At 39.0% G+C, this 72,089-nt stretch overlaps 1 long non-coding RNA gene across 1 annotated transcript; it reads right to left on the bottom strand.

Annotated features, from left to right (window-relative positions):
• Positions 1–37,262: 37,262 nt before the first annotated feature.
• LOC133255450 (uncharacterized) lies at positions 37,263–67,988 on the bottom strand. Its single transcript, XR_009738947.1, has 3 exons — positions 67,842–67,988; positions 60,236–60,374; positions 37,263–37,474 (listed from the first exon to the last, which is right to left on the bottom strand). It is a non-coding gene; the product is annotated as an uncharacterized LOC133255450 (long non-coding RNA).
• Between the last annotated feature and the right edge of the window lie 4,101 nt (positions 67,989–72,089).

Below are 72,089 nucleotides of genomic sequence, written 5' to 3'. Positions count from 1 at the left end.
TAAGAACAAGTAAAAGACAACATTTAAAGGCATTCAGTTCAGTTCGGTTTAGTCACTCAGTCGTTTCCAACTCTTTGCGACCCATGAATTGCAGCACGCCAGGCCTCCCTGTCCATCACCATCTCCCGGAGTTCACCCAAACTCATGTCCAGCGAGTCGGTGATGCCATCCAGCCATCTCATCCTCTGTCATCCCCTTCTCCTCCTGCCCCCAATCCCTCCCAGCATCAGAGTCTTTTCCAATGAGTCAACTCTTCACATGAGGTGGCCAAAGTACTGGAGTTTCAGCTTTAGCATCATCCCTTCCAAAGAACGCCCAGGGCTGATCTCCTTCAGAATGGACTGGTTGGATCTCCTTGTAGTCCAAGGGACTCTCAAGAGTCTTCTCCAACACCACAGTTCAAAAGCATCAGTTCTTCAGTGCTCAGCTGTCTTCACAGTCCAACTCTCGCATCCATACATGACCACAGGAAAAACCATAGCCTAGACTAGACAGACCTTATTGGCTAAATAATGTCCCTGCTTTTGAATATGCTATCTAGGTTGGTCATAATTTTTCTTCCAAGCTTAAAGGCATATATTTCTACAAATAGGGCCATTATTTATTAAATTGTGATAAATCAATAGAATGGTACAATATGTCATAACAAAATAATTTTTAAAGGTTTAAATGTTTGAAAATGTATGTGGCACAGTGTTATGTGAAATAACATAATTTTATTCTATTAAAATGTCTGTATGTGTGACAGAATGTATATGTCTAGAAAAGAAGTAAATCTACCAGACTACATATTCATTGATGTGAGAAAGTTTCATTTTTTCTTCATGTCTTCATACTTTACAGATTGTCTTAATGAACATGTATTACTAAAAAATTTAAACAAGTCATGTGCTTTTAGTAAAAAACAACAAAAAAAGAAAATATTATCTTAAAAAGTAACTAAATAATAGTCAAGGATTCTAAAGATTTTGACTATTTTTTATGAATATTAATTATTCAGTCTTCAAAAAAATACCATTTGGTTTTTGCTAGAATATATCCACACATATTCTAGTAAATACTAGATTATAGTATATAGTAAATGGTATATAGTAATATATATATTATATTATATATATATATAATATATATATATATATATATATATATGGGCTACCCTTCTACCTCAGTCAGTAAAGAATCTGCCTGCAATGCAGGAAACATCAATTTGATTCCTGGGTCGAGAAGGTCCCCTGGAGAAGGAAACGGCAACCCACTGCAGTGTTCTTGCCTGGAGAATTCCATGGACAGAAGAGCAGGGTCGAAAGAATAGGACACAATTTAGCAATTAAACTGTGTGTGTTAGTAAATACTTCATTACTTCATCAGTAATTACATAAACCATCTCCAGATAAATAAAATGCGGCATAAATTGGTGAAACAAGTTGTCATGGATATAACATAGACAGGCCATAGTGTGACAGAACTCTTATCAGAATCAGGGTTAAAAGGTGCCATTTGGGGGACTTCCCTGGTGGTTCCATGACTAAGACTCTGTGTTCCCAATGCAGGGGGTCAGGCTTTGATCCCTGGTCCAGGAACTAGATACTATGTGCTGCAGCTAAAATATCCCACACAACATAACAAAGATTGGAGATCCCAAGAGTTGGAACTAAGACCCAGCACGGCAAATAAATAAGTAATTTTAAGTGTCATTTTTACCATCATTCTACCATCCTGTTGCACAAAAATGCCCTGAAAGATGACAAGGGGTAAATTAGAGCAAAGAGACCAATGAATGTAACAACCAGACTGCTGCAGAGTCAGATAAACCACATCCCAAGATGGGGTGCTGAGCACACTCTCTCAAGGTGGAAAAGTCTGAATCTTTTCCTGTTTTCATATGACACATGTTCATCAGCTACTGTCGACTGGTCTACGAGCATCTATGAACACAAAGACAATATCCAGTTAGACAAACAGCACCAATTATTTTCTTTGTGGGTATTTCCACTGAAGATGCCCAGAAAGTTACTCCAACTTTGCATTTAATTGGAGATTATCCATCTCCTTGCTTTGACAAACACCAAGTTCTAAAACCGTATCTGTGTTTGCAAAAGATGAAGGATTTGGGTGAGTCAAAGATTATAGGGCTCTCACCTGATTTTGTTGGTAGCAGCCCTCACCCACCAAAAGAAAAATCGTTTTCTTTAGTTTTCTTTTGCTTGAGTTACCCAGAAATTAAACTTGACTTATATTTTATATATGCAGGAGTAACACAAGGCTGCCCAGGTAGCTCAAACGGTAAAGAATCCTCCTGCAATGAGGAAGACCTGGGTTCGATCCCTGGGTTGGGAAGATCCCCTGGAGAAGGACATAGCAACCCACCCCAGTATTCTTGTCTGGAGAATTCTGTGGACAGAGGAGTCTGGTGGGCTACAGTCCATGGAGTTGCAAAGAGTTGGACATAACTGAGCAAGTAACACTTGTACTTGCAACTCAAGTAAATTAAAATTTTATAAAGTGTTTTAACAAAGTAATGTTTAAAGCTGTTTACTAAATAAAGCAAAAGGCAAGAAGATTTCTTCTCCAAGACTGTAATAAATTATGTCTTCTGATCTGTTATTATTATTGCCAGTGTCATTCCTTTTAGAACTTTCTGTGACCTCTGAGTTGCTTTATCCCAAGATACAGTTATTAACTTACATGGAGGAAATTCTCTTAGGTTCTCTTTTACATACATCTGAACACAGTGTTTGGGGGCACCAGCCAAGGCAGATCACAGGAATGCCACGTCTTAGAGATAAGGATGGCAGATCTGAGGCGGGCATTTCCCTCTCTCTGGATGTTTTATTTGATCACCTATTTCTTTCTTCACCTTCAATCTTCTGGTATATTTCACTTTTGCTACCGGCATTTACAAAGCCAGTAACTGCCTTGGATGATGGCCTTGGTTTTGCAATCAGGATAGTATATTTTCACAAAGATGAGTTCTTCTTGGAACAATTTATCCAGTGGATTAGACTCTCTCACATCAGTGCTCAGCAGGTCTTCCAGTTTCAACTGTCCGCTAGTCTAAGATTGATTAGGCTCTACTCAAGGCACTTTTCACCTGTGGTACAGTTCATTTTGCAGGCTTCCTGATGTTCTGCATGGAGAATACAGTGATTTGTAAATGTTATGTCACACTTGTTGATACCTTTTAAGTGTGCATGCTTTGTAAGAAACTAAATGAATTTCTAGTGTTCCTTCATTAACTTTCCCTCAATACTGTACAATGTACATGTCATAACAACAACATCAAAAGGGAAAAAAACAAAACAAAACAAAACTACACCGAAGAAAGCACTCAACTGAAGAAATGCTGTCTCTGTTGTTTCCACATCGATATGCTGTGTGGTCTCCCTTTGCTTCACTCACTCGTCATTCTTGATCCATTCTTCACCCTTCTCCTCCCTGCTTTCCGCCCTGGACTTCATCCCCCCTGGTATCCCTTAGTCTGATTTGTGGTTGCCTTTACCAGATGCGAGGCACTATTAACAGGAAGTTGCCCGAGGATAGAGAATAAGTGGAGGACCAGCATGCTTTTCCCTGGATCCTTTCTGACTCAGTGCTGAGCTGATGGCAGTGGCTGTGTCCTCCAGGATGTAGGCTCCAAAGGCAGGCCCCTGATACTTCCACTTCCTCCTTGTAGACTTCAACCCAGGAAGGCTGTTTGCTTTCTATTATTCCTAGTCTCTAAAAGCTTTAAAAAGTCTTTGTACTATCTAAGCTTGAATCCTTTTGCTGAGAAACCTTGACGAAGGCTCATGCTGTGGGTCTAGGGGTCTTGAGTGACTACAATGTAATCGGCATTTCATGATGACCTGCTAATTTGTAATTGTTTTATACATTCTTTTGAAGAAATAGTTTTATCCATTCATCCAAAGGGTAAGATGCTTTTAAGTATTGCACATTAAGGTATGCATGCCTAAGCAATAGGAGAGTAATTAACTCTCAAGAGTCTATGTCAAAAAAAAAAATTGTTTTTCTTTGTATTTACTGGTTTAGTGAAATGAGCAAGGTTTTAGAGCTCAACAGATGATTTGTTTGTACAGCTCACAGGGACAGTCTTTGGTATAGTTCCCAGTCTCAATCAACTTTCCACCCACTCTCCTTAACTCATCTAGTGTGGATATTGACTAGCTTACAACAGATGGGGGCTTCCATGGTGGCTCGTGGTAAAGAACCCACATACCAAAGCAGGAGATGTGGGTTTGATCCTTGGGTAGGGAAGAGCCACTGGGGAAGGAAATGACAACCCACTCCAGTATTCTTGCCTGGGAAATCCCATGGACAGAAGAGCCTGGTGGGCTACAGTCCACGGGGTTCCAAAAGATTCGGACACAATTTAGTGACTAAACAATAATAGCAGTAGAACATGAATTGTTTGGATTTAAAAGATTTCTTTATTTACAAACATTATCTAAATAATCTTGAGTCACCAATTATTCATTAGCTTTTATGATTTGTTTTTGCTATTTTCTTCTACAGCGCAAAAATGCTTTGGTGAACCACATTAAGTGATCAGATTATGTTGAGAAATAACTAACTATTCACTGATCTATTTCCTGCCAAAGTGCTTTTTCCCCCATTGTGTAAAGGTAGGTCAAACAAAACACCACATCTAGAATTTTCTAGGTCACAAAAGTCATTTTAATGCAGATTTGCTCTGGAAGTCCTGGAAAAAGGCCAACACAGAAGTTCCTCACACATCATGGACCCAGAGGATGACGTTCTGTTGAAGTTTCTGCATGCTGGTAAAGAAGTTTGCATTTAGAAATTATGCAGAAATTCAAGATGATCTTTCAAATATTGAGGTTGCTACACTGAATTAAGTGAGGAATATTTGAGATATACAGGAAAATAAGAGGTATCACATTACACAAAACTAAAGAGCATGAATTATATTATAATCTACTATGTAAACAGCACCCCAGAGTTGTTCAGTGTTTAATCTAAATGATTGTATGTCCGTGAAGATCCTGATGGCAATCATGTTGTCCATGAGACTAGACCAACTAACAGAGAACAAGTTTAAATTAAGTGACCAATGCTTATTTATTGAGTTGCATTAAATCAGCTAGTAAAATCCACATCCAGCTTCAGATGTTCATTTCTAGTTCTTAATTATTGAATTTAACCCATCAAATCATTTTCTTTGCCATGTGAATGCACAGCTCTTTTATGAAAAACATTTCTAAGCAAAGATCAGCAAGCTTTTTTTTAAATGACCAGATAAATATCTTAGCCTTGTAAGTCACGTGCTTTCTGTCTCAACCACTTAAAATTGCTCTTGTAGCATGAAAGCTGACAAAGACAATATGTAGACAAGTATGGATGTGTTCCCAAAAAATATTTATTTATACAACTAGGCAGTTGGCCTGTAAGCAATAGTTTGCCCATTACTGATTTAGTAAATACCTCTATATTGGGGAATGCAAAGTAAAATATAATTTATATTACATTTTTTCTCTTGTCAACTTGGTTGTTTTAATGCACACACACACACATGCATATATATATATATATATATATATGTATATATATATATATATACATGTGAACTCTACTTCAGACATAATCTGATCCTCTAGAAACAGAGCCAAGAATCTATATTTTTATATAGCCCCCCCACCCAGTGACTCAGTTGTTCAGCCAGATTTGGCAATAAGCACTGTAATTAATTCCAACTCCACATGTTAATTTTTGGCTTGAATTATTTGAATTATTATATACCTAGATTAAGCTTTTTAGAAAAATAACCATTCTTCTAATTGCTCAGTTCAAATCCTTTATTCTTTTATGACTTTCACATGCTACTTCCAGTTTATCAGTAAATTCAGCCAGTGCACTGTTTAAAATGTATCAATTATCTGATTTCTTTTCATCTTTCTACTGCTATCACCAGAGTCCATGTGACAACCTTCTCTACTTTTTACAACAGCCTCCTGATGGTTTTCCAGTTTCAACCTTTGCCTTCATAAAGTTTACACTTCATGTAACATCCAAAGATACTTTTTAAAAATGATTATGCCAGTTCTCTGGTCAAATCCCTGCTGTCTCACCCACCCATAGTAAAATCCAAATTTCCCGTTAAAACCTGCAATGTTCTGTATAATTCGTCCCTCCTCTTGTCCTATCTGTTTTCTGACATAATGCCACACTGGTCACCAAGCTATCCTGTGAACACAGTAGCTATATTCCTGCCTGAGGCTTCCCAGGTGGCATTAGTGGCAAACAATGTGCCTGCCAATTTAGGAGACATGAGAAATGGATTCGATCCCTGGGTTGGGAAGATCCTCTGGAGAAGAGCATGGCGACCCACTCTAGTATTTTTGCCTGGAGAACCCCATGTACAGAGGAGCCTGGTGGGCTACAGTCTGTAGGGTTGAAAAGAGTTGGACAGGACTGAAGCAACGGAGCACGCATTCCTGCCTCAGAGTATTTTCACCTGCTCTTCTTAATGTCCATCCCCAAATACTGACAACAGTTATTCAAGTATCTCTTTCAGGTCGTTCCTATAACATCCCAGTGATGCTTCTTTAGACAACTTATACGGAAGTTCAACCCCCTTCACCTTTTCTTTGCAACTATATTACCTTTCACCCCATGTATCCCTATATAATGATATACTATTTCTCTCCTGTTTTAAATCTGTGTATTGACTCTCTCTCCCACTAGAATGTAACTTCCATAAGGATAGGCAAAATATATGTTGAATGAATGAAGAAATGACTGTCCACGACAAATTGGCACTTGCCATCCACCAGTACAGGGATTAAATCACGAGCTGCTATAGCTGCACACTTTCAATACACCCTGAAAGGAGTTCAGGGTAGAGATCAGACATGAAGCCCTCTGTGATATAAGCAAAACTGGCAAAATATATCTTCAGATAGATATTTTCAGGAGGTGATTTTATGAGACCAATTTTTATATTTCCTCAGGTCTAGAAAAGCACGAAAACCCTTCATGGTGATGCCTGCTCCTTACGACCAGCCGGAACCTTCTGCAAAAGAATATGTGCTTGATTGCATGAACTTGCCATTCACCAAAATCACATATACACAGATTTTCCCCCATTCCTCTTTACAGCAGTTTCTCAGAACTTTCTGACATACTGTCTCCCAGGATGCAGTCCTCATTTTATGCCAGAGAAAACTTAGCTCACAACCCTCATGTTGTGCAGCTGCTTTTGAGTCGGCATGACTAACTGTGACTTTAGAATTTTACTTTGTGACTCGAACACTGCAGTGTGATTTTTTTTTTTTTAAAGCATGCTCCCATGTAAAACCTTATTCCTCCTGATCCATTATATTGCAAAGCTGTCTAGTGTGTTTTTCCACTAGATGGTTTTTGTATGGTTTTTGTGATGTTGACATCACCAGATGGTCAATATTGACGTCAGATTGATTATATTATTTGGAGCAGAAGATGTAGAAGCTCTTGACAGTCAGCAAAAACAGTACCAGGAGCTGACTGAGGCACAGATCATGCAAGTAGTTATTGAAAAATTCAGACTTAAATTGAAGAAAGTAGGGAAAACCAATAGACCATTCAGGTATGACCTAAATAAAATCCCTTATAATTACACAGTGGAAATAACAAATACATTCAAGGGATAAGATCTGATAGACACAGTGCCTGAAGAAATACAGACTGACATTCCTGACACTATACAGGAGGAAGTGATCAAAATCATCCCTAAGAAAAAGAAATGCAAAAAGGCAAAATTGTTGTCTGAGAAGGCCTTACGAATAGCTGGGGAAAGAAGAGAAGCTGAAGGTAAAGGAGAAAAGGAAAGGTATACCCATCTGAATGCAGAGTTACAAAAAAGAGCAAGGAGAGATAAGAAAGCCTTCCTCAATAAACAGTGCAAGGAAATATAGGAAAACAATAGAATGGGAAAGACTGGAGACCTCTTAAAGAAAATTAGAGATACCAAGGGAACACTTCATGCAAAGATGGGAACAATAAAGGGCACAAATGGTATGCGCCTAAGAAAACCATAAGATATTAAGAAAAGGTGTTAAGAATACACAGAAGAGCTATACAAAAAAAGATCTTCATGACCTAGATAACCACGATGGTGTAATCACTCAGCTAGAGCCAGACATCCTGGAATGTGAAGTCAAGCGGGCCTTAGGAAGCATCACTATGAACAAAGCTAGTGGAGGTGATGGAATTCCAGTTGAGCTATTTCAAATCCTAAAAGACAATACTGTGAAAGTGCTTCACTCAATATACCAGCAAATTTGGAAAACTCAGCAGTGGCCATAGGACTGGAAAAGGTCCGTTTTCATTCCAATCCCAAAGAAAGGCAATGCCAAAGAATGCTCAAACTACTGCACAACTGCACTCATCTCACATGTTAGCAAAGTAATGCTCAAAATTCTCCAAGCCAGGCTTCAACAGTACATGAACTGTGAACTCCCAGTTGTTCAATGTGGATTTAGAAAAGGCAGAGGAACCAGAGATCAAATTGTCAACATCTGCTGGATCATAGAAAAAGCAAGAGAATTCCAGGAAAATATCTACTTCTGCTTTATTGACTATGCCAAAGACTTATACTGTGTGGATCATAACAAACTGTGGAACATTATTAAAGAGAAGGGAGTACCAGACCACCTGGTACTCCAGGTGGTCTGGAGTACTACTAGATCTGCCTCCTGAGAAATCTAAATGCAGGTCAAGAAGCAACAGTTAGAATCGGACGTGGAATAATGGACTGGTTCCAGATTGGGAAAGGAATATGTCAAGGCTACATATTGTCACCCTGTTTATTTAACTTATATGCAGAGTACATTATGTGAAATGCCTGGCTGGGGTGAAGCACAAGATAGAATCAAGATTGTTGGGTAAAATTTCCATAACCTCGGATACATAGATGACACCATCCTTGTGGCAGAAACTGAAGAGGAACTGAAGAGCCCCTTGATGAAAGTGAAACAGGAGAGTGAAAAAGCTGGCTTGAAACTCAGCATCAAAAAAGGAAGATCACAGCATCTCATCCCATCACTTCATGGCAAATAGATGGGGAAATAATGGAAACAGTGAGAGATTTTATTTTTTTGAGCTCCAAAATCACAACAGATGGTGACTGCAGCCAAGAAATTAAAAGATGCTTGCTTCTTGGAACAAAAGCTATGACCAACTAAGACAGCATATTAAAAAGCAAAGACATTGTTTTGCTGACAAAGGTCTGTCTAGTCAAAGCTATGGTTTGTCCAGTAGTCTTGTATGGATGTGAGACCTGGCCCATAAAGAAGGCTGAGCACTGAAGAATTGATGCTTTTGAACTCTGGTATTGGAGAAGACTCTTGAGAGTCCCTTGGACTGCAAAGAGATCAAACCAATCAATCCTAAAGGAAATCAAGCCTGAATATTCATTGGAAGGACTGATGCTGAGGCTTAAGCTCCAATAGTTTGTCCGCCTGGTGCAAAGAAATGACTCTTTGGGAAAAACCCTGATGCTGGGAAATATTGAAGGCAGGAGGAGAAGAATGACAAAGGATGAGATGGTTGGATGGCCTCACAGACTCTATGCACATGAGTTTGAGCAAGCTCTGGGAGTTGGATGGATAGGGAAGATGGGAATGCTGCAGTCCATGGGGTCACAAAGAGTCGGACATGACTGAGTGACTGAACTGAAATGTAAAAGTGATTTTTAGTGAGATTTCTTTAAGTGCCAATAAATTGCAAACTTTGGTTGAACATATAAAAATAATGATGTGGCATCTGGTCCCATCACTTCATGGGAAATCGATGGGGAAACAGTGGAAACAGTGTCAGAGTTTATTTTGGGGGGCTCCAAAATCACTGCATATGGTGATTGCAGCCATGAAATTAAGAGATGCTTACTCCTTGGAAGGAAAGTTATGACCAACCTAGATAGCATATTCAAAAGCAGAGACATTACTTTGCCAACAAAGGTCCGTCTAGTCAAAGCTATGGTTTTTCCAGTGGTCATGTATGGATGTGAGAGTTGGACTGTGAAGAAAGCTGAGTGCTGAAGAATTGATACTTCTGAACTGTGGTGTTGGAAAAGACTGTTGAGAGTCTCTTGGACTGCAAGGAGATCCAACCAGTCAATTCTAAAGGAGATCAGTCCTGGATGTTCTTTGGAAGGAATGATTCTAAAGCTGAAACTCTGATACTTTGGCCACCTCATGTGAAGAGTTGACTCATTGGAAAAGACTCTGATGCTGGGAGGGATTGGGGGCAGGAAGAGAAGGGGATGACAGAGGATGAGATGGCTGGATGGCATCACCAACTCGATGGACATGAATCTGAGTGAACTCCGGGAGTTGGTGATGGTCAGGGAGGCCTGGCGTGCTGTGATTCATGGGGTCGAAAAGAGTCAGACACTACTGAGCAACTGAACTGAACTAAACTGATTATTACTTCATGGTTAAGCAAAATGCAAAGTTATTAATTTCAGTTTTTGTTATTCTAGCCACCTTCCCACTAATTTAGTCTCTGGTACTAGTCAAGGCTATGGTTTTTCCTGTGGTCATGTATGGATGTGAGAGTTGGACTGGGAAGAAGGCTGAGCGCCGAAGAATTGATGCTTTTCAACTGTGGTGTTGGAGAAGACTCTTGAGAGTCCCTTGGACTGCAAGGAGATCCAACCAGTCCATCCTAAAGGAGATCAGTCCCGGGATTTCTTTGGAAGGAATGATGCTAAAGCTGAAACTCCAGTACTTTGGCCACCTCATGTGAAGAGTTGACTCATTGGAAAAGACTCTGATGCTGGGAGGGATTGGGGGCAGGAGGAGAAGGGGATGACAGAGGATGAGATGGCTGAATGGCATCACTGACATGAGTCTGAGTTAACTCCGGGAGTTGGTAATGGACAGGGAGGCCTGGTGTGCTGCGATTCATGGGGTCACAAAGAGTCGGACACGACTGAGCGACTGATCTGATCTGATCTGATCTGACTCAGATAATAATAATGAGATTTAAAAATCGGCAGTAACTAGTCTGTAAATTCGTACAATATTCCTTCAGTTTATATATTCCTGTATTTCTGTTTTGAACTCTCTTGATATTAGCATTGGAATTACAGGAAAAAAAAGAGGCAAATATATTATGAATAGTGAAACCAAATGATACACATTCTCTCAGTAGAGAATTTAACTGACTGATTCCTAAGCAGGAGATCATGGAATGCTGTGGCTCAACTGGTGTGTGAATAGTGGAAAGCTATTGGTTTGTCGCAAAGAATCGGACATAAGTGAGTGACTGATCTGATCTGATCTAATTGGTCTGTCTACTGATCAGTTCAGTTCAGTGGCTAAGTTATTTCCCACTCTTTCAGACCCCATGGACTGCAGCATGATAGGCCTCCCTGTCCGTCACCAACTTCCAGAGCTTGCTTAAACTCTTATCTATTGAGTTAGCAATGCCACCCAACCATCTCATCCTCTGTCATCCCCTATTTCTCTTGCCATCAATCTTTGCAAGCATCAGGGTCTTTTCAAATGAGTCAGTCCTTCGCATCAGGTGGCCAAAATATTGGAGTTTCAGCTTCAACATCAGTCCTTCCAATGAACATTCAGGACTGATTTCCTTTAGGATGGACTGGTTTGGATCTTCTTGCAGTCCAAGGGACTCTCAAGAGTCTTCTCCAACACCACAGTTCATAAGCATCAATTCTTCAGCACTCAACTTTCTTTATAGTCCAACTCTCACATCCATACATGACTACAGGAAAAACCATAGCCTTGACTAGACAGACTTTGTTGGCAGAGGAATGTCTCTGCTTTATAATATGATATCTAGGTTGGTCATAACTTTTCTTCCAAACGGTAAGCGTCTTTTAATTTCACGGCTGCAATCAACATCTGCAGTGATTCTGGAGCCCCCAAAAATAAAGTCAGCCACTGTTTCCAGTTTCCCCATCTATTTCCCATGAAGTGATGGGACCAGATGCTATGATCTTCATTTTCTGAATGTTGCGCTTTAAGCCAACTTTTTCACTCTTCTCTTTCACTTTCATCAAGAGGCTTTTTAGTTCTTCCTTGCTTTCTGCCATAAGGATGGTGCCATCTGCATATCTAAGGTTATTGATGTTTCTCCCAGCAATCTTGATTCCAGCTTGTGCTTTCTCCAGTCCAGCATTTCTCATGAGGTACTCTGCATATAAGTTAAACAAGCAGGGTGACAATATACAGCCTTGATGTACTCCTTTCCATATTTGGAACCAGTCTGTTGTTCCATGTCCAGTTCTAACTGTTGCTTCCTGACCTGCATACAAATTTATCAAGAGGCAGATCAGGTGGTCTGGTATTCCCATTTCTTTCAGAATTTTCCACAGTTTGTAGGGATCCACACAGTCAAAGGCTTTGGCATAGTCAATAAAGCAGAAGTAGAAATTTTTCTGGAACTCTCTTGCTTTTTCTATGATCCAACGGATGTTGGCAATTTGATCTCTGGTTCTTCTGCCTTTTCTAAATCTAGGTTGAACATCTGGAGCTCACCATTCACCTGTTGTTATAGCCTGGCTCGGAGAATTTGGGGTATTGCTTTACTAGGCTGTGAGATGAGTTCAATTGTGCGGTAGTTAGAGCATTCTTTGGAATTGCCTTTCTTTGGGATTGGAATGAAAACTGACCTTTTCCAGGCCTGTGGCCACTGCTGAGTCTTCCAAACTTGCTGGCATATTGAGTGTTCACTGGAAGGACTGATGTTGAAGCTGAAACTCCAATACTTTGGCCACCTGATGTGAAGAGCTGACTCATTTGAATAGACCCTGATGGTGGGAAAGATTAAGTGCAGGAGGAGAAGCGGACGACAGAGGATGAGATGGTTGGATGGCATCCTTGACTCAATGGACATGAGTTTGTGTAAACTCTGGGAGTTGGTGATAAACAGGGAGGCCTGGCATGCTGTGGTTCATGGGGTCGCAAAGGGTCGTACACAACTGAGCTACTGAACTGAACTGAGTGGACCATAGCCTTGTCTAACTCAACTCAATGAAACTATGAGCCATACCATGGTGGGCCACCCAAGACAAATGGGTCATGGTGGAGAGTTCTAACAAAATGTGGTCCATTGGAGAAGGGAATGGCAAGCCACTTCAGTATTTTTGTCTTGAGTACCCCATGAAAAATATCTATTGATGTGTTAAAGTTATTTTAAGTTCTTTCAAGAAGAAAATTAATATTCTTTTAATAGCAGAATGACTCTTCAGGTTAAAAAAAAAGGTAGGGGGGCAGAGAATATATATTCAGTTCAGTTCATTGCAGTCACTCAGTCATATCAAGCTCTTTGTGACCCAATGGACTTCAGCACACCTGGATTCCCTGTCCATCACCAACTCCCAGAGCTTGCTCAAAATTATGTCCATTGAGTCAGTGATGCCATCCAACCATCTCACCTCTGTCATGCCCTTCTCCTCCTGCCTTCAATCTTTCCCACATCAGGGTCTTTTCCAATTAATCCTTTCCAATCACAAAATGTACTAGTCTCTTTTTCTTTCTTTCTTTTTTTTTTATTTAGGCTGAAAATAAAAAATATATAGAGCAATACAAAAAATACAAAAATTTTATGCAGAGTATATCATGCGAAATGCAGGGCTGGATGAAGCACAGGTTGGAATCAAGATTGCCAGGAGAAATATCAATTACCTCAGATATGCAGATGACACTGCCCTTATGGCAGAAACTGAAGAGGAAGTAAACCCTTAATGAAAGTGAAAGAGTAGAGTGAAATAGTCGGCTTGAAACTCAGCATTCAAAAAATGAAGATCGTGACATTTAATACCATCCCTTGGTGGCAAATAGATGGGGAAATAACGGAAACAGTGATGGACTTTATTTTCTTGGTCTGCAAAATCACTGGAGATGATGACTGCAGCCATGAAACTGAAAGACATTTGCTCCTTTTAGAAAAGCTATGACCAATCTAGGCAGCCTATTAAAAAGCAGAGGCATAACTTTGCAGCCAAAAGTCTGTCTAGTCAAAGCTGTGGTTTTTCCAGTAGTCATGCATGGATGTGCGATTTGGACCATAAAGAAAGCTGAGCGCCAAAGAATGATGCTTTCGAACTGTGGTGTTGGAGAAGACTCTTGAGAATCCCTTGGGCTACAAGGAGTTCAGACCAGTCAATCCTAAAGGAAATCAATCCTGAAAATTCACTGAAGGACTCATGCTGAAACTGAAACTCCAATATTTTGACCACCTGATGTGAAAAGCTGACTCACTGGTAAAGACCCTGATGCTGGGAAAGATTTTGGGCAGGAGGAGAAGGGGACGACAGAGGATGAGATGGTTGGATGGCATCACCAACTCAATGGACATGAGTTTGAGCAAGCTCCAGGAAGTGGTGAAGGACTGGGAAGCCTGGGGTGTGCAGTGCATAGGTTTGAAAATGTTGGACAGGGCTGAGTGACTGAACAACAACAAGACAATTAATACAGTGAAAGTGAAAGCGTTAGTCACTCAGTCCTTTTCAACTCTTTGCAACACCATGGACTGTAGCCTGCCAGACTCTTCTGTCCATGGGATTTCCCAGGCAATAATCCTGGAGTGGGTGACCATTTCCATCTCCAGGGTATCTTCCTGACCCAGGGATCAAACTCAGGTCTGCTACATTGCAGGCAAATTCTTTACCATCTGAGCCACTAGAGAAGCCCATTAATACAATAAAATCTATAAAAATTCTGAACCAAAAAAATACCTTACTGCATGGAAACCATTATACAGAGGAGATATAGACATCAAATGATCACAATGGAATGTTACAAAACTCTTCAATCTGAAAATGATAGAGTAAATGTTACCAAGTCCAAGCTCACTCTGCTCACCTCATGACAGACCAATGAATCTGAGAGTCAAGGTGTTGAGGCAAGGAAGAGTATGATTATAGTGATAAAAACGATGAAAAGCAAGCCAAAGAAACAAGTTTCCTACACGGAGTCAGAATTCGCTTCCTCCTTGCAGCATAAACAGCCCAAATCTTTGCAGATTAAATTATTTCAACAGTAATATATAATTAATACATACACAACTTTGCATGCACAGTAAAATAAAGCACATTATTTCACTGGTATTTTGGATGCTACATCTACGGACAAATACTGATATGAAGGAAATACACTATGCAATAACAAAAATAATCTTCAAGAACACAGATTGTTGGAAACTAGAAATTCCACTTCCAAATAATCAATATATTAAAAAACACTGAAAATTACATGGCCTTAAAGACTAAATTTGGAGAAGGGAATGGCAACCCACTGGGACACAACTTAGCGACTAAACCACCAGGCAAAGATTAAACCGCAAAAAAAATGCATAAGGCTTATTAAAACTAGTGGGATATAGGTCTACTTCCATTCATGAAGGAATAGCTAAATGGGAATTTTTTTATCTGCAAGACAACTAGAAAAGTGGCCAAACTATAAGAAACTGCTTTCAGACATTGAAACCAGTAGAACAGGACTATGATCCTGCTGAGTACAGGTTCGCTCTGCTCGCTTCACAACAGGCCAATGAAACCGAGAGATGAGGTGCTGAGGCAAGGAAGAGACTTTAATCAGGGAGTCGGCAAACTGAGAAGAAGGCAGGCTAGGGCCTCAAAATAACCATCTTACTGAGGTCTGGATGGCAGGTTCTTTTATAGATCACAGAGAAAGAAGCAATGAGAAACTAAAATCAAAAGGCAGAATAGAGAGAGAGGCAGTGGGGAAGTAAAGTGAACGGGCCTTTGTCTTGGAAAACATCACCAAGGGAATGGCCAGCCTTGAGAAGCCATATGTGAATCTCTTCTATTCACAGGTGGGCAGGGACAAAGCTATCTCTCCTGGAGCTGAATAAAGGCACTTTAGTTTACAGTCAAACAGAGGGGCAGGGTCTTCTAGGCAAGCCATTGACTATGATTATAATAATAAAAGCAAGTCAAAGAAACAGTTTCCAACATGGAGTGAGAATTGGTTTCCTCTCTGCCATAATCCTCAAGAGAACAGAAACCAAGTGAGTTTTACAATTGCTTTGGCTTTCTGCTTAGAGGCAATTTCTGGATCAAGGCTTAGAAGTGAGGAAGGCAAGCAGAGAATGATGGGATTTCTGACTTGAAGAAGCATGTTTATCAGGAAGGCTTCTCTGGTGGCTCAGATGGTAAGCACTCTGCCTGCAATGCAGGAGACCCAGGTTCCATCCTTGTCATGCCCTCCTCCAGGGGATCCTTGGGTTGGGAAGATTCCCTGGAGGAGGGCATGGCAATCCACTCCAGCATTCTTGCTTGGAGAATCCCATGGACAGAGGAGCTGGTGGGCTCCAGTCAATAGGGTCACACAGAATCTAACATGACTGAAGCAAGTGAGCAGAGCACATTTGTCAGGAGGCTGAGACAGAGGGAATTTGCAAGATAGAGATTTAATTCTTCAAATCTTTATTTGGTCCCCTTGAATGTTTGAATCTATACTAATTTGTGCATGTAAAGTTGAAACTCTATAAAGCCAAGCAAATAGCAAATGCAAGGGGCTATAAGTGAACAATGTCCAGACCTAAGAAAGGGCTGAGAGACATCCAAGTTCCAAGCAGCCAGATTGTAGAAATCTCACTGAGCATTCAGAGCAATCAATAGAAACTGCAAAAGAGTCAACTTAAAGAGTAAAACTAGAATAGTCACAGAAATTTAATCTTGCTCTACAAGAAGCTTAAAACCAAGTCTTGAAGGGATCAAGCCTGACAAAACTTCCACATTTTTTAAAAGAAAATAGTAAGTCCCATCCATTCAAGAATGAATCACCCATTATGTCAGATGTCCACTAAAAACTACTGGCATATGAAGCAAATATGACCCAAATCGAGTAAAACAGATGGCCAATAAATGTACACCCGGAGAATATAAGTTGGTGCAGCCAATATGGAAAACACTATGGAGGTTCCCAAAAAATCTAAAAATAAGAGTTTCCAAAAGATCCAGCAATTTCACTTCTGGGCATACATCCGAACAAAACTATAATTCAAAAAGATACATGCACCCAGATTTGCATGTTCATGGCAGCACTATTCACAATAGGAAGCAACCCGAAAGTCTGTTGACAGATGAATGGGTAAAGAAGACATTTGTGCAATGGAAGACTACTCATCCATAAAGAAAAAGAAGGAGACAATGCCATCGGCGGCAATATGTATCCAAATAGAGATTATCATACTAAGTAAAATAAATCAGAAACACAGAAAGACAAACACCATATGATGTCACCTATATGTGGAAGCTAAAATATGACACAAATGAGCTTATCTACAGAATAGAAACAGATTCAAAGACACAGAGAACAAATCTGTGGTTGCTAAGGGGAGGTGGAACTGGGAGAAGGATGGATTGGGAGTTTGGGATTAGCAGATGGAAGCTATTATATATAGAATAGATAACAAGATCCTACTGAATAACAGAGGGAGTTATTGGATATTATATCCAATATCCTTTGATAAAACATAATGGAAAAGAATATGAAAAATGATGTGCATATATATGTATAACAATCACTTTGCTTTACAGCAGACATTAACACACAATTGTAAATCAACTACAATTTAATAAAATATAGTTAAAAAAAGAAATATATCCAGAAAGAGCAAGATGGCAGACTGAACAGAATAAAACTTTAAAACAGTTATAAGCTAAAATTACAAAAATGTTTATGACTTAAAGAAAACATAATGAGGACATGGCCAGAAAATATGTAAAACAGGCACAAATTTGAGAATTTATCAACAAAAATAAAATAAAAACAAACTACATAGGAAAGAAAAATTAACATGAATACAGATCAGCAGAGATTTTTAAATTATAAAAATAATTTTACAATAATACAGATGAAAACACAATAAGAAAATTTCTCTAGAAAGATTATGTATATATATTAATTCAAGAAGAATTAGAAACATAAACAAACCAATAATTAAGGATGTTGAATTGTTAATCAACAATCCTCGACTACCTCCACTATTTCCTAACAGAAATAAAACACAAAAGCAAACAAAAAAATTAAAAACCAAAATAATAAAAAACCTCCCAGTTGTTTCCTCACATGAATTTCACAACACCCACAAGAAACTGAAAACTTGTATCTTACCCAAATGATTCAGAAGATACCAAAGAAAGCTTCTCAATTCATTACATGAATGGATAAGTAAAATCAAATTATAGGTCCATCTTCTACTAATACTTCAACTCCATCATTAAGAACCTGCTATGACTTGGGTAAGTTTCTTAAGCTCTGTCTATTTTCCAATCTATAAAAGTGCTTATAAAACCTACTGAGGATGGACAAAACACAATTTGAAGGCCCATCGCCCCCACTTTAGTCAGTAGAAGTGATGAGATCTATGTTCAGTGAAAGAACCAGCCCCTGAGCCTCAAACACCTCCCTTTCTACCAAGACCACAATCTCCATCACCTAGATTAAGGAACTTCCATTATTTTAGATCCATACTCAGGTTTCTTGCTTGCATCCTTAAAAATACAGACTAGACACAGTTTCTACTGGAACCCTGACCATGGCACATGCAGCCTGACTGCCAAGTGTAAGCTTCTCTCTCCATGGTATACTGAAAGCTAGGATTCCATGTGTATTCTGTGGATTTTTCTGCTTATTAGTTTGTTTCCCCAAAAAACATTGTTTTCAATTTAAGTGTTTGACAATAGTGTGGTATGAGTCTATCTCCCCTTGTGAGTTAATTGCTAAGTGTGCTAATTATGAGCCATAAACAAGATATGAATTGAATTTATTATTACATTTCATTAGTAATCATTATTAGTTATATCTTAATGTGAAAGACTCCTGTTCTCTGTATTTTGCCACATCAAAATAATGCTTTCAGATTCCTTTTAAAATAATAATTCTTGCCTTTTACATGCTTCCATTTGACCTTTTTTTTCTAGTCATTCTCATGTATTATATAAAATTATTTAAATTTCCGATTCAAAATTTCAGAATGCCGTATGCTGATGTATAAGTTAGAATGGGATGCATAGGACTGGATATTACCCAACTTGAATGAGAAGAAATTTCCCTACGTGATTGCTTTGTCCTTCACTGACAGCGCGGGGCCTGAGATATATGTCTGCACTACGTCTTCGGTCTGCCTTGGATGGCTGTAATGAGTTGAGCTGTCAGCGGTGAGTACGTACCAAAAGGACTATGAATATGTAGAACGCAGCAAGATAAGATGAACCTGAGTATATAATGTTGACTCCAAGGACATTGCATTCCTGACTTACACCATAGTACTAGTATTATGAAGCAATGTTCATTTTTCAAAGGTTTCTTCACTGATTTTCATGAACCCTTCCTAGGCAAGTATATAAAAGCTGTTGATCCTGCTTGTTGCTGGCTTAAATCAAAATTATAAAGTAGGGCAAAGGGAAATAGACATGTATGGAGCACCTATTAATTATGTTCCATATCTTTTAGCGTTGTCCTAGCTTTTCTTTACAGCTCTGTCATCCACATCCTTACCATTAACCACATTTTCAGCAGATTCTCCATTTAGCATCCAGAGAAGTAGCTGACTTAATGAAATCATCATTTTACTATAGTCACTACATCAAAATTTCATAGTGCTTCATTCTTTCTGAAGCTTAAATGGTAAAGAACTACTAATAAACTTTTTTGAAAGCCCAATAACTTACAGAGAATTGTCACATATAGCACTTTAACGGATTCTTCTGTGTGAATGGTATAAACTCATAATAAGAGATTAAGTTGATCATGAGAGCAACATTTTACACTTTACACTAAAAAACTAGAGCTTTTTAAAAAATCAAAGTGGCTACATATTAAACGGAACATCTGAGGGGAAGTATATGCATGTGTTGGTGAGGTACTTTTGTTAGGGCTACCTCCATTTAAATTTGGAGAAGGGAGTGGCACCCCACTCCAGTACTCTTGCCTGGAAAATCCCATGGACGGAGGAGCCTGTTAGGCTGCAGTCTGTGGGGTGGTTAAGAGTCAGACACGACTGAACGACTTCACTTTCACTTTTCACTTTCATGCGTTGGAGAAGGAAATGGCAACCCACTCCAGTATTCTTGCCTGGAGAATCCCAGGGACAGAGGAGCCTGGTGGGCTGCCGTCTATGGGGTCGCACAGAGTCGGACACGACTGAAGCGACTTAGCAGCAGCAATTTAAATTGTATTTTGTCACAACAGAGGGGAATGACAGAGTTCCCCACTAACCCCCATTTGTTTGCCATGAAAAGGAAGAGGTAAATATTTCTGATGACCGATGGTTCTTAAATCTTAAAAGCTATTATTTTCAAGTTTCACATGACAACCTTATGTGATTGATGAGCTTTAAAAGTATGCCAAGAATGTACGCCAACACCGATTTCACTAAATGCTCTATTGAGTTTTATTGCTTCTGATTTCTTATGTATAGATGTTCAGAGAATCTCTCAAGGGAACTGGAAAGATGGAACCACAAAGATTTTACTCCTACTGACTTTTCAACATCAAATGAAAAAGAGTCATCTGTAAAATCCATGTACCTGACAATATTTCATTGTTTCTTGGCTTATAATTCTGAGAAATGTATAGGTGAGCTTTTGCCATTGCTGTCATTCTAAATTAAACTACTTACAATAATTGGAGTCTAAACCCCAAGCGGGGGAATTACCTGGTGGTCTAGTGGTTAGGACTTCATACTCTGCCTGTCGAAAGCCCACAAGCAACGCAACATGGGACCAATAAAAAAAAGACTTATTAAACCATGTCTCCCAGTATGTTTTGCAGGCTTTACTACCCTTCAGAGAATATTTTCCATTTGATTTTAAGCCAAATAACAAATTTATCTTGCCTTGAAAGGCCTGATAGGCTTTTAAAATCTAGAAAAAAAAGGAAGACTTTGCTATGACTTCAAAGAAGCCATCTATAGTGGCTTAAAATTACAAGCCACCTACCTTGTCCTACCATTCAGATATGTTTCTACCAGCACAAATATAAGTAATAAGAGGATCATTAATCATATTTCAGCTTTCTATCAGCAGCACGAGGCCATCTTTCAGTTGTTTGCCCCAGTGCTACCTGAAATAGTCTGTGAGAACAAATTGCAGTTCATTACAATACTTGTATTCTTGTCTCCACTCCACCTCACACACCTCCAACAGACTGTGAGAATCTTATAATTCTGGACTGTGTAGTAGTAACACCTGTTTCCCCAAAGCCTAGTGCAATAATAAAGTTTGCTAAATGAATACAAGGATGGTTGAATATGACCTTTCTGGGAGCATGCTTCTAACAGTATCTAAATAATTTGCTGATAAAAAAATGAAAATAATGTGCATGTTTCATTACCTGGATAGGTTTTTAAAATTATTATACAGAGTGAAGTAAGCCAGAAGGAAAAACACCAATACAGTATACTAACGCATATATATGGAATTTAGAAAGATGGTAACAATAACCCTGTGTACGAGACAGCAAAAGAGACAGTGATGTATAGAACAGTCTTACGGACTCTGAGGGAGAGAGAGAGGGTGGGAAGATTTGGGAGAATAGCATTGAAACATGTAAAATATCATGTATGAAACGAGATGCCAGTCCAGGTTCGATGCATGATACTGGATGCTTGGGGCTAGTGCACTGGGATGACCCAGAGGGATGGTATGGGGAGGGAGGAGGGAGGAGGGTTCAGGATGGGGAACACATGTATACCTGTGGTGGATTCATTTTGATATTTGGCAAAACTAATACAATTATGTAAAGTTTAAAAATAAAATAAAATTTAAAAAAAATTAAATTGGAATACATATTCTTAAGGAAAGGTATGTATGTATTTTGTTTGGGGCTTTATTTCACACAATTAGAGAGTGTATAGCAAGCGCATAATAAGACTTGAAAACATAAATAAATAACAAATGCATTTATCTTCATTAAAAGTTTGTGAGTTGGATTTTATCACGTTATTATAAGTACATAATGATATATAAATATGTATAAATGTATGTACTTCTGTATACACATATTTCGGAGAAGGCAACAGCAACCCACTCCAGTACTCTTGCCTGGAAAATCCCATGGGCGGAGGAGCCTGTTAGGCTGTAGTCCTTGGGGTTTCTAAGAGTCGGGCACGCACATGAATTGAAGTTCTGTCTTATAAGATGCCAGCACGCTCAAAAATGGAGCTATTTCTTTGTGAAAAACCTGTAACCACATGTGGAAATTCATTAGGTTACATATATGTGTTTATAAAACCAGTTTGTTTAGTTGCTAAGCGTGTCCAACACTTCTGTGACCCCATGGACTGTAGCCTGCCAGGCTCCTCTGTCCCTGGGATTTTCTAGGCAAGAATACTGGAGTGGGTTGGCATTTCCTTCTCCATTTTTTTTGAGATATTACCACAAACAGTGAAAAGAGTGGCTATATATATATATATACATATACATATATATATATATAGTTTGTTTTTATTTTTTAAATTGGTGGATAATTGCTTTATAATGTTGTGTTGGTTTCTGCTGTACAACAACGCAAATGAGCCATACTATATATATATATCAGATCAGATCAGATCAGTCGCTCAGTCGTGTCCGACTCTTTGCAACCCCATGAATCGCAGCACGCCAGGCCTCCCTGTCCATCACCAACTCCTGGAGTTCACTCAGACTCACGTCCATCGAGTCAGTGATGCCATCCAGCCATCTCATCCTCTGTCGTCCCCTTCTCCTCCTGCCCCCAGTCCCTCCCAGCATCAGAGTCTTTTCCAATGAGTCAGCTCTTCGCATGAGGTGGCCTAAGTACTGGAGTTTCAGCTTCAGCATCATTCCCTCTAAAGAAATCCCAGGGCTCATCTCCTTCAGAATGGACTGATTGGATCTCCTTGCAGTCCAAGGGACTCTCAAGAATCTTCTCCAACACTACAGTTCAAAAGCATCAATTCTTCCACACTCAGCTTTCTTCACAGTCCAACTCTCACATCCATACATGACCACAGGAAACACCATAGCCTTGACTAGATGAACCTTTGTTGGCAAAGTAATGTCTCTGCTTTTGAATATGCTATCTAGGTTGGTCATAACTTTCCTTCCAAGGAGTAAGCGTCTTTTAATTTCATGGCTGCAATCACCATCTGCAGTGATTTTGGAGCCCCACAAAATAAAGTCTGACACTATTTCCACTGTTTCCCCATTGATTTCCCATGAAGTGATAGGACCAGATGCCATGATCTTCATTTTCTGAATGTTGAGTGTTAAGCCAACTTTTTAACTCTCCTCTTTCACTTTCATCAAGAGGCTTTTTAGTTCCTCTTCACTTTCTGCCATAAAGGTGGTGTCATCTGCATATCTGAGGTTATTAATATTTCTCCCAGCAATCTTGATTCCAGCTTGTGCTTCTTCCAGCCCAGCATTTCTCATGATGTACTCTGCATATAAGTTAAATGAGCAGGGTGACAATATACAGCCTTGACGTACTCCTTTTCCTATTTGGAACCAGTCTGTTGTTCCATGTCCAGTTCTAACTGTTGCTTCCTGACCTGCATATAGGTTTATGTTAATAAATCAAAATAGACAAAGCATTTTGATGTAAACTGTGCTTCAGCTGTCTTCCAGTGGTTTTTACACATTTTCAAAATTGTTTTTTCTAGATAATGTGCAATTTTATTTTAGGTGAACTCTTTATCCGAATATTGTGAGATATTTTAGAAACAGTTCTCAAGTAACGCCTTTATATTGTTAAATTTTAAAAAAGTCATTACATTGTGCTCAAGTAATTTTATGTGCACTGTTCCTAATATATATACACATACACACGCACACACACACACATATATATATATATATCTGTCTCTCTTTGTGTGTGTAATTAAGTTTGACATAGGAATAACATTAAAGGTAAGCAATACTTTTACTTTACTTTTGTATAATTTTAACTTTTCAAAATACCTGTGTGAACTCTTTTTGTTAGATACACAAAACAACACAGGAGGCAACAAATCCAGGTACCACTTTACAGGCTGTGATGATTTAAATACTAAAATGAAGCAAACTTCTACCACTTGGTTTGACCACAAACCCAACTTATGTCAGAAATCTCTATCAGGCACAAGATCCCATGTTTCTTTAGGTTTTTTCCTACAAAATAGTTAAACTTTTGGGATATACTAAAGAGAAGAATATTTTGAAGACACATATTGAATAAGTAAGAAGAGTACTGGGGGAAAAAAGTATTTATTTAGTATAAGAGTTTTTTGTTTGTTTGTTTGTTTGTTTTCTCCTGCCTGCAATATAGAAGCCTGAACATAAAGTGTTCCTTACTGTGTTAATGTTCATTAGTGCATTCACAAGTATTCTTGAAGGTCTAGATTGTCTCAACAACATTCAAGTGTCAGGGAATACGGTGGGACATTTATCATGGGGATAACAAGAGAGACCAAACCCCTCCTCTCATGGAGCTTATATTCTGAAGTTATGGGAACACCAGGAAGCTAGGAAATAAGTCATTCTATAAAATGGTTAAGTGTTGTGAAAGAAATAGGACAGAAACTGTAAATGGTGTGGACGTGCACGCATGCACCTGCACACACACACAAATTTAAATAGTATCCTTGGAAGAGGTGTGAGGACATAACATGAGTTACAGGGAGGATGTGCACTTAGGGTTCATTTAAATAACATTTAACAGCACTCTTTGAACTAAATTTACTGGGAAATAGCCCGAATATGTTAAAGACACACAAATATACTACTTGATATAAATTATGGTTAATGCTCAATTTAAATCACTTTTACTGACTTTTGTATAATTTTGACAGTTAGGAACAGACATGTCTAATTTATTCAGTAGGTCATGAAATACTTTGCTGTCAGTATTTATTTATTTATTTAATTCTTTGTACTTGCTCCGTCATCATTATAGATCTATTGATTTCACTGTCTTGTCAACAAAGAAGCTAGCAAAAAGAACTGAAACAATTTTCTGAATTAGTTGAATAACCATTTTAAGCAAAATAATAGACTACAGTGTTAGTAGTGCAGTGTATATAATTAGTTTGTTAGATTTTGGCTAATAAAATAGTATAAATATCAGAACTATTATTTTCCTTACATGGTTCCTGTTAAGTAGGCAATCACCTTGATATTTTATTGTCTAAATGTGATATTTTATTGTGTGTTTGTGTGTTAGTTGCTCAATCATGTCCCGCTCTTTGTAACCCCATGGACTCTAGCCCACCAGGCTCCTCTGTCTATGTAATGCTCCAGGCAATAATACTGAAGTGGGTTGCCATTCCCTTCCCCATGGGCTACAGTCCATGGGGTTGTCTCAATACAATTATTTATTTTTAATCTCTCACAGACATGTGGGTCCACTTGACTCAGCTGGGCAGCTTTCATTTGGGATTTCTTACACAGTCAGTCAGATGCTTGGGTGAGATAGATGTCCAAGATAGCTCAGTCACATAGCTGGTGGAAGACAATAATAGCTGTCAACTGGATATTCAGCCAGGAATATTGATCAGAGTACCTGCACTTGGCCTTTCTGCATGTCCTTGGCAGCTCACCGCAGGGAGACTGTTTTCCAAGAGGGATTACCCCAAGAACAATGCAAAGGGGTCCAACTGTAAACCTCAAAGCTTCTTCTAATTTGGCCTCAGGAGAATTTAAACATCACAACAATCTATTTTCTTGATTCAGAATTCAAGGGGCGGCACAGATTCAAGAAGAAGAAAGCATAGGAGGGCAGGAATACTGGAAAGAAGGATAGATATGAAGGCCATCTTTGTAAACCAACTACTGTAAATGGTCTTATATCCATGCATTAAAGATGCTAGAAGATTCTGTGGGAAATCCACAGACAGAAACCCCTCATGAGAGTTGCAGTGTGTCTGTTAGCTTGTTTACCATATGGGCATCAGAAGGGGGAAACAAAGCATGCACGAACTGAAATAACATGAGTTTCTGATGGTCAGAAGGTTAGAGGTTAGATAGTACAGACCAGTACAAGGCAAAACACAGCCCTGTGGTCTACTGATTTTCTATTTCTACTGAACTCTTACAAAGTAAAACTGATGACATGTACAAAAAAGGTCAGACTGAAAAGAACATACTACATGATATGTTCAAACTGAAGGAAAGGGCTGAAAAAGCAAATTCTAGATTAGTAGTAAGATTAAGGACAGAATTTTCAAATTATGACTTGTTGCTTCAAGGATGTCAATGACTAAATATCAATTTGGAATTTGATTTGAAAAAGAATGTGAAATTGGCACACAATGGGTATTCAAATGGCAATCTTATTAATTTTCCCAGTGCTATAGTTTGACTATAGGTTAATGTGTAATCTATCTTAAAGAAAAAACATAGTTTATATTATAACCTAAAATATAGACATTTATACCATGCCTGTGTATGATTATATATGTCTTAATATACATGTAAATCCTCAGTCATACTGTATATTTTATGCAAATAATATTTTTTCTTCTTATTGTCACCTAAATCTGGTCTCAATTATTACAAGATAATGAAATATTTTCAAATTTAGCATGCCCCAATTCTAACATTAAAAAGCTGCTATATTTAAGTCATAAAATAACTGTGAAAGTGAAGTAAAGGAACCTCTCCAGAAACTATATATTAAGAACTATTTATAAATACTTCAGTGATTTTTGACATTCTTTATTGCACATTGGATTCCTGGCTTTAGTCTTGTCTAGCAATATATTTATTTGATTTCATCCAATAGCAATATTATCGAATATTGTTCTCATTCAAAATAAACATGCTTGAAATATAGTACCTCTGAAATCTTCAGTAATGCCTTTCTTTTCTTCCTGCATTCCTAGAAAAGTCACATCTGTTATGGAAAATTATGTTGATTATATTCCATTGCACCTGTGTTGACGTGTTTCTGAAAGATGATTTTACCAAAATTATGTGCCAGTGGAGAGACTAACTTCTGGGTGGGATTTCTGCTTAAATGTTACAGTCCCCATCTGGAAATTCAGGTAGCTCGTAACACATATGAAACTGAATCTGTTAATTTAAATTAACTTTGGAGAAGATGTTCTCCTGTCATCTAGGCTCCAATTTTCCCAGAATTATCTGTGAACCAGGAAGATGGTAATTTGGGTTACTTTGTATTTTTAACCACTGAAATTGAGTCTGAATTAACCTGAAGATAATAGCTCACCATTGCTAAACTGACGATTTCAAAGTTTAACGTGAGCCTTACAGTAGCGAATTATTGCTTAAATTTCTCTAAAATAAACCAGACTGCAGGAACACATTTGGATTGAATTTACTCTCATTACCTTAAAAGAAGAAAGAAAGATTGAGACTCATGTTACATACTGCTATTGACTTTTCTAAGCTAATGTTTTCTTCTATGTCCCGTCAATAAGACTTGCCAAAAGGATCAGTCGTATGCTTCAGTAGGGAAATGCAAACTACTCTGTTTATCTGTCTTCTAGACTATGAGCAGGAGAAAGAAGATGGAGGAAAATCTCAGAGAGAAGAATAAGTCCAAAAACTCACATAAAAACGCAGTAAGAATATTCTTCATCCTTCCAAAATGGTAAGTACTGATTAATAAAACAGTATCATCTGCCTGCAATGCAGGAGACTTGGGTTCTATCCCTAGGTCAAGAAGATCTCCTGGAGGCTGCCCACTCCAGTATTCTTGCTTGGAGAATCCCATGGACAGAGGAGCCTGGTGGGCTACAGTCCATGGGGCCACAAAGAGTCAAACAAGCTAACACACACATCAAGCATTACCTTAAGACCAAGTAAAGAGAGGGTACCAGTAACATACATGGAGGATACACATTGGTCAGCATGGTAGGACAAGAACAGATGTGAGTCTGTGTAAACAAAAAGGAATCAAAAAAGCAATATACCAGTGATCATGACAAAGGGAGAAAACCAAAGGACATGCAGATAAGTGACATTCAAGATAACAATCAGAAAGTCAGAAAGACAAATAAACTAGAAAAACGCTCATGAGCTGAGACAGTGAAATATGGAGAACACATGTATCACAATAACAACAGAAAATCACCCCTGTGTTCCAGAGCTCCAATCACCCTTTCTGGCACATAATAGGTATGTGTTGTTTCAAATTGAACTCTGATGGATTGAAGACTGAATAGCTTGCTGGTCCAGAGTGTCATCATTTACTGAAGTGTCAAGGATCATAGATACATTATTATTATCTCTGAAGTTCAGTTTCCTCAAATGAGAAATGAACATAGTAGCAGTAATAATCCACTGGATGATTTTGATATTTTGTGAGCATAATATGATTGACTGTGTTTGCTCAATTCCAAGTGAAACTCCAAATGATGGTCTTCTTCCTGTTGATGTTTACCTGGATAGCATGTCATGGAAGGAAACATTCCAGGTGAGAATAAAAGATATATTTAAAAAAAAAAATACAAAGGATGAAAGTCTATTCAAGGCCAAATAATGCTGCATGGGAAAAGTATTCAATATTAATGTCTCAAAAATATTCCATGTATTTATGATATTGTCATATTCTTGGCCCAGAAGTTACTGTGATTAATTTAGTAAAACCAACAGCCTGAATCCTCAGTTCTCTGATAATTGATGGAAAAAATGACATTGTTTAATTTTATTTTCCATTTTGCAAAGAAGTTAAATGGATTTAAGGCAGCCAGCTATTTATGCCTATAATTTTGTCTCCCTGCTTTTCTAAACAGGGACTGCCAATAGGACTGAAAAGAGACCAGAGTACAAAATCTCCTTTTCCCTCTGGATCACCAGTTTCTACTAATCTGAAAGGTCACTCAATTTGGACACATTAATGCAACCAAGCAACTCTGAGCAGCCTAATTTTTAAACATGATAACACCAACACACAGACAGCCCCTAATGGCTCAGATGGTAAAAAAATCTACTTACAATGCAGGAGACCCAAGTTCCATTCCTGGCTCAGGAAGATCCAGTGGAGAAGGGAATGGCTACCCACTCCAGTATTCTTGGCTGGAGAATCCCATGGACAGAGAAGCCTGGCGGGCTACAGTCCATGGGGTTGCAAAGGGTCAGACACAACTGAGCAAATAACACTTTCCACACCAACACAAGTCTCCGAGTTCCTTATTCCACTTGCTTGCTCTCTTCATAATACAATTTTTATTTTTATGTCCTTTGGAGCTGCTATCATGAGATATGATTTGTTGGTGTCAAAATTTCTATTCAAGAATGCATTTACTCAGCATCTTTGTAACAGATCATTAATTCCTCAACTACAAAGTGGGGCAACCGAACTAGGTCATCTCTAAACATCTGTCCTTTCTTATATCGTGTAACATTTGATCTATGATCTGGAATTAAATACCTAAGAAGAAAAGCAAGCCCACAAAGTCATCATCATCATCATGTTTATTGGTAAGTAGAGATCTTGGTATACTATAAACCATCTGTAATAAAGTACTTTGTATTGACAAAGATGGCCTTTTAATATTTCCCTCAGCTTCACTAAAATTTAGATAGGTTTCTGCTTTACTACAGTTTTCTAAATTCCCTTTTCTTAGAGCACTTTACTTGCAACTGTAAATTTTGTCTGTGCTCTTTTGAGATGTAAATCTTCTTTCTTTCTCTGCCTGTTTTACAGTTCAGAAATGTCTTTCTCAAAGATCAGAAAGCCAGGACAGAGTAGGAGCTTAGATAAACACCAAATACCAAACACAGATGGTCTATTCACTCTCCTTGTCAACCTTCCTCACATCCCCCAGTACTACTCCACTAGCTCACCTCAACTCTGAACAACTCCCCCACCATTTTTTTCAACAGAGTATGTAGGGAAGGAAAACAGATTCTCTTAGGATCCCTAGCTGCATCTGAAAATTAAACTGACTAAAAGATTAACAGGAGAAAAGCACACAAATTATTTACTGTAAGTTTTACATGACAAGGGAGACTTAGACAGGAAATAAAGACCCAAGGAAAAAGTTAGACCTGTGTATTTTTGTGCACAGGTTTGATGAAAGTAAACAAGTTCAGGTTTGATGAAGAGTGAACAGTTGCAGAGGAATAGGATGGGTTAAGGAATATGGGAGAAAACAGGCAGAAAACTGTGTGCCTGCATACTCAGTTATGTCTGACTTTCTGCAAGCCTGTGGACTGTAGCCCGCAAGGCTCCTCTGTCCGTGGAATTTTCCAGGCAAGAATACTGGAGTGGATTGCCACTTCCTACTCCAGGAGATCTTCCTGACCCAGGGATTAAACCTGTGTCTCCTGCATTTGCAGGTGGATTCTTTACCACCAAGGCACCTGGGAAGTCCAGGAGAAACGTAGCAAGCCCTGTTTTTTAGGATTCTTCTTGGCTTCTCTTTGTTTTTGGAAACAAGGATAGAAGGGCATATCTCTCAGAAGGATTTTGTGACCTGTTCAATAAAGAAAGGGGAGGGGAGAAGAAGGACGCAGTGGCCATCTTCTCCCACAATTTTCTCAACTGCTTCAGCTTAAAATATTCAATATGCCAAGATGCCATAGTTTGGGGTAACATGTCCTGAACCCCATAAGGGAGAGAAATTGAACTCTCTCTCCCCTATGCAACACTCTCAAGTAAAATATTGCTTAATTTGTTCAGTGCTATATTTATTTAACAATATTCATTATCTTAGTCTTTCTAACAATAGAAAACAGAAAATTGAATTATTGGCTACTGTTTATATTTGAGAGAATACAGGATTAAATCACAGGCTCTGCCTCTCAGCTCATTCTTAAAGTAGACTAGTTGTGTCAGTTAGAATCACAAATATTTGTTAACATTTATGGTTATTTTGCGTCATGCATTTTTTAAAGTGCTTTACATACGCTAACTTATTTAATGCCCCAATTAAGTCATGAATAGCTAAATTATCATGTCTGCCTTCTGGTAAGAATCACCGATCTAGCAGGGAGCCCACATTTAGAACAGGTGGGTAGAGAAGGGGCGGGGTTCCAGAGAAATGGGAAGCTGGCACAATCCATCTTACATAGAATATCTGGAATAGAGAATTACATATTTAATCAAAATACACTATCTATTCCTGAAGCAAGAATAGCAAGGTGTGAGCCTGGAAAGTGAAGAAGAGGAGGACAGACCCAAGAAAGCAAAGGAGAACAAAACCAACATCAGCATGTTGGGGTACTTTTCTCCCTTCCTTCAATGTATCATTTAACCAATCTGTGACATTAGAATAAACATGGGCTTCCTTGGTGGCTCAGACAGCAAAGAACCAACCTTCAATGTGGGAAACTTGGGTTCGACCCCTGGGTTGGAAGGATCTGCAGAAGGAGGGTGTGGCAACCCAACTGCACTACTCTCGCCTGTAGAATCATCAAGGACACAGGGGCCTGGTGGGCTCCAGTCCATGGGTCACAAAGAGCTGGACATGACTGAGCAACTAAGCACAGCAATTCCCCCTAAATATCTCAAAGCAATGAAAATAAATCAGGTTTATGAAATCTTTGGATATAAAATTATCAAAATGTCAAAAGAAAACCATAGGTCCCAAAAGGGACCTTTGGTGGCTACCTCCTTGCAATAAAAGGGTATGATATTCTTCAGTCATGGAGAATGGAGACTATTCTCAACGATGGAGACATCATAATCTCATTTAACATATATTCAAGTGCATGACAACAATAACAACAACAACAAAAAGCATTAGGGCGTCCACCTGCCAATGTAGGGGACACAGGGTCCCTAGTCTGGGAAGATTCCACATGTAATGGAACAGCTAAGCCTGTGTACCACAAATATTGAAACCCACGTGCCCTAGAGTTCATGAGCTGAAACAAGAGAAGCCACTGCAATGAGAAGCCCATGCACCGCAACAGAGTAGCCCCCTGCTCCCCACAACCAGGATGTCCCTACATGCTGGGATGATGACCCAGTGCAGCCAAAAGTAAACAAGCAAAGAAATGAATCTTATTAAAAAATTAAGCAAGCATTAAAAAAAAGTCTAAGGGAATTTCAATAATGCCTGAAATAGGCTGAATAGTTAAAGTGCTATTTGAATAATTAAAGAGCTATTTGAAGAAGGGGATGGCTACCCACTCCAGTATTCTTGTCTGGAGAATTTCATGGACAGAGGATCTTGGTAGGCTATAGTCCACAGGGTAGCAAAGGAAAAAAGAGAGACTTTGACTTCACTTGAATGCTTCATAGCCAAAAAAAAAAAAAAAAAAAAAGCTGCTGTTTATATTCCTGTTTTACTCTTTGTGAAGACTTTGTATTGACACACAAATAAAATCAGGACAGATTTTCTGTTCTTACAGTAATACATTGTCATCTATGTCAGACTTTTTGTTGGTGAATTTCCTTAAATACTTAAGGACAAACATCGACACCTTATGAAGTCAGCTTATTGTCTAAGCCTGATAATAATAAATAATAAAGCCCAATATTGTTTTTCTGATGAGAAGGCTTCTTTTTACTCATATACATAAGCTTTGCGGCTTGGTCTGTTAAAACTGAGAACCCAAGAAAAGGTAACACTCTGAATAGTATGCAAGTATTTCAAATGTTTTTTAAATTACCCATTGCAATCTTTGGCTAAAGGTGAATAGAAAATGATAATTATTTTTACTGATACGTATGTTCGCTTCACAAGTGTTATTCCCAAAGGTTATTTACATAACCTCTCTGAGTTCTCTCTCCTACTGACTTAGTATGTATCTCAGCACAACTAAAATTAAAAACAACGACAAAGATAGGTGATGTGTTATGTGTGTGTGTGTGAAACCCAAGTGCCACTTGTGTCCGACTCTTTGCAACCCCATGGACTGGACTGTAGCCACCAGACTTCTCTGTCCATGGAATTCTCCAGGCAAGAATACTGGAGTGGATGGCCATTAAGTAACTAGGAATTTATTCAAATTTTTCATGAATATCTGGTCAATGATATCCACATCTTTGGAGAAACAGCTTTTACTTAAAATTCTAATTCTATCTTATATATAAAGACATTTAGACAATCTTGAAAAGCAAAGAAATAAATTTTCTAAAGTTTATAATACCTTCAATTTAGATTACTGTAAATAAGATTATTACATATAGGAAATGCTAGATACTGTTTTTATTCTGTCTTTTTGCTTGTGAGATGGCTTGTTTAGAATAGTTATTATGTCAGCCATTTCTTTTATTTCCTTCTATTCTCTTTACGTGGTAAATCAACTCTAGGCCACACATGATCCCCACCGCCAGTACCATTTCTGGTTTTATTATCTTTCTGTGGAATATGGCTGAGATCTGTGAAGTGGTTCTAACCAATAACATATGGCCAAAATGATTAGATGTCATGCCTGTGATTACATTATATAAAATGTCTTCTTGCTAGCAATCTCTACCTAGCAAGCAAGTGATAGCAATCTCTATCTAGCAAGCTCGTCGTGTCCGACTCTTTGCGACCCCATGGACTGTAGCCCACCAGGCTCCTCAGTCCATGGGATTTTCCAGGCATGAATAATGGAGTGGGTTGCCATTTCCTTCTCCAGGGGATCATCCCGACCGAGGGATCGAACCTGGGTCTCCCACATTGTAGGCAGACGCTTCACTGTCTGAGCTACCAGGGAAGCCCATAAGGACTCTCAAACTCAATCTAGAGATGCTTCTTTATGGCTTGATGAAGGAAGCAACCATGTTGAAGAAACCAAGACAATGTGTGGAGCCTCTAGGAGCTGGGGGTGGCTGGCCTTCAACAACAACCAGCAAAGGTTGGGGTTTTCAGTCTTATCATCTCAAGGAGATTAATTCTTCAACAACTTGAGTAAGCTTGGAAGCAGATTTTCCCCTAATTCAGCCTCCCCGTAAAAAACACAGCCCAATCGCCACCTCCATTTTATGCTTATGAGAATGAAAGCAGAGGATCCAATTAAGCTTTATCTGGACTCCTGATTTAAAAAACAAAACAGAACAAAAGTTTGTATAATAAATACACATTGCTTTATGCCACTACAGTTGTAGTAATTTGTGACAGATGAAGCAGTAATAAGCTAGTTTAATAATTGCATTAATTAAATAAAAATTCAGGCACCAAATTCAAAAATATATATTTGCACATAATACAAATAACATAGACAACAGAGAGTACATGATGAAAATGTCTTTCTCATAAGAAAAGTAGTTCTACTTCCAAAATGTAACCATTATTTAAGCATTCTGTAACCTACCAAAAGTATGTTGAACAATTTCAAGCAATCCATGATGATTTTATGTTCCTATAATTTGTCCTGAACCTATATACTTTGAAGATTAATTTGAGTGAAAGCAATATAGTAGTAAAAGGTTAATATTTCATTGTTTTAAATATATGTGTGTGAAATGAAAATATCTCCTACGGAATCAATAAACAAGAAATTTCACAGCCGTCAGTGATTTCTGGCCTCCAAATGTTAATGAGGGCTCCCATAACTGTGATCCAGAGGATTGCTGAAGAACTGGGGCAATGCAAGCAAGGTGAACAAGGAAATGGAATTGGCCAGATAGCCCAGGAGCATATTAGGTCAGTTCAGTAGCTCAGTCTGCTCCAACTCTTTGGGACCCCATGGCCTGCAGCATGCCGGGCTTCCCTGTCCATCACCAACTCCTGGAGCTTGCTCAAACTCATGTCCATTGAGTCGGTGATGTCATGTAACCATCTCATCTTCTCTTGTCCCCTTCTCTTCCTGCCCTCAATCTTTCCCAGCATCAAGGGATTTTCAAACGAGTCAGTTCTTTGTATCAGTTGGCCAAAGTATTGGAGTGTCAGTTTCAGCATAAGTCCTTCCATTGAACATTCAGGACTGATTGCCTTTAGGATGGACTGATTAGGTCTTCTTGCAGTCCAAGGGACTCTCAAGAGTCTTCTCCAATACCACACTTCAAAAGCATCAATTATTTGGTGCTTGGCTTTCTTTATAGTCCAACTTTCACATCCATGCATGACTATCTGGAAAAACCATGGCTTTGACTAGACTGACCTTTGTTGGCAAAGTAATGTCTCTGCTTTTTAATATGATGTCTAGTTTTGTCATAGCTTTTCTTCCAGGGAGCAAGCATCATTTAATTTCATGGCTGCAGTCACCATCTGCAGTGATTAAAGTCTGTCACTGTTTCCATTGTTGCCCCATCTATTTGCCATGAGATGATGGGACAGATGCCATGATCTTCATTTTACATATGAAAGGAATGAATTCAATGAGCCCAGAGGCCTGCATCTTCCCATAAATAGAATGCTAAATCCCTTAACTTGATTTCTGATCTTTGATATTTAGACAGCCTGTTCCTTCTATTGCAAACTTGTATGTAGTCTGACTTTCCCTCCTGTCTCCTTGGAGCAGTTTTTGCTCAGATGGTAAAGAATCTGCCTGTAATTCAGAAGACCTGGGTTTGATACCTGGGTCCAATCCCTGCATTGGGAAGACGCCCTGGAGAAGGAAATGGCAATGCACTCCAGGATTCTTACGTGGAGAAGTCCATGGACAGAGGTTTCTGGCGAGCTACAGTCCACGGGGTCGCAAAGAGTCGGAAACGACTAAGCGACTAGCACACATACACACTGATACGCTCTCCTGGGCTCAGAGTCCTAAACATTCCCACCAAATAAAACACCTCTCTACTTTCAGATTGTGACTACCTATTTTTAGTCTACATGTGACATCTGGATATTTCTGTGCACAACTGAAACTTTACTGTCCTTTCTTCAGTGAATGATCAGTTTATGTTCTTTGCCCAGGTTTATTCAGTAACTTCTCATCCATTTATGGACACCATTAGTGTATTACTGACAGCAATATACTGTTTTTCACAATGTTTAAATTTTTTATATTTTTCTGATATGCTTTTTGACTTCATTTTGGATATCTGTTCCTCTGGAGAAATGTTTGAACCTAATACAACAAAATCTGTAAAGCTTTCTCTTCATGGTAATTCTTAACCAAGTATTTTATAAAATAATATTTACAAAGTATGTACAGTTCACATACTGATTTTTCCCCTATTCTTTCAAAATGCTGAGTATGACCTACGAAAATGATTTTCTTTCATAGTTTTGAAGTTAAAAATGAGTTCCAATTCTTTCAATAAACACCATATGTATTTAGCATAAATCCACTAAGCTGGCAAACCCTCATGTTAATTATTATTTTTACTCTTGAAATATTAACAAAAACACAAAACTTTGGAATATTAAAATTACAAGAGACCCCTACTGATTTTTGGTTGATTGACATAATGTTTCCATGTTATGCTCTGTATTTATATAAGTTACATACTATGATTATTTTATACAATGAATTTGATGCAGGAGATAGATCAACCCCTTCAAGGTGAGCAGCTTGAGTTCATTCCTTGTGGACAGAAACGGCAAAAATAGGATAATTGAGAGGAGGCTGGGCCCTGCCCAGATAAGAAATAAAATACCACATATTTTTCATTCTCAAAGTCAAGGAGACATTTCTGACTAGAAAGCTCCTTGGAGGTCAAAAGGGGAGTGACACCAAATTACCCATAAGCCATTCTGCGGGAATCCATCTTGCTTATGAGACGCATGCGCACACGTGGGAGGATCCTGAGATGTGCCAAATAAGGACTCAGAACCAGGCAACTCAAAACGCTGGGCCAGAGAAAACTCAGAAGAAGTGCCTCACATAAAGTGATTAAAACTACCACAAGCACAAGGCTGTCTGAGTCACCCACGTGTGTATCCACACACATGTCTATCCACATGTGCCTACTGTTCTTTTCCCTCCTAGTAAACACATTACTTGTTTCACAGCTTCCCATTTTTGTGGGAATTATTTTCTGCAAAGCTGGGGGGCCAGGGTCTTGTCTTGTCACTGAGCGCTAGTCTAGTGGCTAGGATTCAGCTCTCTCACTGCCACGGTCCAACCTCAATTTCCTTCAAGCCACTGCAGGTCAAGGGGGCTCGAGATCAAATACACATATCCATGCATGTATTATTTGCTCTGTCTATAATTCCATATATAGTCACAGATTCATCAACTTGGATTACTTTCCATTTTTTTCTTGAGGTAAAATTTTAATGGTCTCCTGCTTACCTTCTAGAATTGATGAGAATATTAGATGATATGCAAAGATAAACAACTGGTGAATGACAAGTTATTAATCAATTCCCCTCTCTATGCCTCACTCCACAATCAATAAAGCTTCAATGATAATGATGTACACATTATTTATTGCAGCGTTGTTCATAAGAATAATTTTTTAAATGTGTTTTAAGTGAAGAAGAAATAAATAATTTTAGTTTACTTGTACTTGAAATAGAGCAACAAAATGAATGAGCTACAGTTGTGATTGTATTATGTTAGTGTCATATTAGTCAGAAGAACATTACATGTTTTGTGTAATAGCTCAAATACACTAAAGAATTCTTTATTCACACACATTTCTCCTCAGCTGTCAGCTTTTCTCCAAGTGGTAGTTCAGGAACTATGCATTTTCCATCTTGTGGTCCCATTATCCTCTAAGACATTGTCATCATTCTCATTCTGCAAGCAGAAATGGAAAAACGTCAGAGAGATTCCTTGTTACTTAAAATTAACTGACCAGAAATATACTGTCACTTTTATTCACATTCCATTACCTAAAACTCAATCATATGGCCCCACCTATCTATGAAGGTGGCTGCAAAACAGAGTCCGTGTGATCCCTCCACACCAAAATGGACTTTTTAAAAAAATTCATAACTAGACAGTTTTTGTCACTTGTATTGACATACATTAGTCTTACAAAGATAATAGAGTGAAAAAACACCAAGTTTTAAAAGGTTATGACTGTTATTAAATAGCTTCTATAAAATTAAAATGCATGTTTTCAAACCATATGATTTTGAGGAAATATGTGGATGTAACAAAAATATAAAGAAATAATTTATCATTTATGGAAATCATAAATCTCAAATTCAGAAGAGTAGTTATCTTGAAAGTAAGGAAAAGGAGTATGTTCCGGGTACATAAGGGAGTACTAACTTTATTTTTTTTTTTAATTTCTTAACCTATTATATAAGCCTTTACACAGAATATTTCAAAATATATTTTTAAAAGAATCAGGAAAACTATGATTATTTATGAGAGAAGATATAAGCCATATAAGAAAACCAGCTATCTAGATTACTCAGAGGGTTGCGTGTATGGGAGAAAAGACAGAAATGAGATTGAACAATGCTAACATATCTCAGAGCACTACTTAGCACTTGCATTTATATGAAAAAAAAAAGAATAAATACATTTATGTGATGAAGATCTATACAACTTGGTGTAAAATGAAAAATGTGATGCCTTTTAAAACTCCACTTGAGCATTCCTAAGAAATGTTTCCTCTTTAAGCTGAAACATTATTAGCTTTATGACCTCTACTCTTAAGACAGGCTGAAATATGCCTATTGGTTTTGATCAACTGATGAAAAACCCACAAGCCAGCAAAACAAGTTGCTTACTGTGGATTCCACTAAGGAGGATTAGGAACTCTTTTCACCTCAGTGAAAATTTATTCTGTTGACTTTATGGGGCTTGAGAATGAACCTTCTCAAAATGTGTCACTTTTACATGCAGATTATTTTGAGCTAAAGGCAACTGAGACCCCGAGGCTTCAGGAGAAGCTACTGGCCCTCCCTTAACTGCCTAGAATAATTTATTTTTTTTTTCCCCAGATAAGAGGTATTACTGGAGATAAATTTTATCTGAGTGGCTCCGTCTTTATGGCAGAGCAAATATCTAATTATCAAACATCTGTTCTTAACATTCTAAGAAAGATCCTCCTGTCCTTGGAAGCCAGGGCCCTAACTCATTCCTTAGCTCAGGATGGCATATATAATAACTTTTACCTTCCTGTCTCTGAAGTTCTTATGTTTGTGCAAGTCTGCTACTGCTAAGTTGCTTCAGGCATGTCCGACCCTGCGTGACCCCATAGATGGCAGCCCGCCAGGCTCCCCGTCCCTGGGATTCTCCAGGCAAGAACACTGGAGTGGGTTGCCACTTCCTTCTCCAGTTGTGCAAGTCTAGTATGTACAAAATTAAATTTGATTTTCTTTTGTTAATCTGTCTCATTTCAGTTTAACTCTTAGACCAGCCAGAAGAACATAAAGGGTAGAAGAATGTTATCTTCCTTACCAACAACTTCTTCAGCTTTTCTTTGTTTGAGAACTAAGATTTCATGGGAAGAATACCTTAAAGTGTCTCCAAGCAAACTGCAGTCTTTTATTGTATTTTCTTCTGAAGTATTGATAACACCACATTAGTATTCCCAAAGTATGTCTTGGCAAGATATTTAAGTATCTTTAAAATTATTTTAATTAACCAATTAACCTTTATTTTGTCCATTAGTATATCTGAAGACATTAAGCACTTATCTGCACTCAGTTATTGCCAAACACTTAAGTTTAAGAATTTGCTTCTTGAACAAAAATTTAGCAACATAAGAGCAGCAACTGTTTGTCATAATTGAAAGTGAAAACAAATACGGATGGTTAATCAGTGAGAGCAGTGGATAACAGTTGTCATAGAAATGTCAAGGAAAAAAATGCAAAGGAAAGTGGTCATTAAAGAAAACTTCACAGAGGAAAATAGAGTTTGTGTCAAAACTTGTGACCTATCTATTAGATTTCAAAATGAAGATAAGAGACAGAAACAACTGTGCAAGTCATTTCAAACTAAAATTTACTTAAAGTATATGTCCTTGATAAAACCACAAATACCTGTGTTATATGTGAAGATGGGCAGATACAAAGGACTAATTAATTCCTTTTTTTATCTGTTGAATAACTATACAGATATATTCCCTTCTCCATATAACAGTTTTAATTAAAATTTATCCTTGAAAATTATTATTTACTTCAACAAAGTTAATATGTTAGTGCATAAAGTTATAACAACTACTATATATTCTCAAACAGGTTTATAGAAGTAAATAAATGTGATTGGTTTAAAATAAATTGTTAAACTGTGAATGTTGTCCTTAAGACTAGAGCTATATCATGCTTATTAAAGAATATTTGTTGTGGGCCACAGAGGTTTATATTGAGTATGACAAATGAGATCTAAGAATGTAACTATATAAATATATCAAAACAATAATTGTTATGAGTAGTTAATAATTATACTAAATGTTTCTTAGACATACTAAAAATCATTTTATTTTTCCTTTACTTGAATGTAAGACTCACAAAGGTATAACTTTTTCTCAGTGGTATCTTGTTATATTTTCAGGACCTTGGACAGTACCTGCCATAGCATTTCAACACAGTAGTTAAAAAGTTTCCCTTTACATGAATTTTCACATTTATAGCATAATATATACTTATTTATATGTACATATATATTTGTCATATATCTTTATCAAGTTAAAAATCTTACATGTACTATTCTTTTTATAAAAATTTTGCATTTATATACTTCAATAATAAGCCACACTGAGAAGGAACATAAATCAGAATAGGACAAACTATTTAGTCATGCACACATTTGACTAATTTAGCAATTAGTGTTTATCAATTAATATCTTCCTAAACTGATATCAAAGAAAAACAAATCTTAATTTGGCAAAATCTGTCTTAAGACTCTAAAAAATGAATGCTTGTTTTAACCTTCAAATAACAAAACACCATATTTAACACATAGGAGTTTATTCCTAAGTCACATTAAATACATTCAGAAGTGTGGTTTCCCCTGGTCCATTTAGTTACAGTCATTCAGTGTCCCAAGTTGCCAGAAGTCCCACCAATTTCATCATGCCCCATCCTAGGTTCCTCAAATGTTGCCAACTAGCCAGCCTCTGAGGAGAGAAAAGGGACCACACAGGGAGGTGTCTATAAGCCAGGCCTGGAACTGGAACACATTCCTTCCACTCACTTTGCATTAGCTGGAACTCTAAATAGGGCTACTCCCATCCACTGGGGACTTGGAAATGCCATCCAGCTCTGCGTCCATATGAGGAAACCACTTTGGTGCCCACTTAACAGTCTCTCCAATAGACTCAATCATCTGATCTCATCATTCATCTGGAGACAGGGATTCTATTTAGAGGGAAATACAACTAAGTGAAGAGAAACCCAAGTAAGAAGGTAGGTGTTGCAAGAGGGCATCAGAGGGCAGACACACTGAAACCATACTCACAGAAAATTAGTCAATCTAATCACACTAGGACCACAGCCTTGTCTAACTCAATGAAACTAGGCCATGCCCGTGGGGCAACCCAAGATGGGCAGGTCATGGTGGAGAGATCTGACAGAATGTTGTCCACTGGAGAAGGGAATGGCAAACCACTTCAGTATTCTTGCCTTGAGAACCCCATGAACAGTATGAAAAGGCAAAATGATAGGATACTGAAAGAGGAACTCCCCAGGTCAGTAGGTGCCCAATATGCTACTGGAGATCAGTGGAGAAATAACTCCAGGAAGAATGAAGGAATGGAGCCAAAGCAAAAACAATACCCAGCTGTGGATGTGACTGGTGATAGAAGCAAGGTCGATGCTGTAAAGAGCAATATTGCATAGGAACCTGGAATGTCAGGTCCATGAATCAAGGCAAATTGGAAGTGGTCAAACAAGAGATGGCAAGAGTGAATGTCGACATTCTAGGAATCAGTGAACTAAAATGGACTGGAATGCGTGAATTTAACTCAGATGACCATTATATCTACTACTGTGGGCAGGAATCCCTCAGAAGAAATGGAGTGGCCATCATGGTCAACAAAAGAGTCTGAAATGCAGTACTTGGATGCAATTTCAAAAATGACAGAATGATCTCTGTTTGTTTCCAAAGCAAACCATTCAGTATCACAGTAATCCAAGTCTATGCCCCAACCAGTAACGCTGAAGAAGCTGAAGTTGAACGGTTCTATGAAGACCTACAAGACCTTTTAGAACTAACACCCAAAAAAGATGTCCTTTTCATTATAGGGGACTGGAATGCAAAAGTAGGCAGTCAAGAAACACCTGGAATAACAGGCAAATTTGGCCTTGGAATACGGAATGAAGCAGGGCAAAGACTAATAGAGTTTTGCCAAGAAAATGCACTGATCATAACAAACACCCTCTTCCAACAACACAAGAGAAGACTCTACACATGGACATCACCAGATAGTCAACACTGAAATCAGATTGATTATATTCTTTGCAGCCAAAGATGGAGAAGCTCTATACAGTCAGCAAAAACAAGACCGGGAGCTGACTGTGGCTCAGATCATGAACTCCTTATTGCCAAATTCAGACTTAAATTGAAGAAAGTAGGGAAAACCACTAGACCATTCAGGTATGACCTAATCAAATCCCTTACGATTATACAGTGGAAGTGAGAAATAGATTTAAGGGCCTAGATCTGATAGATAGAGTGTCTGATGAACTATGGAATGAGGTCCATGACACTGTACAGGAGACAGGGATGAAGACCATCCCCATGGAAAAGAAATGCAAAAAAGCAAAATGGCTGTCTGGGGAGGCCTTACAAATAGTTGTGAAAAGAAGAGAAGTGAAAAGCAAAGGAGCAAAGGAAAGATATAAACATCTGAATGCAGAGTTCCAAAGAATAGCTGGAAGAGATAAGAAAGCCTTCTTCAGCGATCAATGCAAAGAAATAGAGGAAAACAACAGAATGGCAAAGACTAGAGATCTCTTCAAGGAAATTAGAGGTACCAAGGGAACATTTCATGCAAAGATGGGCTCTATAAAGGACAGAAATGGTATGGACCTAACAGAAGCAGAAGATATTAAGAAGAGATGGCAAGAATACACAGAAGAACTGTATAAAAAAGATCTTCATAACCCAGATAATCACGATGGTGTGATCACTGACCTAGAGCCAGACATCCTGGAATGTGAAGTCAAGTTGGCCTTAGGAAGCATCACTACGAACAAAGCTAGTGGAGGTGATGGAATTCCAGTTGAACTCTTTCAAATCCTGAAAGATGATGCTGTGAAAGTGTTGCACTCAATATGCCAGCAAATCTGGAAAACTCAGCAGTTGCCACAGGACTGGAAAAGGTCAGTGTTCATTCCAATCCCAAAGAAAGGCAATGCCAAAGAATGCTCAAACTACCACACAATTGCACTCATCTCACACGCTAGCAAAGTAATGCTCAAAATTCCCCAAGCCAGGCCTCAGCAATATGTGAACTGTGAACTTCCTGATGTTCAAGCTGGCTTTAGAAAAGGCAGAGGAAGCAGAGATCAAATTGCCAACATCTGCTGGATCATAGAAAAAGCAAGAGAGTTCCAGAAAAACATCTATTTCTGCTTTATTGACTATGCCTAACCCTTTACCTGTGTGGATCACAATAAACTGTGGAAAATTCTGAAAGAGATGGGAATACCAGACCACCTGATCTGCCTCTTGAGAAATCTATATGCAGGTCAGGAAGCAACAGTTAGAACTGGACATGAAACAACAGACTGGTTCCAAATAGGAAAAGAGTACATCAAGGCTGTATACTGTCACCCTGCTTATTTAACTTATATGCAGAGTACATCATGAGAAATGCTGGACTGGAAGAAACACAAGCTGGAATCAAGATTGCCAAGAGAAATATCAGTAACCCCAGATATGCAGATGTCACCACCCTTATGGCAGAAAGTGAAGAGGAACTAAAAAGCCTCCTGATGAAAGTGAAAGTGGAGAGTGAAAAAGTTGGCTTAAAGCTCAACATTCAGAAAATGAAGATCATGGCATCTGGTCCCATCAGTTCATGGGAAATAGATGGGGAAACAGTGGAAACAGTGTCAGACTTTATTTTTTGTGGCTCCAAAATCACTGCAGATGGTGACTGCAGCCATAAAATTAAAAGATGCTTACTGCTTGGAAGGAAAGTTATGACCAACCTAGACAGCATATTCAAAAGCAGAGACATTAGTTTGCCAACAAATGTACGTCTAGTCAAGGCTATGGTTTTTCCTGTGGTCATGTATGGATGTGAGAGTTGGACTGTGAGAAGGCTGAGCACTGAAGAATTGATGCTTTTGAACTGTGGTGTTGGAGAAGACTCTTGAGAGTCCCTTGGACTGCAAGGATATCCAACCAGTCCATTCTGAAGGAGATCAGCCCTGGGTGTTCTTTGGAAGGAATGATGCTAAAGCTGAAACTCCAGTACTTTGGCCACCTCATGTGAAGAGTTGACTCATTGGAAAAGACTCTGATGCTAGGAGGGATTGGGAACAGGAGAAGGGGACGACAGAGGTGAGATGGCTGGATGGCATCACCAACTCAATGGATGGGAGTTGGAGTGAACTCTGGGTGTTGGTGATGGACAGGGAGGCCTGGCGTGCTGCAGTTCATGGGGTTGCAAAGAGTCAGACAGGGACTGAGCGACTGAACTGAACTGAACTGAACTGATCTCTCTCCCTCTCTCCAGGTCTGCCTATTCCCTGAGACAAAACAATATTGAAATAAGATCTACAATGTTCAAGTGTTCAAATGGAAGGAAGAAGTGTATTCTCTCACTTTAAATCAAAAGCTAGTAGTGATTGACCTAAGGGGAAAAGGTGGAAAAGCCAAGAAAGGTTGAAAGCCAGGCCTCTTGCACCAAACAGTAGCCAACTTGTGAATTCAAACTATAGTGGACACACACAGGATAAGTCCAACAGCCTTATTGTGGATAGGGAGAAAGTTTTAGTGGTCTTAGATAAATCAAACCAGCCACAACATTCCCTTAAGCCAGAGCATAATTTTTCAATTCTATGAAGATGCAGAGAGGTAAGGAAGCTAGAAAAGAAAATCTGAAGCTAGCAGAATTTGGTTCATGAGGTTTAAGAGGGAAGTTATTTCTATAACATAAAGTGCAAGATGAAGAAGCAAGCTCTGGTGGAGAAGTTTTAGCAAGCTATCCAGATCTATTTAAGATAATTAATGAAAGTAGCTACACTAACGGAGAAGGCGATGGGACCCCACTCCAGTACTCTTGCCTGGAAAATCCCATGGACAGAGGAGCCTGGTAGGCTGCAGTCCTTGGGGTAGCGAAGAGTCAGACACAACTGAGCGACTCCACTTTCACTTTTAACTTTCATGCATTGGAGAAGGAAATGGCAACCCACTCCAGTATTCTTGCCTGGAGAATCCCAGGGACGGGGGAGCCTGGTGGGCTGCCGTCTATGGGGTCACACAGAGTCGGACAGGACTGAAGCGACCTAGCAGCAGCAGCAGCAGCAGCTATACTAAATCACTTATTTTTTCAATGAGCTAGAATTAGAACTGGAGTCTAAATATGTGACTGTTGCTATTTAATTGCTGATTTGTGTCCAACTCTTTTGCGACCCTACGGATTGTAGCCCACCAGGCTCATCTGTCCATGGGATTTTCCAGGCAAGAATACTGGAGTGGGACACCATTTCCTTCTCCAGAGGGTCTTCCCAACCCAGAAATCGAACCTGTGTTTCTGACATTGGCAGACAAATTCTTGACCACTGAGCCACCAGGGAAGCCCCAAAGATGTGAACTGGCTTGCTTCAATATCGTGATAAAACTAACAGATGAGGATTTGCTTTTTGTGGATGAGCAAATAAAGTGGTTTCGTGAGATGGAATCTATTTCTGATGAAGAGGTTGTGAACATTATAGAAACAACAACAAAAAAAAGGATTTAGAATATTATATAAACTTAGTTGATGAAACAGCAGCCAGGGTTAAGATTGACTTCAATTTTGAAAGAACAGCATTGCATGTAACAGAGATACTAGTCATGAAAGGAAGTGTCAATCAGTGCAGCAAACTTCACAGTTATCTTATTTTAAGAAATTGCCACAGCCACCTCAGTTTTCAGCAACCACGACCATGATTAGTCAGCAGCCATCCACGTCAAGGCAAGATCCTCACCAGCAAAACAATTATAACTCTCTGAAGGCCCAGATGATGGTTGGCATCTTTTAGCAATCAAGTATTTTTCGATTAAGGTATGTACATTTTTTAGACATAATATCTTTATACACTTAATAGACTATAATATAGTGTAAACATAACTTTTATATTCACTGGGAAGCCAAAAAATTCAGGTGAGCTGCTTTTTTAAAATTGTAGTATTTGTTTTCTTGTGGTGGTCTGGAACCAAACCGGCAATATTGCCAAGGTATGCCTATACAGCAAGAAAGTTACCCTTACAAATGAAAATTTTCTTTAGACATGTAAATGTCTCTTCATAAAGGGGACCCTCTACTTGGTTTTCAGAGCTCTTCCCATGTCTGTTCTTTCTTCAAAGATAACCTGCCTAAAATAATCCATATCCCAAAGACATCTTTTGGGGTGACACGTTCTGTTCCCCCATAAAGGACTCTAAGGAGTGTATTAATGGAGGCTGAGAAAGCAAGAAGAAACCTAATTTGAGGTTGAAGAAAGGAGTCTAAATAATTTACTGACAGACTAATTAGATGAACTGTCATCTATGGTAATTATAATACATTCCTAATAAGCTAAATAATTTTGCTAAGGGGATTTCTAGGGAGAATTCTGCAAGCACTTATTGGCTTCCTTGCTTTTTATGAGAAATTATAGATAGAAATAAACTGAAGAAGGAACTGTTTCCTTTTCCAGCAGAATCTACAGGAAACATTTCCAATCTGGACTTGCTGGGTTGGAAAATAAAAACTTTTAATTCATAGCATCTGCATCTAGCAAAAAGTTCTCAAAATAGAAATGGCTCCAGGGCAAAATTCCAATTCAAGACAAAAACCAAATGTGGATTTAGAGTAAAATCAAGTCAAAGATGTGACTTGAAGACTTTTGTAAAGACTTCAAAAGGACTTAAGGCAGAGCGTCTCAGACCCTCTAAAGACAGAAAAGGGGACTTTTAGTGGTATTAAAAGCATGCCTCATAGATCTCACCTAGAAAGAAAGAGCTTCTGGAAATGTTAAGTATACTGTTACAGGGCCTCCTGACTCTAGGTCCAAGTGGAGTTGGACCTGTCTTAGGAGAGATTTGTGGGCGTGGCTTTTGTCTAATGAAGTGAATTGCAGTTAAGATTTAGTCTTGAAAGGTCCTCAAAGTTATTAAAGGAATTATAACAGTTTGGTCTAAAAGAGACAGAGACAGTACAGGGCACAGATGAGCCTCTGGATTTCAAAACTTCTAATGTGAGGAAGCAGACTTGAGAAAACTACCCAGATACAAACATTAATCATTTCTTATGGAATGTTAATTATTAAGAGTCAAACGTCCAGGCTGAATAATATTCCATTGTATGTATACAGCACATTTTGCTATCTGTTCATCCATCAATGGATATTTGAGTTGATTCTGTTTTAGCTATTGGAAATAATGTTATTTTGAACACGGGTATATTTGACAGGGGCTGAGGAGTGGGGTAAATGAAAAGTTATTATTTAATGAATACAGAGTTTCAGTTTTACAAAATGAACAAAGTTATAGGGATGAATGATGAAGGTGGTGATGATTGCACAACAATGTTAATGCGTTTAATACCACTAAATTGGACACTTAAAAACGGTTACGATGTTGAATTTAAGTTTTAAGTGTTTTAACCAAAATTTTTAAGAGTCTTCATGTCAGGAGTCCAGGTTCAAAATCAAGCCAAGAAGAGACTTACACCAAGATGAAGAGGAAGAGAAATGGGTCCCAACTAACTTGCCTCCTGTAGTCCAGAACAGGGAATAGTGGAAAGTGCCATATGCCTGGCTGGGTTTCAGAAGTCCTATAATTACTGAGTCCTTGGTCTCTAGTCTTTCCCTACCCCGTTCTTAAACAAACATTCTTGTGAGGGTGTCCATGCAAAAACTAGTGTTCCCCTGTCTTACTACCAAAGATAAAGCAAGGTAAATGCAGAAGCTTAGCTCAGCTTGAATATTCAAATAATCAAAATAAATAATCAAATTACCAAAAACAAATAAAATGTTGCTTAAACCAGTAAGTTTTGGAATGTGTTGTTACATGGCAGTATATAACTGAAACAAGAACCGCACTTCAGGAGAGCAGAGTAAAATCACAATTCACTGGATTCATTAGCTGAATAAATAAATTGTTGGAGAAAAACAGACATGTTTAATAAATATATTCATTCATATATACAGTATATACATATATGATACGGTTCCCATCACTACAGTATCTCAGCACTCTTTAAAAGAATGGTGGGATTCTATTTACTTTTAGTTGAACTGTTTGTGAAACTGCAGAAAGCAAAATTCAAAAACACTGATCCCATCCCATAACTTGTCCCTCATGTCCCACTGCAGCAGTAGCTCCCCACTATGCAAAACATTAAAAGGCTGAAAATTAACATCAAATTATCTTTTTTTTTTTGCTACATAAAAGGAATTTGCAAGATATTTTTGTGCAAAAAGATAGAGTCTTATGTTAACATTTTCCTTAAACTCCCTTCCTTGTGGCTCAAGAGGTAAAGAATCTGCCTGCAATGCTGGAGCCACAGGAGACACAGGTTCGATTCCTGGGTTGGGAAGATCCCCTGGAGAAGGAAATGGCAACTCATTCCAGTATTCATGCCTGGAGACTCTCATGGACACAGGAGCTTGGTGGGCTACAGTGCATGGGATCGCAAAGAGTCAATGACTGGTGCAACTTAGAATACACTAATTTTTACTAGTAATTCAGCATATTTGTTGGGGGGGGGGATTAGCCCTTTTGTACTGGTAAACTCCCATCCCCAAAGGATTTAGAATTAGCCTATAATTTTAGGGGAAAGGTAAGAAAACAAAATAATCTCTAGAGCCCACTGAATTTTACTCTGAATAACTTCAAAATTTACCCTTCTGATCTTTACTCTAATTGCTTATATACCCAATTTCACTCCCATCTCTCATTATCTTTTTATTTCTCTTTAGTATAATCCAGCTCTCATCATCATGACATTCTTAGAGCTAATTGTTATAAGACTGAGATGTGAAATCCAAGCAAGAAGCTAATATGGAGAAGTAGACATTTTATGGAGAAGTTGGAGAAGACAATGGCACCCCACTCCAGTACTCTTACCTGGAAAATCCCATGGATGGAGGAGCCTGGTAGGCTGCAGTCCATGGGGTCGCTAAGAGTCGGACAAGACTGAGCGACTTCACATTCACTTTTCACTTTCATGCATTGGAGAAGAAATGGCAACCCACTCCAGTGTTCTTGCCTGGAGAATCCCAGGGACAGGGGAGCCTGGTGGGCTGCCATCTATGGGTTCGCACAGAGTTGGACATGACTGAAGTGACTTAGCAGCAGTAGCAGCAGGCATTCTAAGAATTCAATCATTAGTTTATTCATGGAACTGATGTGGTGACTTCCTATACAAGATCTAATCATTTCCTAACTTAAAGTAAAATTAATTAATTTTAAACTGTTTATTAAGGGAAATTAATGGAAATCACTCTTCATATGCCACCATTAATCTTTATAACCATCTTACAAGCTAGACATTTTTTCTCATATCATTTGTGAGGAAGCTATGCTTTATCAGAGCTAAGTGACTTGTCCATATTATACAATACACAGTTTTAAAATTGATATATGAAAAATTTCTCCCTGACCCTAAAGTTTGGGACTTTTTTTTCATAATACTCACTTAATCTTACAAACAATTTTATGCCCTAAGACTTCAACATAGCAAATCTTGGGCTTGTAACTAGTCCACACACATTTTTAAAGACTTGAATTAAGGTAGAAACTCAAAGTAATTCTTTACCAAGTCAGTTCAAAGTACACTATGTCATATCTAGTAATATAATGTAAAGGTCAATAAATACCCAAGCTATTATATACTGTCAGCATCATTCTTTGCCTTTGTCAAGAAATTTTACGAATCTCAGCTTATCGTTTTAAATCTTTGTGGGTGTCCTACCCTTGAACTAAAAGAAGACATGACATGTGATTTCTTAATATACATACCAAAGCACTTGAAAAGGTCAGATTCATAATAACAGCTACAACTAATTAGCACCAATACATCTGGATCAAAATTTAAAAGTTCAACCACTTATATCAAATAACTGTATGCATAGAACTATCTCTGTGGTTAGGGAACCTCTGGATGATTGACCCAATGACTAGAGTTTCAATAATAATTTGGGAATTGCATCAGTAAACACCACCTAAAGCTATATGCTACCAGGTTACTGTAATATGAGACACATCATCAGAAATGCTGCCTATAATACCTGAGACTGCAGAGGTCAAATGAGGGCTACTCTGTAGAGAGAAATAAAGGCAGTTTCAGACATTGAGCTGAATTTACAGCCTTCCTTGATTCAGTCCAAATCATATGATATACTTTGCTCTAGATGACTAGCTCTGAAAGTACATCCCATTAGGCTGCACAGACAATCCTATGGCACCCTATTCTTATCAGTCCACTCCTACATTTCATCAGAAAAGTTACCCTGTCATGAAAATTTTCTACCTCATCTTCTAGTGTGGGTGTATGTGGGGGGCGTGTGGGGGGTGTGTGTGTGTATGTGTGTGGTGTGTGTGTGGGGTGTGTGTGTGTGTGTGTGCAGTGTGTGTGTGGGGTATGTGGGGTGTGTGTGTGTGTGTGTGTGGTGTGTGTGTGTGTGGTATGTGTGTGGGGTGTGTGTGTGTGTGTGGAGTGTGTGTGGGGTATGTGGGGGGTGTGTGTGTGTGTGTGTGGTGTGTGTGTGGGGTATGTGGGGTGTGTGTGGGGTGTGTGTGTGTGTGTGTGGTGTGTGTGTGGGGTATGTGGGGGGTGTGTGTGTGTGTGGGGGGTGTGTGTGTGTGTGTGTGGTGTCTGTGTGTGTGTGTGTGGTGTCTGTGTGTGTGTGTGATGTCTGTGCATGAGGGGATGTCTGTGCATGACTAGAATTACAATAAAAACAAAATTATGCATGACCATTATTTGAACCACAACATGCGTGTGTTTTAAAATAGAGTTTTAAAAAAGTCTAAAATACTACTGCTACAAATAAGTTTTATTAATGGTAAGCATACAACAAATAAAGTTAATGATGGTTAAAATACATCAACACTTATTTATAATTGAAAAGGAAACGGGAATTTAAAACCATTTTCAGTGTGAAACAATTCTTATATCACATCGTTCTTGTTCCAAATGGTAGAAATCCTTATTGTTCCTTTGTGTGTTAGGAGTTTTGCAAGGCTAACATGGCGTGCCAGACTTTAGCCTTGAACTTAAAACCCAAACCTTGCACTGCAGTATCCTGAAGACTCACTTTTAGTCACCTTTAATAACACACTTGATGGCTTACCAATACATGCTCTTTAATGTTATTCAAAACTAAACGTTTATAGAGCTGCAGTCATCAGCCATATTCCAGTAACAAATTCCTTTTTTTGAAAGACTAGAGGTGGCAATTATGTTTGGAGTTTTTCAAGAGGCTCCCTATAGCCCTTCAGTGGACCTTGTATTACATTTCGAGAACCACTGTGGTAGGTATTTTTCCTCAGTCTTAAGTAAGGCTCTGTTTCAAACACTGAATTTTCTAATCATGCATGCTCATCAGAAAAGCAGGCCAGAAATAGGAACGTGACAGGAAATAATGATACGACTGACAGATCTGTTGGTCTAAATTCTTCATTCTTCCCTTATTCCATACATGTCAAAGCATCATCACAGGTGGAGTACGTTTCTCCATCACTTGATTCTGACGTTGACCACTTAAACTTTGTGTTGGTCCAAGGGATGACATAGAAGAGACAGTTCTAAATTTTGAGTCTAGGCCTTAAGAAGGCTTATGTGTTTCCTGTGTCCTCTTTTTACTTCTGTTAACACCATGAGGAAAAAAAAGCATCAGTTATTTAATCTGTCACAGTCTCCATGAGTATTAAGCTACCTGCGTGGACACAAGAATTCTCAGACATTAAGTAGTATCCTTACCTTTATACCATGACACTGTATTCAACATACTCACATACAAATGCCAAGTCCTTTGATAAATGAGGGCCAATATTCTGCTTCTCCCCCTTCACAGACCACAGCCTTGTCGTGGCAAAGGGGCTTACATAACTCAATGAAGCTGTGAGCCATGACATGCAGAACCACCCAAGACGAACAGGTCACAGTGGAGAGTTCTGACCAAACATGGTCCACCAGAGAAGGGAAGAGCAAACCACTCCGATATTCTTGCCTTGAGAATCCCATGAACAGTATGAAAAGGCAAAGATATTACACTGGAAGATGAAGACCCCCAGGTTGCAAGGTATCTAATATGCTACCAGAGGTGAGCAGAGGGCAATTACTGATAGCTCCAGAAAGAATGAAGCAGCTAGACCAAAGAGGAAATGACGCTCAGCTGTGGACATGTCTGGTGGTGACGGTCAAATCTGATGCTATAAAGAACAATGCTGCATGCAAACCGGGAATGTTAGGTCCATGAATCAAGGTAAATTGGACATGCTCAAGCAGGAGATGGCAAGAGTGAACAAGAGCATCTTAGGAAATCAGTGAACTATAAATGGACATGAATGGGTGAATTTAACTCAGATGACAATTATATCTACTACTGGAGGCAAGTATCCTTTAGAACAAATGGAGTAGCCTTCATAGTCAACAGAAGAGCCCACTGCAGTACTTGGGTGCAACTCAAAAATGACAAAAGGATCTCAGTTCATTTCCAAGGTAAATCACTCAGTATCACAGTAATCCAATTCTGTGCCCCAACCATTGATGTCAAAGAAGCTGAAGTTGACCTGTTCTTTGAAGACATACAAGACTTTCTAGAACTAATACCCAACAAAGACATCCTTTTCATCATAGGGGATTGGAATGCAAAAGTAGGAAGTCAAGAGATACCTGGAGTAACAGGCAAGTTTGCCTTGGAGTACAAAATGAAAAAGGGCAAAAGCTAACAGAGTTTTGTCAAGAAAACAGAATGGTCAGAGCAAACACCCTTTTCCAACAATGCAAGAGATGACTCTACACATGGACATCACCAACTGATCAATAGCAAAATCAGATTGGTTATATTCTTTTAGCTGAAGATGAAGAAGCTCTATACAGTCAGCAAAAACAAGATTTGCAGTTGATCGTGGCTCAGATCATGAGCTCCTTATTGCAACATTCAGGTTTAAATTGAAAAGAGTACGGAAAACCATTAGGCCATTCAGGAATGACCGAAATTAAATCCCTCGGGATTATACAGTAGAGGTGATGAACAGATTAAACAGATTAGATCTGGAAGACACAGTGCCTGAAGAATTATGGACAGAGGTTCATAACACTGTACAGGAGGTGATGACCAAAACCATTTCAAAGAAAACCAAATGCAAGAAGGCAAAGCAGTTGTCTGAGGAGGTTTTATAAATAGCTGAGGAAAGAAGAGAAGAGAAAACCAAGAGAGAAAAGAAAGATAAACCCAACTGAATGTAGAGTTCCAGATAATAGCAAACAGATAAGAAAGCCTTTTCAAGTGAACAATGAAAAGAAATAGAGGAAAACAATAGATGGGGGAGACTATGATCTCTGCAAAAAAGCTGGAAAGATCAAGGGAACATTTCATGCAAGGGTGGGCATGGTAAAGAACAAAAACAGTAAGGATCTAACAGATGCAGAAGAGATTAAGAAGAGTTGGCAAGAATATGCAGAAGAACTGTATAAAGAATGCTTCAAATACTGAACAATTACACTCATTTCACATGTGAGTAACATTTTGTTCAAAATTCTTTGAGCTAAGCTTCAGTAGTATGTGAACTGAGATCTTCCAGATGTACAAGCTGGATTTAGAAAAGGCAGAGGAACCAGAGATCAAATTGCCAAAGTTTATTTGCTCATAGAGCAAGCAAGGAACTTCCAGTAAAGCATCTACTTCTGCTTCACTGACTACACTAAAGCCTTTGATTGTGTGGATTACAACAAACTGTGGAAAAGTCTTAAAGAAATGGGAATACCAGACCACCTTACTTGTCTCCTGAAAAACCTGTATGTGGGTCAAGAAGAAACAGTTAGAACCAAATGTGGAACAACCATTGTTTTCCAAATTGGGAAAGGAGTATGTCAAGACTGTATATTGTCACCCTGCTTATTTAACATCGCATGGAATGCTGGGATGGATGAATCACAAGCTGGAATGAAGATTGCCTGGAGAAATATCAACAACCTCAGATATGCAGGATTTGATCCTTGCTTTGGGAAGGTACCCTCTGAAAGGGACAGGCTACCCACTCCAGTTCTTGCCAGGAAAATTCCAAAGACAGAGGAACCTGGCTACAGTCCATGGGATCTCAAAGAGTCAGACACAATTGAGCAACTTTCACTCAGATATGCAGATAATACCACTCTAATGGCAGAAAGTGAAGGGGAACTAAAGAGCCTCTTGATGAGGTGAAAGAGAAGAGTGAAAAAAGCTAGCTTAAAACTCAACATTCAAAACACTAAGATCATGACATCTGGTATCATCACTTCATGGCAGATAGAAATGGAAAAAGTAGAAACAGTGACTGATTTTATTTTATCGTATTTTCTTGGGCTCCAAAGTCACTGAGGATGGTGACTGCAGCCATGAAATTAAAAGACATTTGCTCCTTGGAAGGAAAGCTATGACAAACCTAAACAGCAAAGACATCACTTTGCCGACAAAAGTCTGTCTCGTCGAAGCTATGGTTTTTCCAGTAATCGTGCAGGTATGTGAGACTTGGACCATAAAGAAGGCTAAGTGCCAAGGAATTGATGCTTTCAAAGTGTGGTGCTGGAGAAGACTATTGAGAGTCCCTTAGACTGCAAGGAGATCAAACCAAGCAATCTTAAAGGAAATCAATCCTGAATATTCATTGGAAGGCCTCATGCTGAACCTGAAGCTCTAATACTTTGGCCACTTGAAGCAAAGAAAAATTTGGAAAAATCCTGATACTGGGAAAGATGGAAGGCAAAAGGAGAAGAGGGTGACAGATGATGAGGTGGTTGGATGGCATCACAGACTCAGTCAACATGAATGTGAGTAAACTCCAGGAGATGGTGAAGGACATGGAAGCCTGGGGTGCTGCCGTCCATGGAGTCACAAAGAGTCAGACACCACTTAGCGACTGAACAACAACATTCTGCTTCTCATCTCAGTCAGTATCAACTAATTGAAACGTTTTAATGAAGGATAGTTAAGTTATTTTCAAGAAACTCTGACATAGACTCTAAAGCAAACAATGGACACATCTTCACTTGTAAATTTACTAGAGACTGTGCAGGCGTGTGTGCCTCAGTGTGTGTGGGTGTGTGTGTGCCCATATTTATAGCATTTAATACTTTCATATGGATTTTATGGAAACCTCATTCAGATACCCTATGCAGTAAAGAATGTTCCTTCATTTGATTTCATATAATCAACTATGAGACAAATCCTGTGATTTCTAATACTATATGCAAGAAAACTTTCAATTCATTCATAAGTGTACTCCCAGCCAAAGGATGACAGTAAATCCAGAGATGAAATGAGAAGGTAATTTGTGGCCGTGGCAGTGGACAGACACATATTCCTGTCACATTGTCAGTCTCGTGGCACAGTGCGATGCCTTTTTTTGTTCACACCACATATATTTGCTTTGGTTTCCAAACAGGAAAAAGTCGTTTTGTTTTGTTTTTTCCCAACTGCCTGGTATTAGGTGGTGCCATCTTATAGTGGATGTTGTCACGAGTCAATTAGTAAACACCTCTCTTGATCGAGAGATTGTTCATAGATGACCATGAGCAGTGATGCTAACGTAGCAGGCGTGCAGGCTGAGCCTAAGGAATATACCTCAGGTATCCGTTTGCATGAAGTGGTTTATTGGACGGAGGAAAGCCGCTGGATTCAGCAGTGATTATGATTTTTCAGGTGTAGCCAGGGAATGGAAGCAACACATATGGTGCAAGTCTCCAGGCTCTGCCTCAAGGATTAAGCATGTGAAGATAGTAGATAAAAGATGCGGAGCTGTTTCACTAGATCTACAGAGACACAAGGACCACAATGAGATCACCATCACTGCTCAAGGAGCAGAGGGTAATCTCAGAGCAGGATGCCTATGGTATGGGCAGTGTTAAGAGACAGCCTCCTTAGGGCTGGTGTGTCATTGGCACGCGAGTACCAGCCGTGGAAGAAGGATACTTCAGAGCTGTGCAGTAGTGGGCAGAGGGCTGATGGAGCGTGGTGGTGTAGGGGATAATCCAAGGGTAAGTGAATTTTTATTAAAAAAAAAATCTCTAAGAACATTCAGAAACCACCATTTAAGAATTTTAGTTATGGACATCAAGTTCTCTGCCCCTACACAGGTCATGGTGGTTTAGTCACTAAGTCGTGTCCAGCACTTTCGACCCCATGGACAGTATAGCCTGCCAGGCTCTTCTGTCTATAGAATTTTCCAGGGAATAATAATGGAATGGGTTGCCCTTTCCTTCTCCAGACGATCTTCCCAACCCAGGCAGTCTCCCATACCACAAGCTTTCCAGGTGACTCAGATGATAACAAAACTGTACACAGTGGGGGAGGCCCAGGTTCCATCCCTGGATGAATCCCCTGGAGAAGGAATGGTTACCCATTCCAGTATTCTTGCCTGGAGAATTCCATGGACAGAGAAGCTTGGCAGGTGACAGTCCATGGGGTCACAAAGAGTCAGACACGACTAATACTTTCTTTTTTTTCTGCATCACAAATGGATTATTTTCTGCTGAGCCGTCGGGGAATCCCTAAAAGTAAAATTGTCAGTCACTCAGTCATGTCCGACTCTTTGTGACCCCATGGACTGCAGCCCACCAGGATCCTTTGTCCATGAGATTTTTCACATAATAATAGTGGGTCAGAAAGACCACCTGGAGAAGAGAATGGCTACCCACTCCAGTAATCTTGCCTGGAAATCCTTCCATGGAAGGAGGTGCCTGGAGGGCTATAGTCCATGGGGTCGCAATGTGCAGGACACACTGGCGGAGCACTGTGAAATTTGTTGTTAGCATGACTCCATTAGTACTCGTAACCAGTGAGGCCGGAAAAGAAAAGCAGGTTTCTGGCTTCAAAGGGCTCACCGTGTAACAAGGATGACAGAGTAATACACATGAAAAGACAACATAATGCAAATGCTCCATGAAAGCTACAGACAACCACCGCTCTGGGATCAGACAGGAGAGGTAATCACAAAGCTTTGAGGATGGTTTTCATTTCACTCACGTGCATGTGAGGGGCATCAGAATATTAGAGCCTTGGGAAGGCCCCTCATCCCTCTCCTCCCACTGCCCGGGGTTCCTACGCTATCTGTTCGCTCTCAGGGCAAACTTTATTACCATTTTTACTGAACTCTGCATCTTTTCTTGCCTATATAAACCCAGACTGCAAACTTTGGTCTATGAAGAACAGTTTATTTTCAGTATCTGATTTTTTTTTATATATTACATACTCAATATATTAACTATCAGTAACTTGATGACTAAAAAATGATAAATGTATCTTCATAAAAGGAACCGAACAGCTAAACATTAGATTTGACAAACACAAATTGAAATCATAGCCATAGCTTGCCTACCCCAATGAGATCGCCAGTAGCTAATCATTAGATTTCAGATGCTATTTTACAACTTTTTATTTCACAATTGAATTCTATAGCTTAAAAAAGAAGACCTCTTGATCCTAGCAATTACACACACCCACGTATCTATATTCCAGTAAATCAAGCTGGATAAATTGTTGTGAGAGCAAGTGTTGGGTGATGGAAGGCCCAACCTTCTTTGATATCTTTGCAGACTCTAAAGTTCCCACAAGGGACAGTGCTCTGTAAATCTCCCTTCACTCTTAAGATGCCCAATCATTCTATTTTCTTCTATTTCAATGTCCTTCATTCCTGAGGTTGACATGGATATTTTCCTATAGCCTTATCAGAAGTACTATTTAGGGCAAAGAGCGAAAGAAAACCATAATGCAGGCAAAAAGAAATCTCTGTAGAGCTATTCACTCTCTTCTGTTACTTGGAAGCCCCTTCCAGCGTGTACTCTTACGTGTCCTGTACTCATAAGTCTAACCTTGTGGGTCCACTCACCTCAGGCTGTCCTTCCCCAGAAGCTATTCCCCACTCAGGCCTGCCACAGCCCAACAGCATCTGCCTACATTTATGGCGGAAAGAATGAAGTGAAAACAGATGCTATTAACTCTAGTCTTCACTTGAGAACTTAGAAAGCAGGACTGAGAAAGTAGGGTGATGAATTATAATCTCTTTTAATTTTCCTCTATTAGCTGATTACATAAGCAATAAGTAAAAGAGTCTCCCAAAAAAGGTGCTTTAATGTTCTAGGAGTTAAAAAAAAATTCAGTCTTGTCTGTATTATTATTATTATTATTCCTCATGTGGACTTCCTTGCTCTTGTCCAGGTTGTTTGGCTGATGCTTTATAAAAAGTAGTCAGGGTTTCATGCTTCTCCACTGAAGCATTTTAGAAAAAATGGCCGTAAGTTGCCCATTTTTTGTTTTCTAAACTATCAATCTAGCTTACGTAATTTTAGTTAAATCGGTCAATTTTTCCTCCATTTGTGCACAATGGCAATGATTTGCTCACCTATCCACTGATGTCTGTGTGGTTCATTATCTCTTTCTGTAAAACTTCTTGATCCTTCATTATGATATACTAAATTGCGATGATGCTTAACCATTCAACCAGAAGAACACGTACGATGCAGTTAATGGTCACAAATGGCGATGATCTCTTTTCCTATTTTTTAAGTATGGCACAAACAGTATGTCATCTTCATGGATGCCAAAGAACTGCCTTGGTGCCCACTTAGCACTAGGGGAGTCTCCCTTACACTAGCTTTTCTATTCCAAACAATGATGCTCATTGTTCCTGAGCAAGTTAAACCCAGGTGTTCACCAGGTAGAAATAAATGTCCTCTATCTTTGACAAGCTCTTAGATTTACAAATTGTGTTCGTTTCTTTAATTTGTCAGTATTAATGCCTAAAAGCATCTGGAGAATTTATAGAAATGACCCCCTTGAGCTTATCAAAGATAAAACACTAAAAAGTGTCAAATCGTGTTTTAGGCAGTTGCTCTCTGAATCCTGGTCTTGGGAGGGAGGCTTGAAGAGGGAAGGGGGTAGGAATGATTAAGTAGCCTAAAGACAGAAACTTTCTGAAGTAAGTGAAAACAGATGGGACTTACGCTTTAGCACTGTTGATTTTAAGTGTCGCTGCTGGTCAATGACTTGTTTCTGTATCATATAATATTTATTATTGATAACCAGTTAGAGATTTAAGTAACTCAAAGATTCCCAGAAGGGGAAAAAAAAAAAAAAGAGTGCATGGAAAAGCTAGTGAAATCTGAATAAGGCCTCTATTTAAGTTAATATAATTGTACCAATGTTAATTTCCTGGTTTTGACATTGTACTATATTTATGTAAGATATTATCATTGAGGAAAGCTGGTTAACAGTCCATGGGAATTTTGGGTAGCATTTCTGCAACTTCTTGTGAGTCTTAACCTATTTGAAAATAACAAGCATGAAAAAAAGGACACTTAGATTATCACTTAAAAAAAAAATTCCCAGAGTAAGGTTAAGAGTGACCAGGCATTTAATCTTTGAAAACAATGAACAACAGAAATCAATGAAGAAAAGCTGAAGTGGCATCCTTATTTTACGTTTTTTAAAAATCTTTCCTGTTTTAGATCAACAAAATGCCTCTTGCACTTCATTAGCTATTGCTATCGCAGTAAGTGGTACCAGATTTGAAAACACTGCTAATAAGGAGTTGGTATTCTTAATCTAAAACGTATCTTAATGTTTCTGATCTTTGCATCATTTTTTATTGTGACTCGGGGCATGATTTGACAAGTCTTTCCGAATTCAGCATTCTTACCTAGTGCTAGCGGAGCAGGCCTTCATATATGCCTAGGTCTTTCTGAAGGAAAATTTGCTTTGCACTTCTAAAGGATTTGACAAAGGTGGCAGGCCTGAAGATTAAAATACTTTTGAATAAAGTTTGACAAGTGTCAATCTTTATAAAAACAAAATATTTTGTCATAAGACGTGCAGCCCAGTGTGTTTCAGAAAGTTAGAATTTTCCTTATTTCTGAAATCACTACAATTTGATACAGACCAGCACTTTCTCATATTGCCCTGAGTTGTGAACTCTTCCCACCTCCAATACACACACAATTCCTTACAGGACACACACACACACACACACACACACACACACTAAGACACACAGACACACACACCAATTTAAGTTTCCTTTAAAGTCCAAAGAAATTCTTAGGAGATATATAACAAATAAGAAACACTTTTCTGTTCCTTTACACATGGGATGTTGGAAATAACATTTTGAGCTTTTTCTTAGATCCTTGCTCATTTTCTTATAAGATATCATGTAATGTTCAGATGCTCACAGGGAAAGTTTTGCTCTTCTATGTACCTTTCATGGGTGTTTTGTAGTATTCTCAGAGTTTTTGCTTGTTTATTTTGCTATGAAGTCTTCTCCTTTGCATTCACAAATACTTCTTGAGCACACAGCATGCATTCTCTGTGACTTTTAAGATGAGTAGATTGCAAGCCTACAAGAAATTCAGATTTTCTATTATACAGGTAAGGAATTAATAGCTAAAATCGTAACATAACATTTATTTTGCTCACCTGAGAATTATAATACTTTGCTCCAGAAAAGATTACTATCAACATTACATTACATCTGTTTAGCCCATGCGTTTAATGGGGGGAACTTATCTCTTTGATAATTTTCACAATTCTACTAGGAATTGGGACAGCCACTTGAAAGATAATATGGCTGATTCCAGGGAGAGTACCGTTTGCCTTTTTTAAAATATAACTGGGCAGTCCTGGAATCCAAAAAGTAATTCCGATGTCTTCCAGCCCTGTGCTTCTCCCACTGCACTGTGGGCTTTGGTTGCAGGCTGGTGATGGATGTCTGTGCATTAGAACAATGGACGGCTCTCTGGCAACTCTTGCCACAGACCAAACATTCCTAATTAAGACGTTGTCATTTTACCAAGGGGAAAAGCCCTGGCCAGATTCCAGCATGCCCATAAATAAGAGCGACTACTAGAAATATGAGAAAGAATAGTTTCAAGCGAAAGTATCCTTCCCTGATTAAGAACATAACTCAACCTACTATCCGAACTGATTTATAGACCTGTGTACCAGGCTAGTTTGTAATTCAGCCCTTTGCGCAGCCTACCTTCTGCTGGCCAAATATGAAACTGCATTTTTTAAGCATTTTTTACAACAAAATTTAATCACTTTTTCCAATGAAGAAGACTTACTAAAATTTTATGCCTATATACACTCTTTTATTAGGTTGGCCATAAAGCTTATAATATCTTATGGAAAAACCTGAATGACCTTTTTGGCCAACCCAATATTTTTCAATGCCAGCCTCTAACACACAAGTGTTATGCACAGTCCCACCATTCAATACATTGTTTTATTTTTGCTGGGAAATATGTTCTACTACACTCCCTTTGGAAAAGATGAGAGAAAATATTTTCTATATGAAATCCAAATTACTCCCATGGGTTTCATCACAGATAAGACATTCCACTTCTTCCCTCTTCAGATGTATTTCCTGTCTCTAGCTTCTTTCAGCTGTCTACTTTTCCCTTTTACCCCTACTGGACTCTAAGTCAGCAGCAATATGCATGTACATTTTTCACTCTTTAATCAGAGAATTATCCCATGGAAATCATTAATATTCAATGAACTACTATGGAAGTTTTTTTTTCCCTCAAAAAATATATATCATGTTTTTAGATATACAGGATATGATGAACTGACCAGTCAACTGTGTATTTAGGGCATCAAGGCAAATATCTGTCTTTTGCTTTTAGGAGCACAATCCTGTAGATGCCCAAACATTAAAGACGAATCTGAGGGAAACCAGCAGTTGATAACAAGCAGTGCTGAATGACTTCAAACTGGAAGTCTTGATCCTGGTCTCTTGAAATCGTCATAGGAATCCTAGTTTATGCTCCTAAATCAGACGGTTTTGAATGTCCTTGCTTCATTCCATAGGGAGGGCTTCCCAGGTGGCACTAGTGGTAAAGAAACTGCCAGCCAGTGCAGGAGACATAAGAGATACGGGTTCGATCCCTGGGTCAGGAAGATCCCCTGGAGGAGTGCATGGCAACCCACTCTAGTATTCTTGCCTGGAGAATCCCACAGACAGAGGAGACTGGCAGGCTATGGCCATAGGGTCACAAAGAGTTTTGGACACGACTGAAGTGACTTAGCAAGCACGCATAGGGAGGACAGAAAATCTCCTGACTGTCGTAATGGTAAGGCAACTGGACATTCCCTCCAGAAGGAAGCCCATGCCTTCTCTGCAGCCACTGTCAGTTAACCATGCATACCTCATTACCCCCTTGTTGACCAGCAGCTAGAAGGGCAATCCCTGTCTGGACCTTGGAAGTGTTTCACAGACAGTGGCTGCATTGGTAAAGTGAGTTGGGAGATGACCAGGCTGGGGACAGGCTTTACCAGCAAAAGCAACAGATCTTTCATGCTGAAGATATCTGGCTCCAAGGACCTCTTTTACTCATCTCCTCTAAGTTGACATAGTCCTCCAGACTATGTTAGCTGCCCCACACAGGCATGTGTGATCTTAGATCTTGATCTTAGGAGGGTGAAAAGCAGTACCTAGACAACTGTGCATGACCCCTGGCTCAGAGTACCAAGCCTCTCAGCTTCAGTTCAGCTTCAATGCTTTCCTTTTCTTTCTCTGCAGGGGCTGAGTGAGCTAGGAAAGCTTGCATTTTTATTAGCACCTCTCTATTTGGCTTTTTAAAAATATGGTTTTTTTTATGATGCTTGGTACTTACTCACTTTAGTTTGCCTCCCATAAAGTGATAAAGTACATTAAGTCACTTTATTCCCTTTGTTGTTTGAGCAATAACATTCCTTAGATTTCATGTGGCAGTTTCTAGACATTTATGATAGAGAAGAAAAATATTAAGGATAATGAATGGAAGTATAAATCATGGGCACTACAGCATCTTGGCATTTGTTTTCCTTAAGCTTAAATCCACAAGTTTTCTGGAAACTGAAAGCTTGCAGCTCTGGAGCCAGGAGTCAGTTTTGCTCCCACTGGGTTGCAGAAGTAAGAATTAAAGATGTAAGTGAGAGAGCCTGGGGTTGTTTTCAGAGTTTCAGCCTCTATAGAAGAGCTGAAATTTATTTACACCTGTTCCTAAACTTTCAAGCATCCACTGTTTTTGCCCTGGGATAAGATGCCCAAAGACTTTGGGATGTTTCCACGGTAATTCAGAAGGAAACATCCCCCTCTATCTTCTAAGATTTGAGTGCAGAAACATCGTGGAATTATAATCTGGATTAGGCAATGAGTAAAAACATTTGACTTTAGCCAAAGAATCCACAGAGTTAAATTCTTCCACTCTCTTTTGGTTTCCTGGTGATATGACACAGAGAAGGAAAACAAGAATTATGTATTTACTGTTGTTTTTTAGTTGCTAAGTCATGTCCAACTCTTTGAGACCCTATGGACGGTAGCCCATCAGGCTCCTCTGCCCATGGGATTTGCCAGGCAAGAATACTGGAGTGGGCTACTATTTCCTTCTCCAGGGGATCTTCCTGACCCAGGAATGGAAATCGAGTTTCCTGTTTGGCAGGCAGATTCTTTACCACTGAGCCACTTGGAAGGATGTTAAATGAACAGAAGGTTAAAAAAGGAGATGCCCTTTCAGAGTGAAGACGAGATGCAAGGATGTTGTCTCTGTTTTTAAAGGTAAACTTGGTCCCGCTACAATAGATCTCCTCAGAGAAATGTTCATTAGTCCATGTATTTGAATATCATTATCCCAGCATTTTGGGGTTGGTAAGGGGGGTATCTCACTGGGGATCTATTTTTTTTTTTCTGAGTTGTGAGAAAAGTAGCTATTCCAAAACTTGGGTGAGCACTAATCAATCCCAGAGAAACACGCTAATCTTTGCCAAAAAGGGAGGTCATCTCCCAGGAGGCATTTTCGGAGTTTTCATAGCTCTGAAATTCCTATAGGGGTTGAAGGGATCTTTGTTTTATTGCAGACAGATGGACTAGGAATGACCAACAAAATCCATTAAAATCAATAGTTAGCAGAGGGTGGGATGCCCTTGGCAGTGTAAATACTCTGCCAACAAAGAAAGCTAGAATAAGCCTTTCTCTCCAATCCTTTGCTCTAAACAGACTTGCTAGCTAAGCTCTAAGGGATAGTGGGGAGAAAGTCAGCTAAGAAGATTTTAATGGAAAAGGATTAAAAAAAAAAAAAGTACAAACATTCTACTTTTAACACACAGTTAGGCTAAACGTATCTTAAAGCATAGATTAAAAGTAGCTGTTTCCACTCTGGTGGTGGATGGTGATTATGGGGGAGGTCATGTAGGTGGCTCAGTGGTAAAGAATCCGCCTGACAAACAAGAGACTTGGTTCCATCCCTGGGTCGGGAATTTCCCTAGGAGAAGGGAATGGCAACCCGCTCCAGTATTCTTACCTGGGAAGTCCCATGGACAGAGGAGCCTGGTGGGCTATAGTCACTGGGGTTGCAAAAAGTCAGACACAGTTTAGTGACTAAAGAACAACAACAAATGTGTGTGTAGAGGTGGGGAGTAAGGAGAAAATCTCTGCATCTTCTGTGCAGTTTTGCTGTGAAGCCAAAAAACTACTCTAAAAATAAAGTCTACTTAAAAACAACAACAAAGAAAGTAGCTTTTTCTAACTGGCACATAAGGAGGTAAATGGGTTAATAAGGAGGGCAAGAATATGTTTGATTTGCTTTTCCAAGTTTACTACTGAATTCTTACTTCAACGTTTCTAATGGGCAAATTCAGGGTCTATTTACCTTGTTTTGAAGGTTTCATAAGTAAAATCTGGACTTGAGAATGAAAATGTAAATATTTAACTTAGAAAAACAATGTAGTTGATACTCGATAAATGCCTGCATGCTGTTTGTATATGCCTGTTCAATAAATGATAACATAATATATTGTCTGTGCATATATATTTGGCAGAACATTGAGCTACTGGCCACCCAGAGTATTTGAAGGCAGGATCATCCTAGGCCCTCTAATAATAAAGATAGAACTCATGAAAAAGTAACTCATGGGATGCAAGTAATTAGGATTTCTTTATTGTTGTAACCACTGTTTATTTGGTTAATATCCCTGATTGCTATTAGCATGGGGTCTATACATAGAAAATGCTATAAATTATAATACAAACTTACCAAAAAAAATCTTAAAGTTAAAAAAGGATGCTAAAAAATAATAATTTTGGGTTTTAGTGTATTTATTATTTTATATTATTTACTTATGTCATTTACATTGTGTTTATAGTCCTACTGAAGTGTATTTTCAAGACTAAAATTATTTCTGAAAGTAAAAACATATATCTCTGAGTACATGAAAGCACAATTTTAAAATCTCTATACTGATTTCTGATGGAGAAGGCAATGGCACCCGACTCCAGTACTCTTGCCTGGAAAATCCCATGGATGGAGGAGCCTGGTAGGCTGCAGTCCATGGGGTCCCTGAGGGTTGGACACGACTGAGCCGCTTCACTTTCACTTTTCACTTTCATGCATTGGAGAAGGAAATGGCAACCCACTCCAGTGTTCTTGCCTGGAGAATCCCAGGGACTTGGGAGCCTGGTGGGCTGCCATCTCTGGGGTCACACAGAGTCGGACACGACTGAAGTGACTTAGCAACAGCAGCAGCATACTGATTTCTGAACAGTAAAGAAACAAACCAAGCACAAGTTATTTTGTTTTACTTACATAAGTAAAACAGTTTAACTCTGCCTGTATTTTCATAAAAAATGCTTATAAATATAGCTTTATTTTTAATCATAATATTGCCTATAATTTCCTTCAAAATGTGTCTTATAGGTAGTAAATTTGTAATTTTAAAACTTGTCTTTTCCATAGTACATAATACTTGATATTTCTGAATTGAGAAAATGATTTTTCAGGTTCTGAGGTGACTACTAAAAGATAAAATCCGGTGAATAGAGAATATTTCAGCAGTATTTATATTAAATGTAACTATTTCAGTCAAAATATTTCCACAGTCACTGCCTCACTGCATATATTCATATTAATATATGTAAATATCTCATTTAAATATGCTATAGGTACTGGTCTATTTCTAGATTTTTTTATCAGTTGCTTATATTTATGACTTTAAAAAATACAGCTCATCAAATTTTGAAGTTTCAAAGCTGCAGGCCTTTCGAATGAAATAAAATTTATACAATTAATAAATGGAGCTCTAACTAAAAGATGTGTTTGATGTTGAAAAATTCTAAAGACTCTTTATATTATTGAATTCCAATATTAAATATTGTGCAGTATAAGTGCTCTTACTACTACTACTACTACTACTAGTACTACTAAGTCGCTTCAGTCGTGTCCGACTCTGTGCGACCCCAGAGATGGCAGCCCACCAGGCTCTTCTGTCCCTGGGATTCTCCAGGCAAGAATACTGGAGTGGGTTGCCATTTCCTTCTCCAATGCATGAAAGTGAAAAGTGAAAGTGAAGTCGCTCAGTCGTGCCCGACTCTTAGCAACCCCATGGAGTGCAGCCTACCAGGCTCCTCAGTCCATGAGATTTTCCAGGCAAAAGTACTGCAGTGGGTTGCCATTTAATTTGTTAGCTATTCACTTGCTTTTTAGGGATACTTGTCAATGACTTCCTGTTTATATATACTTTTTTTTCAATAACTGCAATTTTTTAAAAGCTTGAAAATCTGACGTTTTTGCACTGTGTTAGTTGATTAATTAAGGATTTCAACTTATCTTGAACAATATACCACTGTAATTGAGAAAACTCATTTCAAAAGTTATGCAGTGCCTTTAAGAGATATATTGGTTGACTTTTACAAGTAGTATTTCAATAGCTCAGGCACTTCTAAACTCTTTGCTGATGGGCAATAATGAAAGTGTGGGCCACCAGGGAAGTCCCAGAATGATTTTAAATGCACCTTCTGCAGTAACACAAGTTAAATCTGACCACTTTTTAATGTGGCTGCTGCTGCCAGTTTTTATGTGGTCAGTGATTTTGCTACATCCTCCAGGGTGGATGATAAATGCCAACAATATTTTGTTCAGTTCACACATTTACAAAACTTTCTTGAGAAATGAAATACTATACATACATTTTTACTAAATATGCATTTCAAAAGGTCAACTCTGTTGAAAGGATCTCTGGAAAAAATCTTAAAATAAGTTACTGAGCAAAAATATGAATATTTATAGATTTACATCTTAAAATAAATGACAAAACCAGCTACCAAGTACATTCATTTATTCTCCATACAGACTATGTCTCATACATGTTCAACCTCTATTTCCAAAACATTTCATGTAAAGCCATTCTCCCTGGGGACTTCCCTGGTGGTCCAGTGGCTAAGACTCCACACTCCCAATGCTGATGGCCTGGGTTCTATCCCTGGTCAGGGAACTAGCTCCCACATGCCACAACTAAGAGCTCGCATGCCACAACTATAGCATCCCACGTGCTACAACAAAGATAAAAAGAAAAATTCTCAGTGCTGCAGCTAAGACCGTGCAGGGCTAAATACATACATATATATATTATGTGCTTTTGGGGAGAATGATGTCCAGCTCATGGCTAAAGGTTAAGGTGCACAGGTTACAGCAATTTTGGCGTTTAAACCAAGCATCTGGGGACTAGAGGGGCACAGAAGCACTCACCTTTCTGGCCCCTTGTCTGTTTCAAGGGCACTTATACAAATGAATGTATTTGGTCCCTGGAAGGAAAGTGGAGGATACACATGTGTGTGTACACGTATGTGACTAGAAAGGATCGGGAGAAAGAGATCTGAGGCATCTCTGCTCATTTCTGCTTATTTTACCAAGAAGTAGGTACTTTGTTCAAGTAGGAACTTTGTTTCCCATACATGCACTTCACACACTGCTAGATGGAAAATGGAGGTCGACCAAACTCATAACGGCTTATCGAAGCGTAATTAGGAGTAACAACACAATTCTGCTCACCACCTAGGACTGGCGTAGTGGACACCAATTCCACTACGCCAAGTATATGTCGTCTCGGTCGACTGCATCCTGCCTGTTGGAAACCAGGGAACTAGCCGTGATAGGCGGGGCAAGTCGTGATGTGTGGGGCAAGCCGCAGTGGGCTGGGCAAGTTGCGATGGGTGGGGCAAGTCCAAGTGGCATGAGGTCACATTGGAGCGATGCAACTCGTTACCTCGAAGGAGGCCTCTGTATGAATGGAGACCTGGAGAACCAGCCAGGTGGGTGATTCAGGAATAGCATGAAAGAAAAAGAAGAAAGTGAAGTCGCTCAGTCGTGTCCGACTCTTTGCAACCCCGTGGACCAGGCTCCTCCGTCCATGGGATTCTCCAGCTAAGAATACTGGAGTGGGTTGCCATTCCTTCTCCAGGGGATCTTCCCAACCCAGGGATCGAACCCAGGTCTCCCACATTGCAGGAAGATGCTTTAACCTCTGAGCCACCGGGGAAGCCCTGGTAGCATAGGTAACCACCAACTGGGAGAAAAGCAACCGCGAATAGGGAAGGCGCAACATGTTGGAGACCTCCCTAGCACTACCCACCCCGAGTTCTCCATAATTTTCCAAAAGAAAGTATTTTGAATAACATTTTAAAATGAATAAAAGTGAAAGCCGCTCAGTCGTGTCAGACTCTTTGCGACCCCGTGAACTATACAGTCCATGGAATTCTCCAGGCCAGAATACTGGAGTGTGTAGCCTTTCCCTTCTGCAGGGGATCTTCCCAACCCAGGAACTGAACCAGGTCTCCCACATTACAGGTGGATTGTTACCAGCTGAGCCACCAGGGAAGCCAAAGAACACTGGAGTGGGTATCGTATCCTCCAACGGATCTTCACGACCTAGGATTTGGTCCGGGATCTCCTGAATGTTAGGCAGATTCTTTACCACCTGAGCTACTAGGGAAGCCCTTAAAATGAAGAAAGTCAGGAGCAAATGCAAAACTGGACTGGAAAATGGGGCAACAGATGTAAACACGGTCTATCTCAGGCAAACTGAGGAGTAGCTCCGGTTTATTTCTAGTTCTGAAAACAGGCTTTGTTGATGGGAAATTCACTCTTGTAAAGGATGTCCTTCTTAACTCATAACTAATTCATTCTCTCTCGCTACTTAGATTGAGTATGCATGCAGATGCAAACATAGATGTAGTATTTTTATATTAAAGAAACAAAATACACTCCAAATATATGTATATAGCTTAAGAGAGAAGCTGGGGAAAGTAACAATCAGTAGAGAAAACTGACCAAGAAGGCAGAGGATGAACTGTATTAAAAGTAGCTTTCAATTCCAGAATCGATCTGTGCCTACTGAATAGTTTCAAACTACCTATATATGTTAATTTGCTTACCACATTTATTTAGATTCATATGAATCCACCTTGTGCTGTGCAGTGCTTAGTCACTCAGTAGTGTCTGACTCTTTGGGACCCCATGGACTATAGCCCACCAGGCTCCTCTGTCCATGGGGCTTCTCCAGGTAAGAATACTGGAGTGGGTTGCCATGCCCTCCTCCAGTGGATCTTCCCAACCCAGGGATTGAACCCAGGTCTCCTGCATTGCAGGCAGATTCTATACTGTCTGAGCTACCAGGGAAGCCCATTAATCCACCTTAAATGTTACTTTATTTCTTGCATAGGTAAAACATCATCAGCCATTAATGATTCAGTTCAGTTCCTCACTCAGTCATGTCCCAACTCTGCAACCCCATGGACTGCAGCACACCAGGCTTCCCTGTCCATCACCAACTCCCAGAGCTTGCCTAAATTCATGTCCCTCAAGTCAGTGATGCCATACAACCATCTTATCCTCTGTCCTTCCCTTCTTCTCCTGCCTTTAATCTTTCCCAGCATCAGGGTCTTTTTCAATGAATCAGTTCTTCACATCAGGTGGCCAAAGTATTGGAGCTTCAGCTTCAGCATCTGTCCTTCCAATGAATATTCAGTATTGATCTCCTTTAGGATGGATTGGTTTGATCTCCTGACAGTCCAAGGGACTCTCAAGAGTCTTCTCCAACACCACCATTCAAAAGCATCAATTCTTCTGCACTCAGCTTTCTTTATGACCCAATGTGAATGTAAATTAGTTTAATTGTGAAAACCTACCTCTTATCACCTATTGGATGATGACCTGAAATAAGGTGTTTGGATTAGGTAGGAAGAAATTAAACAATATTAAAAATTGTGGTTTGTACTTACATACTCTGAATCCTTTGTAATACACCAGAACAGCATGTATTTTAAAAAATAAATTAACTAACAGCTATGTTAAACTCTGCTCCTGATTAGCAGTAAAGCAGTAGGAAAATTTATATCTCTACTGAAAATTTTAGAATTCAGCAGTGTAAGTAATCCAGTTGGTGGCCTGAATCTTTTAAAAGCCCTACATGGTGAATAATCAGACAAATCATTATATTTAAGTGTTTCCGGTACACTAGTAAAAATTATTACATTTTCCTATCCAGTAAGTCAACAGCTGGTCTCTCCTACTTGCTCATGGATTTATTTAACAATTAATACTACACACATATATATACACACACACTTCACACATAATGCATATAAAATATTGTTATAAATCAGTGTTGCATAGTATATTTTGAAGGAAATGTCCAAAAAAAAAAAAAAAAGTGCAGCTTTAGGTGGTAATTTTGAAGGTTTTAATTCCCTGACAAGTAACTAACTGGGGTAATGTAGAAGTGTTTTGGGCTTCCCTGGTAGCTCAGCTGGTAAGGAATCTGCCTGCAATGCAGGAGACCCCGGTTCGATTCCTGGATCAGGAAGATCCCTTGGAGAAGGGATAGGCTACCCACTTCAGTATTCTTGCCTGGAGAATCTCATGAACAGAGGAGTCTGGTGGGCTACAGTCAATGGGGTCATAAAGAGTCAGAGAGGAATGAGCACCTAAGCACAGCAGAGCACAGCACAAAAGTAGTTTAAAGGACACATTAGGATTGAACTAGAGATACAGTTGTTTTTTTTGTTTGTTTGTTTGTTTTTTCCTTGCAATCTGAGGGGTTAGGATTCACTCTATATTTAGATTTCCTTGTTCTTTGGGGAACAGTCAGTATCAAAGGTGCTTATTTGTGTCTTTCCTCAAAGTCTAAAAGATTCCTCTCAAAATGAGAAAAGTTTCTCACTACCTGCTACCTACCCTAGCAGGGGCACTTTTCATCCCCTTCCTCTCCCCAAAGTCAAAATTCACATGCAGAAATATGCAATTAAGTAGACTTCTCCATCCTTAATAAATTCCGTTTCTCTTTAATAGCTTTTAATCATTATGTTCATCCCAAGCTAACATAGCAATCTTTCCCTAAACAAGGAGAGGTTTCTCTTATGACATCCTCTCTGTGCCCTGCATAAATATTCCTACAAAAAAAGTGACCTGTTAATTATGAGTGATTGCTTTCCTCATCCCAGGGTGACTGAGGAATAATTTCAACTAAGTATTCATAGTCAGGGATCATCAAGTGATTGCTCTCCAGATTAATCTCCGTGGGCCCAGCTATTGCCTTGTTGTAGCCTGAACATGGCACCGCATTCTGTCTGTCCTATTCATCCTGAATTAAGAAGGCCTTATTTGCTAAACCACTTAAATTCTTTCTGCACAATTTAATTATGCTTCAATGCAAAACCACCTGTGACCTTAGGTTTAGTAATGAAATCCACTCCCCAGTCACTGCAGCAGAGTGGTCTGTATGGTAAAGGTGGTAGGAAATAAGAATCTTAAATATCGTTCCTAACTGGAAGAGCCACACTCTTTTTGGCTTGTTCTCTTTCTGTTTTACTGCAGGCAGTTGGTTGTTTTTTGGAGGAGATATTGTATAAGTACCGTCACTTGGAAGATTTAAATGAAAATTCAAAGTAAATCATAGCTATTTGGGTTAGAAAACAGAAATGTCCTTTTTTTTTTTCCCCGCCGCCCCCTCCCCTTCACTATGTGAACCAGAGGGTATTTAAAAAATAAAATCCTTTACTTCTCTCTTTGAGAACTAAAACAAAAGCATATAACATGCAATGTTACTTTTGTATAAACCTGGCTTCCCTGGTAGCTCAGACCATAAAGAGTCTGCCTGCAATGCAAGAGACCCAGGTTTGATCCCTGGGTTGGGAAGATCCCTTGAAGAAGGGAATGTCCACCTACTCTAGTATTCTTGCCTAGAGAATTCCATGGACAGAAAAGCCTGGTGGGCTATGGTCCTTGGGGTCACAAAGAGTC

Source organism: Bos javanicus, chromosome 10, assembly GCF_032452875.1.
Source record: "Bos javanicus breed banteng chromosome 10, ARS-OSU_banteng_1.0, whole genome shotgun sequence".
NCBI lineage: Eukaryota > Metazoa > Chordata > Mammalia > Artiodactyla > Bovidae > Bos > Bos javanicus.
The sequence above is the reverse complement of the archived record's forward strand: the minus strand, read 5'-3'. Positions and strand labels throughout refer to the sequence as shown.